A 72,089-nucleotide genomic window follows, 5' to 3' on the forward strand; every position below is an offset into this window, starting at 1 on the left:
ATATTTGAGGGTGAAAAGATTCAAGTTTTGCTTTGGTTTCTCTCATACCAGCCACAACTGAACTAAATAAAGGAAAAGTAGAAAGCCTCTTTCTCCCCAGCAAATTACCAAAGCATCTCTTTTCTTAGTCTTCTAAATTCCTGACTGACTGTATAGTTCTAAAATTATTCTCATAAATCTAGGTAAAGATTTCGGTCTGCAATACTAAAAGTTAGATGCATCAAAAAATGGGACTAAATCAGAATTCTTAAATAAAATTAAAGAACAAAGCATTGAAAATTTTACCTTAGTCACCAGTAGTCCTAAGACTCAGCACTTGAAGAAGTAGAGTCTTGACCTTAGAATGGCTGCTGCTGTATCGTGCTCTTTAGGAGAGCACTAAGAGGTAGATATTTTATTGTAGAGCATTTATCCAAGTCTCCATCTCAAATGACTAACTGAAAACATCTAGCTTCCTCTGGTCCAAGGGGTCTGCTTCTCATAGTTTTGGCTCACGGTGAGCATTCTTTTAAGGTAGAACATCTGATTGCTATAGTATCTCTCCTAGGAAAATACCACCAACAAACTGAATTGACTTATTTTGGTTATACACCTAATAGATGTTATAGGACTAATATCTACCAGCATCCTCCCACAACATGAGTTAAACCTGCCCTTCTCTTCCCTCTTATGTCAGGGATTAGTTTTCCCTAAAAGGAAACAAAATGGTACCAGACTTAATTGGCTTCTGCTTCATTGATGAAGCTTCCTTCTCCTGACTCACAACATAGGGTAGGCTGCTTCTCCTTTCCTCTTGTGACATATTAGCTTTCCCTAAAAGGAGAAAAAGCTGTCCAACCCAGCTTCCCTGGTTACCCAAGAGCAAATTCCTAGTCACATGGAGAAGGGACCCTTCTGACTAGATGGGTTTCTGAAGACCACACTATGTCCTGCCTGGATGACCAAATGCCTTTCCATTTGTAAGGGAGAGGAAGTTTCGTTTTACCAGATTGTCAAAGGGATCCTTGATGCAAAAAAAAACCAAAAAGGTTATGACCGTGTACAATACATTGAGTTCTTTGAAATGAGCTTGGTAGCTTCTGTAACATATAGCATACTTTAGATTCTGATGCTGAAGGCTTTCTAGAAGATTAAGGAATTTTGGAGCTGAAAGTTACCATGCAAATCACCTCCAGAGACCCAACCCTTTCTGTGATATGCCAGGAGCCAAACACAGACCCTAACAGTGACTTAACTGTAATTTCTTTGTAGGTCCCTCACCCTCAATTGAGGGTTGTTCCCTATTCTATTTTTCCTTGAAAAGCACCTTGACTCAAAAAGTGAAATGTATCACAGTTGACAAATTACATAGATACTTTGTAACTATTTCTTGGAAGAAATTGGTTGCAATACATCGACATCATTGACATAAAACTGAGTATAAAAAGGATTTTGGTGAATCTTCTGCCCTTCTCCAATGAAGCAGAATGACCTCATTATGTAGGAATTATTTTTCATTATTTATTTTTTTGGGGGCAAAAAAGGGTTAAGTGACTTGCCCAGGGTCACACAGCTAGTAAGTGTCAAGTGTCTGAGGCCGAATTTGAACTCAGGTCCTCCTGACTACAAGGCCGGTGTTTTAGCCACTACGCCACCTAGCTTCCCCCTAGGAATTATTTTAAAATCTTTTTATTTATGGCATTTTTCCATGTTCAGATTCAATCACAGGATCTCATAGTTGAAAGGGATCTGACATCATCAGATCCAAGCTATACCTGAAGAAGTGTATCTTCTACAACATTCCTCATAAATGGTCAACAAGTCTTGGCTTGAAAATCATCAGTGACTTCCAGGAATTCCACCATCTTCAGAGGCAGTCCATTCTATTTTGGTTTTGGGGGTTTTTTTGGAGGGGCAATGAGGGTTAAGTGACTTGCCCAGGGTCACACAGCTATTAAGTGTCAAGTGTCTAAGTCTGGATTTGAACTCAGGTACTCCTAAATCCAAGGCTTTATCCACTGCACCACCTAGCTGCCCCAATCCATTCTATTTTAAATAGCTCTTATTGTTTAGGATGATTTCCCTACCATTAAGTCTGTCCCTAGGTAACTTCTATCTGCTATCTGGGGCCAAGCAGTCTTACTTCTCCTCTACTTAAAAACCCTCCAAATACTCAAAAACAAAGATCTTGTCCCCTTTCCCAGTCCACCCCAGCTGATTATACTCAGTTTCTCAACTAGTCCCTATATGTTATGAACTCAAGACCCTTGACCAACCTGGCAATTCTCTTCTTGAGGCTTTTCCATTTATCCAAGTCCTTCTTAAATGGAACAGAATTCTCAGATGTGATCTAACCAGGGGACAGAAGAGTCCTAGTCTTGAACAGTATGACTAGCCTACAATCATATTAGCTTATTTTTTGGCTCCCACATACTTCTGTCTCATATTAAGCTAGAAATATACTAAACCTACTTCACCCCCTGTCCTTTTACAGTGTGTTTCTTTCATTTTTCACTTATAAAAGTGGGTTTTTGCACTGCTTGGTTAAATTCCAAGAGGCCCAAGATACCCATAAAGATAAAGAGACATATTGGGCTTCAGGTGACATTTTGTTAGAATGTTTTTTCAAAATACATTATTACTTTTTTCATCTGTCTAAAAGAATAAAAATTATAAAAGCAAAATATGATGGAAAACTAATGAACCAAGATGATTTAAAGAAAAATGCACACTTATTTTATTATTTTATTTTTGGAGGAATTTAGAAAACATAGGAACAAATATTGATATATTGCATAAAAAAAAGTTAAAGTCTGTACATCATCCAAATCTTAAAAATCCAGCTGTGACACTGTGACACTAGGAACAATGGACTAACACAGTTTGCTTTCTGAACAAAATAATATTTCTAGCATGGCTTCTCTTGATAACTAGAAGGACAAACATAAAACAGAGTTCTTTTGATTTTTTTTTAAAAAGTCTCAACCCCAACGTGACTGATGCTGGCTGAAGGCAGCACCAATTGTCATGTGTGTAGGATGGAAATACACTATCAAAAGGAAGCATAAACCATCACAGGCTGAAGAAAATAAGTAAATAAATAATCTTAAGAGAAGGAGATCTAAAAGATGGCTGAAGTTTGAAATTATCTGTTTTGCTTGTCTATTGTGGTACACATAGTATGTGGTTCTTTAATCTGCCACCAGAAAAACAATGGACAAGGTAGAATCAGAAACATATTAATTTATAGGTGACAACTTCTCAGATAAAAATGCTACCCTGAAGTAGTAATGGTTTGACATCCTCTGACACTTAAAGCTATTTAACATACTGTTAAGAAACTGAGTTTGTGATACTATTTACAATGTCTTATTTTTAAACTGTCTTTCACTCAAGTAAAGAGGATTTCTTGTCTCTTAATTAATAAAAATCTTCTACCAAAGCATTCAACTCCTGAAAATTTCTCTCCATTCAGTGTCTTAATTTGAAAGACTTGTACTAAGTACAGATAGGCCCCTGGGTGATCAAAATTTCACAGCCTAAATCAGAAGAACAGCATGGAAGCTCCAGATCCAGGAATTTATGTCATCTGAGGGCTAAAAAACAAATACATTTATAACTATCCCAAGAAATAAGCAGTTTGTTTTCCTGAAGAGAGGCCAAACTTTAAGATGAATGCTAGGTCATAATTGTGTTCCATAATTTTAAAGAAAAACAGTATACATTCTAATAAGGGCAATCTAGTACTGGGGGCATTTGTATATATCAAATTTAAATATATAGTCAAACTGTAAAAGAGTTGGAAAAAATCTGACTCTTTAGAGACTTGGTTATAAAAATCAATTGTCTGTAGGGATTAAAAAATATAATTCAGAGATTAAAGGGAAATCTAAAATCAAATGTTAAAATCCTTTCACACATAGAGAAAAAAATGACTGCTACACATATTTTTCATTTGTACAAAGAACACAAAGTTATCCATTTACTATGATAAAAGTTAAGACAGAGACTCTGAGCCCATATTCTAAATATTTGAGGATAACAACCTCATTTCTAGTTCATATGCTTTGATGTATGCCAATCAGATTTATGCCAAGAAAGGCAAAAACAAGCCAAGAAAGAGAATGTTACCCTTTATTTAGGAAATAAATCAACATTTCATTGTAAGTCAGTAATGTGAATTGCTCCAAAAAACCAAAAACAAACCAAAAAACCTCCCAAAGCTAAAAGTGTATTTTACCAATTTCCAATGAAATGTCCAAATCTTTCCATATGTATTAAGTTGGAGTCTATCAGGATTAAAGTCTATTTAATCCATATTTCCATACTTATAAGTAAACTCTGCAAACAAGTTTGTTTTAAGTCCGATCATCTTAGGGGAGTGGAAAAAGGTCATGTTTTGTTTTTTAAGCAAATACTGGTTTTTCTTGTATAAAAAAATCAAGACAAAGTTTTAAAAAATCTTAATTTACAATATACTGTAAACTCCAAAGACAACAGAAGCCACAAAGTTTCACACACCAGCAACTGGTAAAGAGGTTTTCTCCAGATGTTTATAGAACTTTATATCTTCCTTTATTTGTTGGTTGATATGAATTTTGCTGTAATTAAAAGAATTGTCAAGGTCAGAAAGAGCAAAACCCCACCCCCAAACAGAACGCCACCCTCTATATAAATTCAATAGCAAAACTTTGAAAAAATAATAAACTTCCACTCAATTAGACTAAATTAATTTTTGTATCTTTTTCCACTTGATATTTTATCTAAATAATTTAACTATGAAATGGAGAAAATATTAACTTTACTGGGTACAAGTTAAACATTAGCAATCTTCCAAGAGCCTATCATTTACCTGTATGTCACTCAACTACTTATTCACCAGAGGTTTCTACATATATAATTAACATTATATATATATATGTTGATATACATTTAAGATAGGATAAGGATAAGATCTGGGTCTCTAATTTTTCATTGGTATAGAGAACTTCCAGATGTAAAAACTTCCTCTAACAATGCAGGTCAGCACCTTCTCTGAAACTTAAAGTCTTACAGAGGTGCCTAAAACACTAAGTAATTAAGGGACTAACACTGTTAGTATGTGTTAGATGCAAGATCTGCCAAGAGCTCTGGCTACTCATTATGCCACATTACTTCTTCATTCACTTAAGAAAAGAATGTTTTTTTAATGCAAGATGCTGGTGGAATACTAGCTCGAGATCTTATTTTAAGGTTATTTCCTTCTGTGGCATTTTGTATAATTTCTTCCATTAACTTTGTTTAGAAATAGTTCACTACCAAGCAAATTAATAGCACTTTTTTCTGCCTCACAAGAGTGCTGCAATCCAATAATACATAAAAAGGCAAAAAACAATTTTTCAAAAAGATGTCAATCATATTATTAATTTTCTAGGTAAATATTCACAAGTTCTAGCTAGGGATATGATGCCTCCAAAAGCACTGCTTTTTCTAAATCAGTTTAATAAAAACCCCTGAAAAGATTTTTACTTACCAGTCTGATTAATTCTTCTTTTATAAGCCTAGTAATTTCTGCCTTTGCCTTCTGCACCGCCAGTTCATTGGCACCTAGGAGGGTGAATGGCAAGCATATTATTAGAATCACATGATGTTTACAGACACACACTGCAGGTCAATTTCAGGCACTCCACATAAATGCCAAGGAAAGCTTTCAATTGCTGCCTACTGAAGGGTCATCCATAAAAGTTTTAAATTATAGGCTTTAAAATATTATTGCTGGGGTCATATTTTGTGACAAATTAAGGTTTCTTAGTACTTTATTAAATGAAAGGAGAATGAGGAAAGCAACAAAGGATGACAGTGCAGGACAAAAGGAACAATCTACAGTTGGAAAGATTTCTGTAAGGTAATTTTTTTCATTTTTTCCCACTGACATTTCATCAAAACAATAAAATCCCACTCAGTGACAGTGACTAGGTACAAGTAAAATATAAGCAGTCTTTCTTTTTTTCTTTTTTTTTGCAGGGCAATGAGGGTTAAGTGACTTGCCCGGTGTCACACAGCTAGTAAGTGTCAAGTGTCTGAGGCTGAATTTGAACTCAGGTCCTCCTAAATCCCGGGCTGGTGCTTTATCCACTGTGCTACCTAGCTGCTCCATATTAGCAGTCTTTCAACAGTTTAATATTTATCTGTGTGTCATTCAAGTACTCACTGACCTGAACTTTCTAGATTATGTCATTTCCAGGTGTTGATGTATAATTTCTCTGTAGCAAGAAAAACCAGCCCAAAACCCAATAAATAGACCTGAAGCCTATGAGATAGATCAGAAATCTGAGTAAGGACTTGAAACTAACAATAAGGTTATGAACCTGGAAGACTGGAAGAATTAAAGTACCTTTGATAGAAGTAAGTTTCAACAAGGGGTAATGCTCCATGAGACAACAAGAAATATTTGAACAAAGCAAGAGATTGAAAGAAACATAATGTATCTACTATTTAAGTTTTAAAAAACTGACCAGAAAGAAAGAGTTAAGTATCAAAAAACTTCCTTCAAGATCACATAAAACTATGGTACAACTACAATAAAGAAAAAAACCCCTGACTACCATATTCTAAAAAGCAATAAAGATTTACAACCAAGAATAACTTGTCTTGCAAGATTAAGTAAAATCCTATTGTAGAAAAAATGGACAGAAACTTTGAAAGGTAATCACAGGTTTTCAGTGTCTTGCCAAAATAACACACACAAAAGGAAAGAGGTAGAGAGAGTTTATGTTACCCAGGCCCTTTTGCAAACATGGTGTGGTTCCTTGGGGGAGGGAAGAAGGGAACATGCTCTTATTAAGTACTTACTATGTACTGGGACACTGTGCTATCAGCTTAAAAAAGATCTCATTTTAGCTTTGCAACAAGCCTATTAAGGTAGAAGCCATTTATTCTCCATTTTTACAGTTGAGAAAACTGAGGCAGATAGAAAACAGCTTGCTCAGGGTCACACAGCTATGAAGTGTCTAAGGTTGGATCTGAACTCAAGTCTTCCTAACTCAGCCCTGGTGCTCTATCTACTGTGCCACCCATCTGCCTTGCCTACTGTGAGGGCCAAAATTAGATATACTGAGCGTTATTTGGGTGACTCGCCTTATTACTGGGGTCCCGGAAATATGAGGGACCTTTTTTAGGTTTAATCTCCCAGGCCAATAAGAAAGGAGCCTCGGGGCAGCTAGGTGGCACAGTGGATAGAGCACCGGCCCTGAATTCAGGAGGACCTGAGTTCAAATCCAGCCTCACACACTTTATACTTACTAGCTGTGTGACCCTAGGCAAGTCACTTTACCCCAATTGCCTCACAAAACAAAAACAAAACAAAAAAAGAAAGAAGCGTCTAAGCTTTAGTTCAATCTTTCCTCCCCCCAAAAAGGGGAGACCCTTCAAAAACTGCTCATGGAGAGTTCTCCTTTTGACCTCAGTAGCATACGTAATCTCAGGGTGGGAGTGGATCCAGCTTTCCAGACCAGAGACCAGACCAGAGTCCAGTTTGCTCCTGACGATTGCTCCAAGAAGAAAGAGCTCAGAGACTTTATATGAATAGTTTTGTTTTGTTGTTGTTGTTTTTCTCCTTCTGTTATAATATACACCATCTGTAACATGTACTCTCTGCAGAGGCCCTCCCTCTGCAAGACCAACGTCAAAGCATCATGTTCATGAGGGACCGCCCCTCTGGACAAAACTTTTCTCTCTCCCTTTTCTATATTGATATTAATATATTGTTAGTTAGCATAAGATATTATATTCTGTTATTTTTTGCTGTTTCATTGAGCAAACCCATAGGGTTTTCCAAAGAAACAAAGAGGGGGATGTGTGGAAAAATTATTTGTGGTAAAGATTAATATCGCAAGTTTTAGCTGAATCATTTGGGAGGGGCCACACCTGGCCTACCCTGAGATTACAACCTGAAGGGAGGCGAGGACTTCCAGGACACTGGACACGCTCTCTCTGGTGGTTGACTGAGGTCGGGGTGACAGCGTGCTGGTTCTTGGTCTGGCGGGCTGTTCAGGCTTGGGTGAGTTACTAACGGAAAACTCTAAATTCCTTTGAACAAGCTTAGGCTAAATTTAGAGTTAAGAGATCTATCTGTATTTCTATTTTCCCATTTCCTTATCTTTGATTTTTATTAGTTTCACCTTTGTTGTTTAATCAATTCCCAAGTAATAAAATCTGATCCTTTTGTGAACTAAATAAAACTTAGAGGCTCCTTTCTTATTGGCCTGGGAGAAATATCTAAAAAGAATAGTTCAGAAGAGAGATTAAACCTAAAAAAGGTCCCTCATATTTCTGGGACCCCAATATTAAGGCGAGTCACCCAAATAATGCTCAGTATATCTAATTTTGGCCCTCACACTACATATATATGACTCTACAAGGGTAAATACTGGAGATATTAAAGGTATGGACAAGTTCAGCAGTTAATGTTAGATAAATGTTACCATGGCAAAACTAGAATGTTCAATAATGTTACTAAGCATGCCATAAGCATTGTTGCAAATGAACAAGAGCAAGATTTTGGGCAAGAGAATCAATGTGTGTACTGAACATATTAAGTACTCAAAGTGTGTAAAGGAAAATAAAAAGAAGAAAAAGGAAGCTAAAAAAGCCATTTCAGTTCAAATGAAGCATCAGCCCACTCCACATAAAGAAGCATACTTGGGGCAGCTAGATGGCGCAGTGGTTAAAGCACCGGCCCTGGATTCAGGAGTACCTGAGTTCAAATCCGGCCTCAGACACTTAACACTTACTAGCTGTGTGACCCTGGGCAAGTCACTTAACCCCCATTGCCCTGCAAAAAATTAAAAAAAAAAAAAAGAAAAGAAAAAAAGAAGCATACTTTTTGAGGACCCATAATGATTACTGGAACCAGTTAGTAGCTTTATTTAGGTCTACATAATGTTGGGGTTTGGGGGTTTTTTGCTCCTTACTTTCTTTGCAGACAAAAAACTGCCTCAGTCCCAGATACAGAACATATATGACTCAAAAAAATTTGTTCTGTTGTGTCCATATTTCAATTTCACTGTACTAAGGTAACACTAGATTAGCCACAATTCTCTATGTGTAGCTAGCACAAGTCATATTCAATGAAGATGACCTTTTGGCTTAGCCTACATCATAAAAGCCTCTTCAAATGGCTATTGATGCAGCAAGAGTTGTTGCTTCTATGAAAAAAATTAAGTTTTTATTAAAATGATTAAATAGAGGTCATGGGTATAATCCTTCTAAAAGAAATTCCTGAAAATACAATTCAATATAGAAAAAGGAATTTTTACATTTTTAGAAAAAAATTCATACTTTCATTTTTAGAGGTTTTTTCCTCCCTAATATGACAGATCATTAGAATACTAACAAGAAAACTTCCATTCCAAATGCATTAGGCTCTACAGCTTTAGACAAAACTGGCCATCCCACTTGAACGATTTAGTCGTCCAGCTCTATAGCCTTTTTCTCAAATGGAGACACAAATACTGATCTATTTTCATGGCGGTAATCTGCCAGTATTGGAAGTAAGGGTCTTAAAACACAGATCCTACTCTTTGTTACTTATGACTGCTTTTAAACAAAAGGTTTAAATCATTCAAACATACATAAGTTTCCCATTTGCAGATGAGGGAGAAAAAGGTTTCTTGGAGCATATGGAAAAAAGAACCCCACAATTCCCGAATCTTCAGTTCCTTGGCTTCAACTTTATTATAGTTTCTGTCTGCTACCAGCAATTTGTATTTAAGAATGATCAAACTCGGGCAGTCTAATAATTTCTGAAGTACATACTTTCAATTGCCAGGTAAATTTTTCGCTCTCCTTCCTTGGGTTCTTTGCCAGGAGGGAAATATGTTCCTCTAATTGTAATAGCAGCTTCAGAATATTCACTGATCCTCTGCAGAGCTTCCTTAGAGGTAACTTTCCACCTTGCAGTCTATGAAAGAAAAAGAGAGAAAAGGCTATTTTATAGTAGAAAAAAGATCAGGGATAGGATAAACGATGTATTAAATAATATAAAAGAACAATTTATTATAGCACCTTATAACATAATAGAATCATAATTAGTTTATGTTCATATGTACTATAATCTACACATATAAAGTATGTTCCTAATAACATTTACATTATTCTCACTTTCTAATTTTTTTGGATCTTATCAGAAAGTGAATTAGTGGGGCAGCTAAGTGGTGCCCATGGATAAAGCACTGGCCCTGGATTCAGGAGGACCTGAGTTCAAATCCGACCTCAGACAAGTGACACTTACTAGCTATGCTATGTGACCCTGGGCAAGTCACTTAACCCTCACTGACCCACAAAAACAAACAAAAAAAGTGAATTAGTTTTGAAAATATGTATTTTATCAAGTAAGGGTGTTTTTTCTTATGAACAAACATAAGAGGGATAAATACACTGAGCCACCTGAAACATTCTTCAACTGACACTGATTTCAATCACTAGACTCAATTGCTAGATTCAATGGTTTTTACTACTGTCACTATTGGGCAGTGAAAAGGTGGTAGAAATAATGAGATGAGAACACTTTTTCGTTAGACAAATCATGGTAACTGGGCCTGGCAAGATTCTGGTGAAAGAGATCCATGATATCCATTAAAATGGGATAAAAGAAATCTGTTGCTTACCTGTGGGAAGTCATTGATCTCTAATTCTTCCTCATATCTCTTAAAAGATTCATTTTGTCCACCATCCTGCCTCTCTTCCTCTTGTTTCTCTATAGGCACATAATTGAGCTTGGCATTGATCTTTTCAGCAAGTTGTTCTGCAATGGTTTTTGCAGATACAGTAGGGGCCAGAATAGTGCCCCCTCTTAGGATTGCATTGGTAGCCTGTTGCATTACATCCTGTAATTAAAGAAGGGCTACAATCAAATCACGGACTAATGTTGAAATTGGACCGCGGACTGACCCCACCAGAAATTCTTGTTTGATGACCCAATGAACTTGTTCAAAGCCCCAAATGCTTCTTCCCCTACCAAACTACGTCCTCATCATAAGTACAAGTGCCAATGCTATAGATCTGACAACTATACAGAAACACACATTTCATTTCAATGTACCTCCTCTACCTTGGAGAGATTAAAAATCAAAATGCCATTGAGGCTTCTAATAAAAATGCTACTGACACACAAGCGCTGTTCACTTCCTTACCTGTCACATTAGATCATTTGCCCTGACCTTTCCTAAATTACTTACACATAGAGTAAGATTCTATTAGTGCCCAAAAGTTCATTTAAATTAGAATATTTGTGCTACCACAACCCCCTGGAAAACCAACCCATCCAACAATAATTTTACAATAACTTACTTGACTTACCTGAAGTCTTCAGAATATTGGAGAAACTAACAAACCATTCTTTGGGAATGCTACTAAAGTTCACATACTTGATTAAAAAATTATTAACATAACAAAGACTATTAAACATTATTATAAAGCCACCCATGAAAAACATGCTATATGCAATGTTATTCAGAAACATTTCTGTGATATTGGTGTTATCAATCATTATATTCCTTATAAAAGCCATAATAAATTATAGATATGATAGGTTAGGCATTCCAGAATAGGTATCAGCATATAAGTAACTATATTAAAAAAAGGTCAAATTTTCTATAAATTAAGTAATAGTAATCATTTAAGTAATAATAAGCAATAATTTAGTATCAAAATATAGCTACACAATTCAGCATTTTTTAAATGGTTTAGAAAGTAAGGAGCTGAGGCACTGAACAAACCACTTAATACCTGAGCCTCGGCTCCCAAATTCTTCTGGGCATTGATTCTCAGAGCCAATCTCTTTGCAATTTCCAGTTTTTCTGCATTTCCAGCAGTTGGAGCAGGGACACTAGACGTTCCAGGAGCTGCCATGTCTTTAACTCTCTTCTTTGAATTGAACATGCTTTCAATCTGTTCATCAATCTAGACCAGAAAGAAAGCAAAGTTAAGAAATCACTTCATCTAATAACTCAGATTTATGTGGGGCTTTAAGGTTTTCAATTACATACATAATTTCATTTGAGTCTCAATACCCCAGTGAAGTAAGTACTACTAGCATAATTATCCCCATTTTGGGGGGGGGGGTTAGGAAATAGAGGCTGAGAGAAGTTAAGTAAATTGCCTATAGTCACAGAGCTAACAAAAAATTCTAGAGTATACATTTTTTGCTTCTAGTTTTGTTCCTTTATTAATTTCATAACCAGTAATTAATTACACATGAAATCCTTTACTCTCTTTCTTCTATCCTTTTTGCATTTTTAATACCAAGAGTTCTTAACCTTTTTTTCTCTATAGACTCCTCGGATTAAGGTGTTTTTTTAAATTCAAAATCGAAGGAAATGCTAAATTTCAGTTAGAGGCTAGAGAAAATAAATATGAAACTCTTGTTTTCCTTGTAGGGTGAAGGTATCTGTGGACTTCAAAGAATCCCTGATTTAGGGGCAGCTAGATGGCGCAGTGGTTAAAGCACAGGCCCTGGATTCAGGAGTACCTGAGTTCAAATCCGGCCTCAGACACTTGACACTTACTAGCTGTGTGACCCTGGGCAAGTCACTTAACCCCCATTGCCTGCAAAAAACCAAAAAAACCAAGAATCCCTGATTTACAAGTATTTTTTTTTTCAAACAAGAGGGAAGAGATTTAAACTGTATTATTTTTTTCCAAAAAAGATCTCAGTTATCTTTATGTTACTTTATGTTGTTTGTTTATACATTACTCAAGCCTAGCAATGAACCTCATATCAAAGTATTTATGAGCTAGACTATTTACTTTCATTTAACGTTTTAAACAATCAATCCCCTTTAGTATGTTAAAGGGCAGGAGATCTGACTACTTTAGATGATCCATTTAGAGAGATGCTATAAGAGTTTCAGATCTACTCCCAAATAAAGTCCTCAAACTCTTGGGGTCCCGGATTCCCAAGAAGATAGTGAAATGTAATTAAGTTTCTTGAACCAAAATGCTTTTCCACATAAAAGACATATCATTATATTCCACATATAAAAGACATATCATTATATTTTATTTTGAATATAATTAACAATGAATAATAATCATAACAGCTAGGATTTATATAGCTCGTTAAGGTCTGCAAAGACCTGTATAAATATTTTGATCTTCATAACCACCCTGGGAAGTAGATGCTATTATTATAGCACCATCTGCTTGCCTGAAACATTTCTTTACTCAAAAAAGGACAGGAAATTATTTCAAGGCTATTGTGATTTATTTTTATAAAATAACTTTTTTCTTTTAATGATGTGGAAATTTATTTTGATTTGGGGACCCTACCTTTAGGCTGAAATTAGAAAGCCTTAGGCCCTCAGGGTCTCTTCTGTGTGGGAGGTGCTGGTGCCCCTCCCCCTCTGCTTCAGCTGAACCAGAAAGCCCCGTGGGCTGTGCAAGAGGTGGGGTCAGACAGCTGACACTTAGTTTGGGGGACAAAAACTAATAAATCAAACCGCCCTAGGGAATCTCAGATTTGGGAGGTGTCTCAAAAACATCTAGTCCAAATAATACTTAAAGAATTAATAAAATAAATAGATAGATAGACAGATAGATAGATAAAAAGAATGAATCCTCTTTTTTACCCTCCAAAACCAAAAAATGATCTCAAAAGATCTACTGGAAAGAGTAAAAGAAGCAGACAGGTATGCCTATCCAGGATTAATTCTTATGGCTATGGTGGGTGAGGGATTGGGGGGGGGGGGGGGGAAGGGAGAGGAATAAGACACAGAAGGCCACAAGAGCTGATAATGTTGTAGGTAGTTCTGGGCTTGGAATGAGCAAGATCTGAGTTCAAATCCAGCCAAAGATACTTAACTAGTTGTGTGACCCTGGGCAACTCACTTGACCCCTGTTTACCTCAGTCTCCTCATCTGTAAAATGGGGTTACCTCCAGGCTTATTATGAAGATCAAATGAGATAATATTTGTAAGTGTTTAGCACAGTGCCTAGTACATAGTAGGTGCTATATAAATAAATTGTTTCAGGGCAGCTAGGTGGCACAGTAGATAAAGTACTGGTCCTGGATTCAGGAAGACCTGAGTTCAAATCTGGCCTCAGAGACTTGACATTTATTAGTTATGTGACCCTGAAAAAGTCACTTAACCCTAACTGCCCCCCCCACTCCTGTTTCCTATCTCCCCATTATGTATCTTACCCTATTTGTGACCCTTTCTTATCCTGTTCGTGTGTTCATAAGTAATAGAACATAGGCCTGAGTGACCACAAGATGGGTCTTTAGCTTCAGACACAGAGTAGAGCTGCTACTAGGGATCAGATCCTTTCAAGATAATATAAGAATAAAATACAAATGTTCCTAAGTGATAAGACTGAAGTGAACAACTATATCTTTTTATAACTACATCCAAAATACTGCCTTTCACAATAAAATTATTAGATATCATAATGTCAAGTATGTGGGATTTGATGAAAAGCTGCCTTAACTAATTAAAGACATCAATAATACCACAGAAGAGACCACATCCCTGATTGTTGTTTGTTGACTCTACCTTAAAACCCCAATAGCTCTGGCTTTCATGCAATAGTCAAACCTCTGTGGCTCACTGTTTAGGTTTCGGTAACTCTGAAAAGAATGGGGCAAGACAATAATAAGCCTTAAGATTTATGCCTACATTTAATTATTGTATTTCTCCAATTAAATATTGGATAATGTAAAGAAACATCATTTTGTAAAGCACCTTCTAATGGAAATGAGGTTTAGGATGAAAATACTCACATCAACTGCAGTATCTTCATCATCTGAATCCTGTAGACCAAGTGCTGCTTTTTGTAACTTCTTCCTCTCATTGGCCAAAGCTTGTTCTGTTTCATCAAATTTGAATCCTTTACCAGAAAAGCCACTACTTTTTTTGATTATCTTCCCTTCCTACCAGAAAGAAGGAAAAAAAAAGGATGTACATCATTCTATGACAATCTTTTAAATGTGTGCTAATTGAACTACTTCTCACTGTGCTAATGTAATATTTTGACATATAAAGACAGATTAATATGGAGACTGATCATTTCAATAACCTCAAGAAAAAATTTTGTTAACATTTTCAGATTAATTTCTCCCAAATTGGAATTATTCTCTTATGAAAAAAATTATACAACTGGAATGTAGATGGACTTGTAAATAATAAAAGAGAAAAATATTAAAATACATTAACAATTTGGGCAAAATTAACCTGAGGGAGGGTGGGGGTGGAGTGGAGGGAAGTTTACTTACAGCTTTCTGTTGATCTTTAAAATCACTCCAAAGTTTTTCTAGATCAGGAGGGACTGCAGTCCCCGACAACTCCAGAGCTTTAATTATATCACCTGCATACCTTGCTTGGTCTTCTGTGATAAAAGTATAGGCATATCCCTAGTAAATTAAGAAAAACAAAACATTATGGAAATACAAAACTGAGATAACAATAAGGTTACAAATAAAGCCATTCCCACAATTATGATTTCTACTAAAACAGTCAAAATCTTTAAAAAGATTATTTAAGAGAAACTTTCTAAATTTGACACTAGAATAAAATTTAAATTAACAGCAGACTGGACTGCAATTATTTTAAAAACTCTAAGATCCTTAATTTTCAAGGTCTAAAGTCAATATTTAACAAAAGAGAGGTCTTCATGAAACTCTCACTGTTGTAGAGAAAAAAGAAACTCCCATTCAAAGTGCCAAACAACCTTCATATCAATTAAGATATGAATGCTAAGTAAAACATCAGCTCAAAATAAAAACAAGTATTGATTATACTGCATTGTAATACTTTTAAAGCTACTGAATTGATCCTTTAAATATCATCATTTATATTAAAATAGTGAGCACTGTTTAGAGCATCAACTGAATATCATCACTCAAATTCTATTCAATTCAAACACTAAATTTGAGTAGTAGTAAAGACTAAGTGTTTCAAATGAGCTTAACTAGATCAGCAAAAGCTTTCACACTTTTGTGTACATATAAACATTCTTCATTAATCCTAATTATTATCATATAAGTCCTACATAGACTTTTTCAAAAATGGTCTGAGCTCCTTTGCTCATTACTATTTCAATGATTTTTTAAATGCAAAAAAGATATTGTATAGAAAATGGCAAAATAATGCAACTTCTTTTACTTTGTTGCCTGCTCTTCCAGTTCTGCCTGCTCTGTGGACATAATCCTCATAATGGTTAGGGCAGCTATAATTCACTACGAGGATTAGATGTTTCACATCAAGTCCTCGTGCAGCAACAGAAGTGGCCACCAGAAGTTTACATGTCCCATTCTTAAAGTCGTTAATGATGCTATCTCTGTCATATTGATCAATGCCTGCAAACAAACCACACAAAAATGTGAAACCATATAAGATCAAGTATTGCATTTCATTGGATACTAACAGGATAATAATGAATCATGGTTAGAAGTAAAGAATGAGACAAATTCAATTTACACTGGCCACTCTCCCAATTCACGAAATATATACAGGAAATAGAAGACTGTGAAATTAAGTATTGAGTAATACTCTCTGTCTTCTTCAAAATCAGTCTTTATCTTTAGCTTCTTTTCTGAAAAGACTATTAAAAAAACCTGACAATTTAAAACTATGTAAGAAAAGTCAATAAAAAGAGTACATATCTTTTTTTTTTTTTTAGTGAGGCAATTGGGGTTAAGTGACTTGCCCAGGGTCACACAGCCAGTAAGTGTTAAGTGTCTGAGACCGGATTTGAACTCAGGTACTCCTGACTCCAGGGCCGGTGCTCCATCCACTGCACCACCTAGCTGCCCTGTACATATCTTTTTTTTTTTTTATTTTAATTTGTTATTCTGAACTTGACAAACACCAAATACATATTTCCATACAGAAGGAACAGAGTTTTTATATATAAATGTATGTATGTATATGTATATGAAACCGCAAATCTCATTAAATACAATGTGGATTTAGAGCTAGAAAGGACCTCAGTCTAACCTCTTCATTTTATACATGAGGAAATGGAGATGATATAACCAGGATCACAAAACTAGTAAATTTCAAAGGCTGATTCAGACCCAGGTCTTCCTCACTCTAAATTACCCACATTACACTTACCCATTAGTTCCTAATACTAACCCACTTATGTTTTCCTCTAAACTTCTTTCTGTCCTTTTCTATGCATTTTAAATGTTTTATAGATGCTTTCTTTTTCTTTCATTCTTTCTGCTAGCTATCACTCCCTATACTCATTTTATCCCTCCCCAAAATAAGCAAATCCTCCCTTATAACAAGAAAGCATAATCCCACAAAATAGAGACATACATCAGCAAAGTCCAAAAAGCATGTCTTATGCTACATCTCTAGAACATCAACTCTTTGTCAAGGTGGGAAGCCTGATACTTTGGAGTAGTGTTTGGTCACTGTACTAGTCAGTTTTCAAGTCTAAGTTGTTTTTCTTTGCAACATTAAAGTCATTGTATAAACTGGACCCTGCATTAGTTTCTACAGATTTCCTTAAGCCTTTCCCTTTGAACATGTCTTATAGTGTCATAATATTCCATTATCTTGATATAACATAATAGCCAATACCCAATTGGAGAGAGAAATCATGAGAGGTCAGCTATTATACCGATGGAAAGTCCTAAGGGTATAATGGCAAGGCAGATGATAGTCCAGTGGTCTTCACTCTCACCAAAAGGTTATTATAGTTGGTGATTCCTACATCATTTAAATGGTTTAAAAGACCATGAGACATGAAATCTGAACCAGGAGCATGGCTTTGAAAAGGGAAGAGTGCACCTGTTAAAGAAAGCCCAGCAGAAAGCTCTCTGGTCAGTCTGAGAGGAGGAGTCCCCAAGGATGGTCCAGATAATGAAAGAATGGGTGACTGCAATTACTGAGACATTTTCAAAGATCTTTGAAAGACTGGTCATCAGGAAAAGCATCATGGGATTAGAGAAGGGGCAAATGTTCTAATTTTTAGACAAGAGCCTAAAAACGATAGGCCAGTAAGCTTGGCTGTGATTCCTGGCAAAATTCTAGAATGTATTTTTTTTTTTTTAATGTATGAAAAAATATGGAACACTTCACGAATTTGCGTGTCATCCTTGCGCAGGGGCCATGCTAATCTTCTCTGTATCGTTCCAATTTTAGTATATGTGCTGCCGAAGCGAGCACTAGAATGTATTTTTAAAGGGGTGGTTAGTGAACAGATATTCAGTAAGAAAGGAAGCTTAAGTCAGATCCATCATGACTTCCTCAAGAAGAGGCCAGACCTAAAGAATTGGAAATTTGAGAGGCTGCCCATCATATGGGGAATGGCTGAACAAGTTGTGATATATGAATGTAATGCAATACTACTGTGCTATAAGAAATGATGAGCAGGCAGATTTCAGAAAAACCTGGACTTAAGTGGACTGATGCTGAGTGAAGTGAGCAGAACCAGGGGAATATTGTACCCAGTAACAGCAACACTGTGTGATGATCAGCTATGACAGATTTAGCTCTTCTCAGCAAAACAAGGATCCAAGATAAATCCAAAGGACTCATGATGGAAAATGCTCTCCACATCCAGAAAAAAGATGTGAAATCTGAATTCAGATTGAGCCATACGATTTCTACCTTCTTTTGTTTTTGTTTTCTGAGGTTTCCCCCTTTTGTTCCAATTCTTCTTTCACAACATGACTAATATGGAAATGTTTAATGTGACTATACATATATAATCTGTATCAGATTGCTAGCCGTCTTAGGGAGGGGGAGGTAAAAAGAAAAATTTCAAACTCAAAATCTTATACAAACAAATGTTGAAAACTATCTTTACATGTAACTGGGAAAAAATACTATTAAGATTGGAAGAAAAAGGGGCAGCTAGGTGGCGCAGTGGATAGAGCACCGGCCCTGGATTCAGGAGAATCCAAGTTCAAATCCAGCCTCAGAAACGTGACACTTACTAACTGTGTGACCCTGGGCAAGTCACTTAACCCCAACTGCCTCACCAAAAAAAAAGAAGATTGGAAGAAAAAAAAAAAGAATATGCCCAAACAGACTGACATTACATTTGATAGGTTAAACTGGTTGATCAGTGGAATGCCAGAAATATAAATTATCCAAATTTTAGCAAGACATTTATTTGATAAAATCTCTCATGATATTCTTGTGGAAAAGCTGGAAATAATGAATTGATAGACCCATGGAGTAATCATTAATGGTGTCAGCTTGGAAGGTCTCTGATACAGGGTCCAAATTATCCATACTATCATGCTATTTTTTGACAATAAACAATCATTTATAATCATTTATTTTTTTTTGCCAAGGGGGTGGGAGGAATAAGGGGAAGAGGTGGGCAACTTGTTTTTGCTTGTCTTTTGTTTCTTTTCATATATTTAAATATTGTATTGATGGAAGTGAAAGATTTCTTTCTAAAATAAATGTATCTAATTGCACATATATAACCCGTATCTGATTGCTTACTGCCTCACAGAGGGAGGAGGGAAGGGAGGGAAGAAGGAATAAAATTTGGAAGTCAAAACTATAAATAAAAATGTTTATTATTTTTTTTTAAATGAAATAAAATAGTATGCTTTGATCTGCATTCAGACTCCAAAGTTCTTTTTCTGGAGATGGAGAGTATTTTCCATCATGAGTCTCTTGGAAACTCTATACTTTATGTTGAAGTTGAGTGTTAAGAAATATGAAATCTAGAAAAACAGATGCTACAGAATAATGTAATCATGGCAGACACAATTTAACTATCATTCACTGTGACACCTGGATAACAACCAAAAACTCTGTCATAAAATTCTATAAGCTCAGGATAGCTAAAAAAACTCTTAAGGAAAATTAAACTGATAATTGAAGACATTTTATGCAGTGATGTTAACCTTGATTAAAGAAGACTTATATAGCAGATAATAATTTTAACTGTCTTACACTAGATCATTTATGTAAATTTGAATCCAACACAGTAATTAAGAAATAAAAGTGAAGTAGAGAAAAATGACTTGGAACACCAATATTAAGTATTAAAAATTTCCCTCAGGACAAGTACTTATCTATTTTCTTCATGAATTTGCATGTCATCCTTGCACAGGGGCCATGCCAATCTTCTCTGTATCATTCCAATTTTAGTATATGTGCTGCCGAAGGAAGCACTATTTATCTCATTTCTTATTGCATGCAATGTATAACATCCTCGGCCTCAACCCTGCTCCAATCACACAAACTAAGAAACAGAAAATAATTTCAAGGCATTTTCACTGCAAACCAATCTGTACATGTACATTACCTCCATGAAGAGACATGCAAGGATAAGATGCTCTCATCAAGTCCTTCAAAAGACCATCAGCATGCTCCTGTTTATCTACAAATATGATAACAGATCCTGACTCCTGGTAATGTCCCAGCAGCTCAAGTAACTTCAGAAACTTGTTTTCTTCTTCAATTACAATCTAAAAACACCAAGAAGTTAATATAAATTCTATTATATTCTTTGGACAGATCACTACTCACATTTTATTTGTGACAAAACGTAATTGAAGCCCCTAATAAGACAAAAAGAAAAAGGTTATTGAATTTTTTTTTAGAAGACTAATAGGCCTCAGGCAACATCTCCTCATTTTCCCCATTGCACTATGTAACTGGACATCATAACATGGCTTTAGATCAGGATACACATAACCTAATACATTCCTGGTGTGGGAGGGAAAAGAAAGTAATAAAAAAAAAATGAAGTCATTAGACAGTTATATGCAAGCCCTCTTTATATATGTCTGTCTCTTAAAATCTTTGTTTTCAATTCTTTTTTTCGGGGGGGGGGGGGAGAAGGCAATTGGGGTTAAGTGACTTGCCCAGGGTCACACAACTAGTAAGTGTCAAGTGTCTGAGGCCAGATTTGAACTCAGGTTCTCCTGACTCCAGGGCCGATGCTCTATCCACTGCAACACCTAGCTGCCCTTTGTTTTCAATTCTGACCCAGATAAAGTATCACCTCTCCTCCCTTATACCCAAGATATTAATATTCTCTCTCCTCAAATTATAAAGGATATATTTGTCTATATACATCTTCTCTCAGGAGAGATTTAGAGCTGGAGGGACCAAGGAGGGCTTCTAGTCCAACCTCCCATCTTTCAGAGATAAGGCAACTGAGGCCCAGAGAAGTTAATTGATTTTATTCATTTGTATTCTTCCAATAACATTTTAGCTCTGTAAAGGCATTAACTATTTTGTTTTGTTTTTACATCCCAAGTATCTAGAAGAAGGCTTTGCTTATAGAAGGCACTTAAATTTTTTTAAATTGAATTTCACTGAATGGAAATAATTTTAGCTTTTGGATGTTCAAGGTTGAATGGTTTTTGCAATCCAACAAATCATTCCCTTTTTTAAAAAACACATACTCCAAAGGCAGCTAGGTGGTTCAGTGGATAAAGCACCAGCCTTGGATTCAGGAGTACCTCAGTTCAAATCCGGGCTCAGACATTTTACATTTACTAGCTGTGTGACCCTGAACAAGTCACTTAACCCTCATTGCCCTACCCACCCACCCCCAAAACAACACATACTCCATACTACTTTTTACCTCTCTTATGTACTCATCACCTTCTGCTTTGTATTAACTATTTGATAATACATTATCTACCCAACTAGACTATGGGCTCTGAAGGAAGAGGCTGTTTAAATTATCTTTTTTGTTGTTGTTTAAATTATCTTTAAACTGACTACTAGTAACTAGCATAAACCCCTGCACAAAGATGCTTAATAAGGTTGCTGAATTCATTGATTCCTGTCTAACTTTTGAAAGTCATTATTGGGGCAGCTAGGTGGCACAACGGATAGAGCACCGGCCCTGAATTCAGGAGTACCTGAGTTCAAATCCGGCCTCAGACCCTTGACACTTACTAGCTGTGTGACCCTGGGCAAGTCACTTAACCCCAATTGCCTCTCTAAAAAAGAAAGAAAGAAAGTCATTATCTACCTTCCCACAGCACTGCTAAAAGAATCAAATAAGAATAGCCTTTATAATCCTCGGAAAATATCAAAGATCTAGAGAAATGCAACATATTTTGTTGACAGAACAACTGGGTATGGAATGCAACATATAATATAAGATGCAGTCAAAGTGTTAGTTGGGTTTGCTGAACTTCTCACTTTATAAATAAGGAAATTTGGTTTAGAGGGATTTGTCCAAGGACAAAATGATGGTAAATAGTGGAACTAGGAATCAACTCAGGTTCTCTTGATTCTGAAAATGGTGCTCCTTTCATTATGTCACAGTGGAAGGTGTTAGGGTAGGGAGTGGGAAGTAGTGAGAAACAATGTCTGCTCCCTCCCCCATCCTGACCCCTACCCCACTGAACTAAGTAGATGGCAGGTACGGAGGTCAGTCCCTGGCTAATTAAAATAATACCTTAAAAGAATGAATCCTACTGTTTATCTCTAAGGCTACATTCAGTAATGAAAGTTTAGCTATGAACTTTTATATTTCACAAAGGGTTATACTTACCACCTGTTGTTCAACATCAGAGCAAACCACGCTTCTTCCTCCAACCTGTACTTCAATCGGTTTACTCAGGATCCGACGGGCCAAAGCCTCCATTGCTCTAGGGAAAGTGGCAGAAAACATAACAGTTTGCCGATCAGGTCGGACATTATCCACGATGCGCATGACCTGTTGGAAATATAGCAAACAAAAGTTATGACTAGTATCTCTCCAAAATTTCCTTGGAGAAAATAACACATCTTCCATCTTAACAACATTGTAAAATTATCCTCTAAGCACATGGTAACTATAGGAAACATCTACACAAAAGTTTATACATTCATTTAACTCACAAGGTAATTCTATGAGAAGTCCTAGAGGTTTTCTTCATTTTACAGGTGTGGCAAAGATTAATATTGAAACTTTTAGCTGAGTCATTTGGGAGGGGCCACACCTGGCCCACCCTGACACTGTGCATGCTACTAAGCAGCTTTTGAAGGACCTCCCCTTTTGGGGATGAACAACACTAGACCTCCCCTTTTGTGGGAGGAAAACTTCACCAGAAGGTAAGGCAATTTCCAGTGGGCAGGGCGTTCAAAAAGTTGCGCTCTTTCGGCCTAGAGCAGTCTCTGGCAGTGCTCAGCTCGTGGTGGCAGTTCAGAAGCACGTGCTTTGTGCTCGGTCTTGGGCATGCTGGTTCTAGGCCTGGTGGGCAGTTTGGGATTTGGTGAGTTTTACAAAGGAAAATCCCATATTCCTTTGAACTAGCTTAATCTCTGGGATCACATAGACTAAGCTTAGAGTTAATACTATTCATCTGTATTTCTACTTCCTTATTTCCCTAATTGGTTTCACCTTTGTGGTCTAATTAATTCCCAAGCAATAAAAGCTGATCCTTTATGAACCAAAGCTCAGAGGCTCCTTTTCTTATTGGCCTGGGGGGTATATATAAAAGGGAAAGTTAAAGGGGGAGATTAATGCTCCATATATCCAATTTTGGCCCTCACACAGGTCAGAAAACTGTGGTACAGAAAGGTTAAATAAATTGCCTATGGTCACATAGTAAGTAACCAACTGTCACCAACAGTCAGATAGGCACAGGGGCCCCTGATACTTATAGTTCCAGTCAGACCACTGGTCATGCTAGCCCAGTCTTTATTTCCATCACTGGGGGAAGCAACTCCCACGGAGAGGGGTCAGCCATCCCCAAATGCCAACCAGCCATCACAGAGGGCAGGGAAACTAACTTAGCTAAATCAGCAAGGCACCCTAGAAAGGAGTTGGGAGGCAGCGTGCATCAGGCCAGTCAGAATACCACCATCTTCACCATTATTTCCCTTCATATTCTGATGGACAGCCCAGGACCAGAAACACAAGAGCCTTGGGCAAAGCAGAGCTGACAACACGAGTGCCCATAACCCTCACCCTGGGAAACACCCCATGCGAGGATGTAGACTAGCAACTAATTGCTCCTGCTGCTGCTACAGCCAGAGCTACTGAATACCCAGAAAACAAAGTTCTTGCTACTAAAGACTATTGCACTATCATTTTGTCAGTGGATATGTCATTAAAGAAAAAGTATTAAAGTCTGCTTTGCTGCTACACCTAAGGACCATGGGACTTTTCCATCTGACTTGCACTTGAAACCTTTCATATGTTGTCTTCCCCATTGGAAAGAATGGCTCCTTGACAGCAGGATCTAGCTTACTTTTCTATCTGTATAAAGCACTCAGCACAATAAGTGCTTAATAGATGTCTTATTCGTTAATTCAAGGAACAAAGCTAGAATTATTATTTTAAATATGTTTTTTGATAATATACAATGAATACAATAATAGTAAAAGACAACTAAACTCAAATTAAATACAACCAATTTTGGTGCTAGAGAATATATAATGGTCTTTTCCCTGACCTCAGCAAAGAGGTAGGAGACTATAGGAATAAAATATAGTATATGCTATCAGTTATGGTTATTTTGTTGGTCAGTTTTGCTTTATTAAGGAAAGGTTCAAGGAATGGGGAGGAAGGGAAGTATATATATATTGGGGGGGGGTGAGGCAATTGGAGTTAAGTGACTTGCCTAGGGTCACACAGCTAGTACGTGTTAAGTGTCTGAGGCCAGATTTGAACTCAGGTCCGCCTGAATCCAGGGCCGGTGCTTTATCCACTGTGCCACCTAGCTGCCCTCCTTTATTATTTTCTAATGAAAGATCTATATAAATTTTATACACACACACACTTTTTGTAAGCTGTTATATACATAATTCAAAAAGTAAATGCCTATTCTGATTCAATGTATCCCTAAACATTTATAATGCCACCTTTCCCCAATTCTTTTCCTATATTGGATATGGTATCATTATAAAGTATAAAGACTGGTATTCATATGTGATTCATAGAATTAATCTCATCATTGTTATCAATCTCAGTCACTGAAAGTTCAAAATCCTATGAAATTCAATTTTAAATGGTCATCGAAAGTTTCTGGTTCTTCTTTTGAAAACTATTTATTTTTAATATTCACCTATTGTGAAATGGCTCTTGACATTATATATTTATGTTATTTTCCTACATAACTTTTACTGGTGCATTTTTTATTAATTTAATGGAATAGTACTACTCAATAAGAAATGAGAATTCAGTTAAACATGCAAAGATTTTAATGAACCGATACAAAGTGAAAGGACACTCTACACAATGAATATCATGACATAAATGAAAAACTCACTAAAGGAAAGAAAATCTGAGTAAATCAGCGTTCCAGAAATTACATAATGAAAGCAGAACTCCCTCTTCATAGCAGAGAGAGAGGGAATCACTTGGGTAGCATATTATATACATCATCAAATGTAGTCACTGGAACATGTTTTTGTTTCATTGTGTTTTGTTATAAAGGAGTGCTCAACCAAAAGAATATGATTCCTACTTGACTGTGATATAGAGACAAAATGTTTTTTAAAGAAATAAATTAAGTTTTTACCTGTGGCTCAAAACCCATGTCAAACATTCTATCTGCTTCATCAAGAACTACATATGTTACTCTTCGAAGGTTTGTCACCCTACCTATAATAAGAAGAAAAATAAAAACAGAAACCAAAAATCAGTTGCAAGTCATCTTTTAACTACCAAGGACTTTAAAAAACTGTATGGGAACTAAACTAACTAATTTAAACAGAGGGGGATAGGTAAATATTTTTAAAACAGTGAATTAGATTTCAATCTTAATAGTCTTAATCTAATGGCAAACATATTCTGGCAATGGGTATATGAGGCCCTTTATTTTTTCAAACTCTTCTCTTGCATACCATCATAGGGCCTGAAGAACCTGTAAAACTCAGAAAACAGCCCTCTCCAAAACACATCATAAAACTAAGACTGAGATGAAGCATCGAGCCACATCAGCCATTATCTGACAGCATCACCTAGGAAAAAACATATTAGAGATTACAGCGTATGTGTGGAAGGCAAAGTTCCAGTGCTAACTGATCCAGTCTCAGAAAATCTCCCTTCAAAATAGTCTATAACCTATGACCATATATTCAGAAACAATTTATAGGCATAAAGGATTATTATCCTATATGAAACATATTACTGTATATATAAACCACTTTTCTGTATGAGGATTCAATTTGGTTAAATTTTGCCACTGGTTCAAATAAGATTTTGAATGAAAACTGAACAAACAAAACAAAGAAGAGAATTAATAAGCACATCTAAGAAAGTTAACTTTAAATCAACTGGCATTTAAAGACAAATGCAAGAACTATTAAAGGAAAAAAAAAACAGATTTCAAAAGGAAAAAAGTCAAATTCAAGGTGTTTGAAGCAATGCAGCATTAATCGAATTTTTTCATATACTGTACTTTGCAGGCATGATTATATAATATCTTTTAATATCAATTTCCTGAATTCACATAATACTCAGCTATTTAGAAACTGATACAATTCTAAAAGAAAAAAAGCATAACTACTGGCAGTCAAATTTATTTTGCTTTGTTTAAATACTATAATGCAAACTCTTGAAAGCACTTTCTTTACAACATTAAAACAAAGTGACTTCTAAAAACTACCCATCTCATAATTTTATATTCAAAGCCCAAGTAGTTTGGCAAAATTTGGGAACAGCATTAAATTACCTACCTTTGATGGTTAAAGTCTTGGAAGCCCAGTTCTATAAATCTTGAAGGGCCTTTTTCCACAGAAGTTAAATAATGTCAACAGTTTAGTAATAGTTTTGATTTGGAATACTTCAATAAAGCATTAAGATTTAATGTCTAAAAACATGCAACATTTATAAAAGAGAATTTCTTGAAGCTGCGATATCTTAATTTAACTAGTATCTTAATACCATAAGGAAAAAAAATCCTCAAATTTACCAAAAAGAGAAATGTGATATTTTTTTAAAATAAAAAACAATAAATTTAGAACAAAATTAAGCTGAAATTTTAATGTTAAGGATTATTAGATATGAGAAGTGTAAAAAAACCCATAGTGTTTAAATTATAGCAGAAATCTTCAATTAAACTCAAATGGTATTATATGCATTCAAATTAAAACGTTATCACCATCCCTTGATCATAAGTAATGTCTTAGATTTAATTTTTTGGGAGCCCATTCTGCAATAAAATGTCAAATAAAAAATTCAAGATATTACAGCTTTAAGAGATGAATTCCAAAATCCATTCATTTACAAATTTTTCTTGAATAGACTTTGATTTAAGCAAAAAATGTACAGTCCCATAACAAGTAAAAAACATAAGGAAAAAAAGTCTCTTACTCACCACTATTAGCTGCTAACATGTCAATCATTCGACCAGGTGTACAAACAATAATTTCAGCACCTCGTTTCAGTTCGGCAATCTAATAAAAAAGACAATACATTTACAAACTAACACTCAGCACTGGCACTTTCCTAGGCAGAATTCATACAGTCTTGAAAATATGTCACTTGGTCTTTCTTTAAAATAAACTATTAAAGGCAAAAGCTCAAAGCAGACAGGCAATTCCCAAAACCTCTAGAGTTTAACCTAGCAAAATCTAGCTTAAGTAGGGTGGCAGCATCCTATACAAATGTCCCAGTAGCTCCAAGGCCAAAGCTATAAAGAGAACTAGGAATTATTTTCATTTCCCATTGATCTTCAAAAACACAGAAGGACCCAGGACAATAACAATTTAAATGACTATTCAAATGGATTTTTAAAGAGTGGTTCAAAAGTTAAAAACAAGTGTTATCAAGTAAAGTGATATTTATCTGCATATACAAAAACACTAGAGGATAAAAGTAAATGAAAATACTGTCATTTTGGAATATTTTAAAATTAACATCAATTTCATTTATATATCTTATTTATGACTATCTTTTCTGGAAGGCAGTATAGTATCCTGGAAAGAGCACTGTCAGTGAACCTAGTTTCAGCTTGGCCACTTACTAATCATGTCATTTCAGAAAAGTCACTGCTCTAAGCCTAAGTAAATAGGATTGACCATATCTGTCCTGCCTACTTCCCAGAGCTTTTATAAGAATCAACAAGAGAGGGGCAGCTAGGTGGTGCAGTGGATAAAGCACCAGCCCTGGATTCAGGAGGACTCGAGTTCAAATCTAGCCTCAAACACTTTACACTTACTACCTCTGTGACCCTGGGCAAGTCCCTTAACCCTCACTGCCCTGCCAAAAAAAAAAGGAAGCAACAAAAGAGTATGTTGTCCAACCTACCAGGAAACTGTCAAGCACAACAAAAGCATGAGGGACTATTATTTTCATTATTAACATTCTTATTCTTCAGTAGCCATCAATGAAGCACTAAATAGTGCTGCCTGAAGTGGTAGCATTACCAATCTACTTTACTGAACAACCTGATTACAAAAAATGGGAAAAGAATATCTCTTATATGATTTCCCTCTCTCCCTGCCCCCCTCCACACACACGAAACAATTATCTTTACTTCAGAATTATTTCCAATCCTAGTGAAAGAAATGTCCAAACTAGAACTGCATGCTCGAACTTCAGATGATTTGAAGGAACATTTATAGTAATCTTGAATAAAGAAAATAATAATATATAAAATATAGTTTGGGGCCAATATTGTGAAAGCCACTTCTCAGTTCCTTCTCTGACCATTCTCCTCAAGCACTGCCCTCAGGTGAGACATGGCTCCAAAACACTGCAGACAGGTAGAGAGGCAATGATCTTACCTAGACAATGAGTTAGGTTTGGTTAGCACCCTTAATCCATTTCTCTAAGAAAGGCCATAACTTCTGTTCTACATCTTGAGAGGAAAAGTGTGAAAAGGCTAGAGAAACCAGTGCTTAATATTTTCAGGTAAGTTGAAAAAAGATGTTTTTAATACGCTTTCACAATACCTGTTCACTGATTCCTGTCCCTCCATAGACACATACAACTCTAAGTCCCAATGTCTTGGAAAACTTCTTACATTCTTTAGTAATCTGTAAAGCCAGCTCTCTAGTTGGAGTCATGATGACAGCTGAAAAGATAAATATGTTACAAGTCTAACCACCAAAATTTTTAAAAGATGTTATTCTCTTAAAGAGTAAATGTAAGTCTCACCAACGCAGTTCAGATCATTTATGGTCTACATTTTAGTATTTATGCAGCTTTAAAAGCTGAATTTTAAAATGTTTACAGTAAGAGGCTTGTGTAAAGGATAAAATAAAATTTAACTGCAGCTTAAGTAGCAGGCTACTTGAAAGATAAATGAGGGGAAAAATTCCTCAGTCAACCTATATGAAGTCTTGTTCAAAATGGAAGTAAATGTCTCAAGTGCAAACCATAGCAAAAGAAAATTAAGTCACTCACTGTGATGCCAGAATCCACAATGCTGTATCAGGAGACAACCTTCGAGGGATTATAGACAAAGAAGAACTACATATTCCCCTCTGTTTCCAAGAGAGGAAGTATACAATTTTCCAAAACCTTACTGGAGTTTAAAAAAAAAATCTCTGACAAAATGAACCAAAAATTCTGTTTCTGAGGACTTGATGATAAGATTCCGGCACTAAATGTTTCCAAGGCTAAAATACAAGGGAAATAAATTTCCCTCTTATGTTTTGTGTCGAGTTTATAGATCCATGGATACTGGCCAAGAACAAATCTCAACATAAATAAACAGATAGATGCACAAGGAGTCTACCTGCCGAGTCAGAGTTTAAAAACTGAGCTGTGCCAGGAGAGAGGCTGTTTTTGTACTTCTGAGATGTCACTCCAGAGCTCGGAAGATTCTCACTCCACCTGCTGGTAAGGGGAAATCAGCCCCAAAGTGCCAAATTGATACAGGGAATGTACATAAAGACATTTTTTATTGTCACACTTATGAACATTATAGCTTAACAGGTCTTATCTGGTTAACACTCAACACAACCTAGAAAGATTTTTAAGAAAAGGAATCTGTACCTATGGGACCCTCTCCTTCTTCTAAAGCCCTTTGATCCATGATGTGTCTAAACATGGGCAAGAGAAAAGCAATTGTTTTTCCACTTCCTGTTTTGGCAATGCCAATCAAATCTCGTCCAGACATGATAGCTGGTATGGCTTGGGCCTGGATTGGTGTAGGCTTTTCATAACCATGTCTTGAAAAGAAAAATAAGAGAATATATTGTTAAGAATAACAATTCACTATATACTGCTATAAATTCAATAGATTTCAAACTCCTATCCAGAGGGGGGGAAAACAATTTTTTTTATTGGGTTTTTTTGTTTTGTTTTGTTTTTAGTGAGGCAATTGGGGTTAAGTGACTTGCCCAGGGTCACACAGCTAGTAAGTGTTAAGTGTCTGAGGCCGGATTTGAACTCAGGTACTCCAGACTCCAGGGCTGGTGCTCTATCCACTGCGCCACCTAGCTGCCCAACAATTTTTTTTTTAAACTGAATACAATAAATGTTTATTGATTAGAAGATGAAAACTGTGTTTCTCAATTTTACATAGTTGTTAAGACAACACTGTTGGTATTGATTTTTTACTAACGTAAATGTATTATTTGACTAAGGATAAGTCACTTAACATATCAGCTCAAAGCAATTTGTTAAGTTATAGATGTGGAAAAACTATACTATTAAGAAACATGGGGGCGGCTAGGTGGCGCAGTGGATAAAGCACCGGCCCTGGATTCAGGAGTACCTGAGTTCAAATCCGGCCTCAGACACTTGATGCTTACTAGCTGTGTGACCCTGGGCAAGTCACTTAACCCCCATTGCCCCACCAAAAAAAAAAAAAAAAAAAAAAGAAACATATGGGGCAGCTAGGTGGCGCAGTGGATAATTCACTGGCCCTGGATTCAGGAGTACCTGAGTTCAAATCCGGCCTCAAACACTTGACACTTACTAGCTGTGTGACCCTGGGCAAGTCACTTAACCCCTATAGCCCTGCAAAAACAAAAACAAAAACAAAAACAAGAAACATAGGGGCGGGCAGCTAGGTGGTGCAGTGGATAGAGCACCAGCCCTGGAGTCAGGAGTACCTGAGTTCAAATCCGGCCTCAGACACTCAACACTTACTAGCTATGTGACCCTGGACAAGTCACTTAACCCCAATTGCCTCACTTAAAAAAAAAAACAAACAAAAAAAGAAACATTGCCAAATATCTGAAAATGTGGATTTATCATTTTGCTTATACAAACTCCTTAATAACCCACTTACTTTTTGAGAGAATTTAATATCTTCATTGAAATTCCACACTGGACCCAAGTTTTTATTGGTTTGGGGCAGCCTTTTCCCTTGACTGTAATGCCCTCCATTTCCAACCGAAATATATTCACCTCTGCAAAACATAATCTAGATTAAAGACTGTAAAGTGTTTTCTATATAAACAGGAGTATCTTGACAATTTTTAATTAGGTCCAGGGACATTCTGAATCTTTATATTCTCTCATTATTTGACTTAGTTCTGTGATTATTCCATAGAGGAGACAGAGAAAGACATACAGATCAGTAGAGAAAGGGAGCACCAGCCACTACTAACTCCTGATCAGGTCTTTATAAATCCAATTTACAAAGACAGTAGTTAGGATGCAATATTTGTCTAAATATCCATTTCAGAAATTAACATAAAGTCTATCCTAGAAATCTCTAGACCCACCAATGTCACCAAGGTACCACCAGTTTTCCCTCTTAGTGTTCTTAAGCCAAGACAGGAAAAATGCAATGGAAACATTTTCTTTGACACAGGGGAGTCTCTTGCTTCTTTCAAGAAATTATCTATTCTTTGAACAATATCAAAGTATCCCCAACACCAAAAATATTTTACCATCTTGAGACATTTTTGCCAGCTCTGGAACTTCAACATAAAAGTTTTTTCTATATGGTTCATATTCAATTTTTCCATGATCAACTGGTTCTAGGAGCTTCCTCTGTTTGGTCTGATAGCCTGTAAGGGCTGTTTGAAGATCAACTTCTTCCTCTTCTGATGAATACTATAGATTAGAAAATTACAAAACGTCTCATTTGAAAAGGATGGTTCTTCTCCATTAGAAACCAATTATCTTTGATTTTCCTCTTCCTGGAAACTCTAACTTGGCATTTATAACAATCACAATACTCTAGACCTTTTTTTTTTTTTTTTAGTAAGGCAGCTGAGGTTAAGTGACTTGCCCAGGGTCACACAGCTAGTAAGTGTTAAGTGTCTGAGGCCAGATTTGAACTCAGGTACTCCTGAATCCAGGGCCGGTGCTCTATCCACTGCGCCACCTAGCTGCCCCAATACTCTAGACCTTTAAAGGCTGTGCAAAAGGGGAAAAGTCTTAAAACTTTCTGTGGAGTTTTGGCAAGCATTGTTTTACTACAGTAAAGGAAATGGTCTTAAAACTCATCCTAAAATATTTAACTCTAGGTTCTAAGATACAACTGTCATCACTTAACGTTTCCCTTCTATAAAAGCAACAAAGTAGGGGATTTTTTTGGACAGCATTTTCCAATCCCGCTCTGCTGCAAAATCAAACAACTAAAATAAGATTTGGCATTATGAAGTAAACCACAGTCCAAAATGTTCAATTAAGCCATCAGTTTTCTTATTCTTCCTTACATAAAACTCTGGAATAGCCAATAATGATAAAAATGATAATGACTTCCACTTTCTTTGTTCTAAAATTGTCTACAAATTTAGCTAGCCTGTCCCTGGATAATCAGAGAATAAGATGGTAGAGCTCTTTTCTAATTTTATTGACAAGGCTTCTGTAAAAACATCTCCATGAATACTTTCTAATGAAAGATCATGAACCCAATGACTTCAGTCAACATGAATGATGAACTACCTCCATTGCATCCTGGTCATTCTCCATGAGTTCTCCTTTCTTCTTTTCAGATTCTACAGTTGCCTTTTTAGTTGTCACAACAGTGACAACTTTTGTAACAGTTGGTCCTGATTTCTGAAACAATGAAACAAAACATTTCCCACAAAATTGAACCCTGTGGCAGAGTACCCCACGCTAACTTTATTTTTTACCGCAAAAGTATTTTATTATTTTCCAGTTACATGTAAAGATAGTTTTCAACATTTGTTTTCATGAGATTTTTAGTTTCAAATTTTTCTTCCTCCCCAAGACAGAAAGCAATCTGATATAGAATATATATGTACAATCACATTAAACATATTTCTGCATTAGTCGTGTTGTGAAAGAAGCAGCAGAACAAAAGGGAAAAACTTCAAAAAACAAAAAACAAAAGTAGAAACAGTATGGTTCAATCTGCATTCAGAATCCACAGTTCTTTTTTCTGGACATGGAGAACATTTTCCATCATGAGTCTTTTGGAATTGTCTTGGATCATTGCACTGCTGAGAAGAGCCAAGTCTATCACAGTCCCACACTAATTTTAAACACCAGTTTAGCTCAATAGACATAGCTTAGTTTGTGGGCAAGTTAATTAATGATAAATCAAATAATAAGTGTATGCATTTTTACTGGTTTGTACAATGGAATAAATATTACACAATGTAGTGTTATTATTTAAAAAGCTTAATGTTGCCTTTGTTAAGAGTACAAATATATTTAACTTATAAGTAAAAAAAACAACCCTATTCAATACTGTATTTGTACAATTTATCAGTCCTATGAGACACTTTTGATAAGAGGAAAAGTGAAATATAAACTAACTTTTTTAAAACCACATCAGTGAGTAATAGTAGAGTTCATAACAAAATCAAAATCTCAGGTTAAGAAGAATTTTTAAAATGTAGCTTATTATATATAACCTTAAAAATCACTAACCCATATATGTTAAAACAAAATTTGAGGCTCATCTATTACTTTTGTCATCTGTAATCTATCATACTTTTTCAATACTTCTAGGAAAGTTTTCTACACATTTATAATCAATAAACAATTATTAAATGCCAACTATTCACCTAGCGCTGTGGTGATCCTGAAATACAGTGGCCTGACTGCTTTCCATCATCAGTTTTAAGGAAGATTAAGAAATATTAAATTTTCTCTTCTTGCTCTGCCTTTAAGCACAATTACCTCTGCTTATATTTATTACAATTCTATTTCTAATTTCCTAATTTTTCTATTTTCTTTATAATTCTGTCCTCCAGAAATTTTTTTCTACAGTCTATATTTATATTTTTTATGCCTAGAAAATTGTCAATTCTCAATGACTATCCTCAATCCCCCAAAGAAATTTTCCCTCGTAACAGAGAAGTAAAAGTTAAGCAAAACAAACCAATACAATGACCATAGCTGGCAACACTTGCCTAGTTCACTTGCCTAGATCAACTTTTCTACAATATCAAATATAGAACTGTTAATGATTACTGCTTTACATAAAATAGTTTGAAATTTAGTAATTATTTCTATTTTCCACAGATGTTACCAAATGGTTTAATCCTACCATCTATCTGTCCTGACTTTAGTTGTACTCAGTTCCTTATTCATTATATATTTTTGCTAATTTCATTTCTTCCTTCAAATTCTTTGTGCACATCTTTCATGTGTCCTAAGGAAATTCTAGTTTCATTACTAGTGCTCTTGTCCATGTAGTTTGAGTATATTTTTCTTCTGGTTTCACTGCCTCCAGTTTTCTTAAATTCAAAATATTTTTTTCACTGTCATGAAACTTACATGTTTGTTCATTTCTCTGAACATTTGTGCCCCTAAAAAATAAGTTCCTTTGAGCACTTTATTTTCTTTTGGTGTTTCTGCTGTTTTTAATGAAGATACTAAGGACTAGATTCTTTTATAGTCTTTCATTCTTCCATCTTCTTGGAAGTCTCCAGAGACGCAAATTTTTTCTTAAAAAGACCAAACAAAAAGTAACAAAAATGACATGATTTACCTTCTCGCTTCCACCACCACCTTTAACACTCCTCATATTAAATTTCTTGACCTCCTCTTTGACTTCCTCCATGTATGCATCTAATGGATCTAATTCTTCATCCTCAATTTCATTCCCTTCCTTTTCCCCTTCTGCAGGTTCTTCTTCATCATCTAAAACAAGAGAATATGTACATACAGATTTGTATTTTTCCTCTTCATTTGATTCAGACCTGAGTGACAACAAAGGTGATATAATTAAGAGAGATAAGGAAGGGCAGCTAGGTGGCGCAGTGGATAAAGCACCGGCCCTGGATTCAGGAGTACCTGAGTTCAAATCCGGCCTCAGACACTTTGACACTTACTAGCTGTGTGACCCTGGGCAAGTGACTTAACCCCCATTGCCCCGCCAAAAAAAAAAAAAGAGAGAGAGAGAGATAGGGGAGTTGGAAGAAAGCGGGGGGGAGGAAAGATTCAGTTTTATCTAGCTCACAATGATTCAATGAGGAACAAATAAGTCAACTTTGCATACCTTAAAGTATTATAAAAATGTCAACAATTATGATTATTATCCAGTAAGCAGCCAGAAATGTGGGACTAGAATATAAATGAGAGGAGTGACATTGAAAGATAGATAATTAGGGGCAGCTAGGTGGTGCAGTGGATAGAGCACCGGCCCTGGAGTCAGGAGTACCTGAGTTCAAATCCGGCCTCAGACAACACTTACTAGCTGTGTGATCCTAGGCAAGTCACTTAACCCCAATTGCCTCACCAAAAAAAAAAAAAGAAAGAAAGAAAGATAGATAATTAGGTTAGCACAGGGTAAAGAAACAGTGAGAATGGGGGCAGCTAGATGGCACAGTGGTTAAAGCGCTGGCCCTGGATTCAAGAGTACCCGAGTTCAAATCCGGCCTCAGACACTTGACACTTACTAGCTGTGTGACCTTGGGCAAGTCACTTAACCCCTATTGCCCCGCAAAAAAAAAAGAAAAAGAAAAAAACAGTGAGAATTAATAACTCTCCAAGAGAGAAAACGTTGATAGACTGAACCTTCAGAAATGCCTGCAGTTAAGGATGGGTAGGAAGAGGAATCACTAAAAGCAAGAGGTTGTAAAAGTTGAAAAAGAACCATGTATGTATGTAACATAATATCAAAAATAACATAAGAAGAAGAAGGCTCATAAACAACGAAAAAGGCTAAAAACAGCCTGAATAGGAGCAAAGTTGTCCAGTGCTTACAAACACACTGCAGTGTTTGGCATATAGCACATGCTTAGCAAATGTGTATATTTAACCATTTATATCATCATCACTGTTCAAGAGGAACAAGGAAAGAGAATTGGATTTGACAAAGTATTTTAGCTAGCAATTTCCCCAGTAGCAGCAACTAGATTGTATATCACTGAAAATTATCCTACATCCAACTTTTGGAACAGGTATCACAAGTAGTTTACCCTTGAACTTGATTCTATATTATTTGCTTTGCCTTCCCCATCTTGGACTTGCCCTATCCCTAAAAAGTGACCTTAAGAAAAAGTATTCAAGAAGCAATATTGAATGTATCTATAATATTAAAGGTAGATTTAATCCAAAATCAATTGGTACTACTCTGGTTTCACTTTTTTCCCTGCTGGACACCAGCATTAACAGTTCAACAAACATGACAACTCTCTTCTACGTCTTCTTTTTTTTTGGGGGGGTGGGGGGTGGGGGCAGGACAATGAGGGTTAAGTGACTTGCCCAAGGTCACACAGCTAGTGTCAAGAGTCTGAGGCCAGATTTGAACTCAGGTCCTCCTGAATCCAGGGCCAATGCTTTATCCGTTGAGCCACCTAGCTGCCCCCTCTCCTCTCCTCTTAAATCTCAAACCCTCTTGTCCTGTCACCACTCATACCCTGTCAAATTACAACTCTGCTCCAAGCCTCCTCTCTTCCTACTCACACTGCACTGACTTGGTTCAGTACAAATTTACGTCATCTACTGTTGACTGTTTTTCTTCACTAAAGAAGTGAAATGTTTTTACTTCAGTCACTTAAAGTGGCTCCTGCAAAATATCTCCTATCCTCAAACCTCATAAATCAACCCCTCTTCTCATCCTATCAATTGAGGACCTTGCTTCATATTTTACTCAGAAAATAGGCGATTTACTGTGAACCTCCTCATTTCTCACCTACATTTTAAAATCCTTTGACATCAACATTCTTTTCAACCCTTACTCCAGCACCTGAGGTGGCCTAAAGGCTAAACCCTCCACATGTAACCCTGACTGCATCCTTTTCCATCTCCTCCAGCAGATTCTCTAATAATCTTCCCCCTCCCTCTAATCTTTAATCTCCCCATTTCTAATGAGTCTTTCCCTGCTACCTACATATTTCCTTCTACCTGATTTATAAAAAGCCCTCATTTGAACTTACCATCCTATGAAGCTATTAGTTTATTTTATCCCTTTCACTGCCAAACTTCTAAAGTAGTTTAATCTAATTGCCTGAACTTCCTTTTCTCTCATTTGTATCTGGCTTCTAACCTCATAATTCAACTAAAATTGCTCTCTGCTGCACTGGCTTCACAATCAGAGGGGCTAAATTCAAATTTCATTAGTGATGTGAGGGCCAAAATTTGATATATGGAGCATTATTTGGTTGACTCGCCTTAATATTGGGGTCCCAGAAATATGAGGCACCTTTTAGGTTCATCCTCCCCTCTGAACTGCTCTTTTTAGATATTTCTCCCAGGCCAATAAGAAAGGAGCCTTTAAGCTTTAATTCACAAAAGGATCATATTTTATTAATTGGGAATTAATTAAACAACAAAGGTGGAACTAATAAAAATCAAAGATAAGGAAATAGGAAAATAGAAATACGGATAAAGACTCTTAACTCTAAACAACCTATTCAATCCTCAAACCATTTCCAATTAAGGTAGTTTAAAGGAATTTAGGGTTTTCTGTAATTAACTCACCAACACCTGGACAGTCTACAGTTGCTCGTGCCACCAAGGAAAACAGATGCCAGAGACAGAGTGAACTCACATCACCCCCAGGGGAGAAAACCAAGTGTTCCAGAAGCGCCCTCCACCTCCCTTCAGGGAGCATTCAATCTTTCCTCCCCCAAAAGGGGAGGTCCTTCAAAAACTGCCTATGGAGAGTTCTCCTTCTGACCTCAGTAGCATATGTAACTTCAGGGTGGGCCAGATGTGGCCCCTCCCAAATGAGTCAGCTAAAAACTGCAATATTAACCTTTACCACAAATAATTTTTACCACATTCCCCCCCTTTGTTTCTTTGGAAAACATGTATGGCGTTGCTCAATGAAACAGTGATGTGTGACCTTGGATAAGTCACTTAACCTACATCTAGGTTCCAGTTTCTTCATTTGTAAAATGAGGCAGTTGGCATATTCTCTAAAGATCCTTTTAGCTCTGTGACCCAAAACTCTCCAAAGTTACCAACAGTCTCTTAAATTTTTAAATCTGATCGTTGTTCCTCAATCATCCTTCATCTCTCTACAATATTTGACACTATGGACCACATTCTCTCTTCAGAATACTTTTTTTTTTTTTGTAAGGCAATTGGGGTTAAGTGACTTGCCCAGGGTCACACAGCTAGTAAGGGTTAAGTGTCTGAGGCCGGATTTGAACTCAGGTACTCCTGAATCCAGGGCCAGTGCTTTATCCACTGCACCACCTAGCTGCCCCAGAATACTTTTTATTACAATATTATCTTCTGAATCTCCTCCTACCCTGACTGATAACATCTTTTATTTTTTAAATTTAATTTAAATTTTTTTCCTAATTACAAGTAAAGATATTTTTGGAGTTCCAAATTCTTTTCCCACCCTCCCTTCCTTCCCCCCTCCCAAGGCCAACAAAAAATCTGATATAGGTTATACATCACAATCATGGTGTAAGAGAAGAATCAGAACAAACGAAAAAAAAAAAGAAAACAAGAATAAACAAGAACAATAACAAAAAAGCAACAACAAAAGTGAAAATAGTATGCTTCGATCTACATTCAGACTCCATAGCTCCTTTTCTAAATGTGGAGAGTATTTTCCACTATAAGTCTTTTGGCATTGTCTTAGATCATTTTATTGCTGAGAAGAGCTAAGCATCACAGTTGGATTGCTAACATCTTAATCTCCTTTCCTAGGTTATCCGCATCACGCCTCCTGAACTCAAAGCTCAAAGCTTTGTCTGAGGTCCTCCTCTTCTCTATGCCCTATTCTGGTGATCTCATCAGCCGTTATGGATTTAATTAGCATTTCTATGTACACAACTTTATATAGTCAGCCTGTTTCTCCTTGGAGTTCTAGTCCTCCATCAACAAATGCATGTTGTACATTCTGAACTAGATGTCCCACAGGCATCTCCAACCCATGATGTCTAAGACAGAACTGATTATCTTTCCCCACAAACACATCTCTCCTCTGAACTCTTGATATTTCTGTTGATAGCACTACCTTCCTTCTATTCATACAGGTACAAACCTCAGCTTGATTCCTCAACTCACTTGCTAACCTCCACCCTATATATCCAATCAATTATTAAGTCCTGTCCATTCTTCCTCCACAACACTGCTTGTATCCATTTCTCCCCACCCCCAACTTCCACACACTCTTCTCATAAAGTCATCATCCTAGTTCAGGACACCATCACTTCATGACAGCAATACTGCAATAGCCAATGCTAACTGATCTTCCTGCCTTTTCCAATCCAATCTCCATATAGATCTGTAATGTCCTTCCCATTTAATAAACTCCAATGGCTCTCCATAACCTCCAGCATCAAAGACCAATTTCTCTGGCAACAACCCAGTTCCAAGCTACTTTTCCAATCTTATTTATACAGTACTCCCCTTCATACACCCTCCCATTCAGCCAAATAGGCCTTCCTGCTGTGCCTCATATATCACACTCCATTTTCCTTATCTACATCTTTGCAAAAGTTGCATGTTGGAATGTACTCTTAGAATCTCTCACTTCTTTCAAGCTCAGCTTAAGCACCACTCTCTACACGAAGTTTTCTTGATTTCCCCTAACTGCTAGCACTCTCTTCCACACCCCCAAATTATCCTATTTTGCATATATCTCCCTCAATAAAATATAAGTTACTTGGAAAACAGACTTTCATTTTTGTCTTAGTATGTCAGGTGCTTAGCATAGTGCCTAGCACATAGTAAGCTCTTAATGTTTTCCTGATTTGATTCACGAATCAGCTGTTAAGCCAGCAAACTAAGAATATACCATCATCATCTTCAAGACTCCATTTTTTCCCCTGCTTCATCTCTTCAATTTCTTTTTTCAGTTCTCCTATATTTTCCATTGCCTTTTTACGCTGTTCTTCCCTCCATTTTTCCACTCTCTCTTTCCGCTTTCTCATTTCCTCTTCCAACTTATTCTGGTCAAAGTTCTAAAATAGAAAAGAGTTGATAATTATGTTTCATTGTGACATATACCAAATGAGTTCACAACATAAGAAAAATATTGATACACACTGATATCTACAAGTAAACTGCTAAGTATACATCAGGAGCACGTTTTCCACACTAAATTAAATTAGTAGTTTTTTTAAAAGTCTCTTCCACTGAGGAATTTGACTTTAAAGTTCAAAGAAATTTAGCAGAGCTGTTTCACCTAAATTCAAATTTGAATCATACTCTATGAGGTATGCATTCTTCTCATGTTGCTTCCACAAAAAGCTCTATTTTCCCACTACAAAGCTGTGAGTAAACCACAATTATCCATATAATGAAAATGAAGTTTTCAATCATATCATCTATCCAACTACAAAACTAACTCAGTACTAGAGTTTCTTACATCAGGTAACTATGATTACTTCTGAAAAGAAGAAGCATATCACCATTAAAGTACTCAGAAGTTACCAGATGCTAAAACATAAAAGAGCACTGACCTGAAATGAAAAGACCTGCGTTTCAAACCCATTTGTCCCATTTGCTACCTTTGTGGTCCTAGACAAGTCACTTAGTCTCTCTGAGACTCAGTTCCCTCATCTGTAAAACGAGAGGGCTAGATTAAATTACTTGTAAGGTCCTTCCAGCTCTATAGCTGTGTTCCTGTGATCTTTGTGATACCCAACTAAAATAAGTTATGGTTCTAAATTTTTTAATTTCTCTGTGCAAAAGTGAAAAACAAATTCTACTTTATTTTGTCTTACCATTCTGGAAACAGTTTAATAACATTTTTTGGTTCTAAGTTAGTATACGTACGCTAACATCTTTTTCCTTTTCTTCTTCCTTGTCATCTTTTTCTTTTTTCTTGTCTTTGGAAACATCTATACCATCTGTTTTCTCTTTAGACCTTGACCTGAAGAAAGAGAAGACATATTTATCTGAGACCAACTGTATGCTTTTTGGGCCATTAAGATGAAAACGCTTTCACATGTTTATATATCAAATTTCCAAGTAGTTAAGTAAAGATAATATAATTCAAAGGACGAAACCAAAGTTTTTACAATCTTCTTTTCAGAAATGAAAGTCTTTGTCTACCAAATACATTAATTATGTAGGCAAAAAGGATTAAAAGTGATGGATCTATGTATATCAAATGTATATAATTTTTTTTAATGTATATAATTAAAGGTCAATCATCTTAACAAAGAAAAATAAAAGGCATACTGTAGTAGAAGCAATATCAACTACAGTCTATACTACATGAGGTAAACTACTTTTACTTGATTCATCCAGATTAGTTATAATCGCTGATGCAGGTTCCCAGTTTGCCAGGAGCTTTTATGCTGGCCCATTATAAAGTCAATTACTCTCATATTTGATGGATATCCTACTGCTGCAAGAGTCATCACATCATCTGATCCCAAGACATTCTGACCAAATATGTTTCAAGGGAGGCTGTGTCTACATGGCACTGCTTTGTATCCTTGCTGGGTATCCTCTCCATGCTAATCCTAAGTAAATCTCCTTTTTGTCAGGTGTTGGATGGCACAGAAGAGTCATTTGATTTTAAGTCAAAACTAGTTCCTGGTTGCTGGTTCAATCATTTTGGAAAACAAAAAGGAATTATCCAATAACTGCCATGAAAGTGCTAACACCCTGTAACCCTGCAATTCCACTATTTGGTCTAAACTCTCCTGACATGGGGAAAAAAGGACTTATCATAGAAAAATATTTCCAATAGCAGTATTTGTAATGAAAAAAAGCTGAAAACAAACTATGTATTCAATGATTAGTAAAACAGCTGAAAAATGACAGCATATGAATATAATAAAAATTAGCTAACAACAAATATTAAAAATTCAAAGAAATATGGGAAAATATGAGACGAGATAAAAGAACCAAAAATATGCACTGAATGCAACTATGTAAATAAATACAACAAAATTCATGTTAATACATAATATGCTTGGTTTACTTAATAAATGGAAAATTTTAAAAAGCATATGATTACATGTATAACCATTTTCAATCAATTTTTTGTTTTTATTATGTCAATATAGTCTTTTTGTATTTTCTTTTGTTATTATTTACATTTTTTAATATTAATATTTTGTTGATAGGAGGCAAAAGTAAACATTATTAAGAGTGGACACGGGGCAACTAGGTGGCGCAGTGGATAAAGCACTGGCCCTGGATTCAGGAGTACCTGGGTTCAAATCTGGCCCCAGACACTTGACACTTACTAGCTGTGTGACCCTGGGCAAGTCACTTAACCCCCATTGCCCCACCAAAAAAAAAAAACACTATATCACCCAAAGAGTGGACAGAATGTTTTTTTAAAGGGATGACAAAAATGACCTTGTTGCTATCCCAGAATGCTGCTGCATACTGCTATTACCTATTCTCTGCTTTCTTATTTTTGCCAGGACTAGATGATCGTGAGCGCCTTCCTCGGCTTCTGCTTCTTGATCGTCTCCTGTCTCGACTTCGAGATCGTCTCCGCTCTCTGCTTCTCTCTCTCTCTCTACTTCTTGATCGTCTAAGAAAGGGAAAAGTCAACAATTTAGCATTGTCATTTGAAACCTATGCTTACTTCAGATCTCTTTTTCACAATTCTATTAAATCTGTAATGATTAAGAGAAGGCTTAGCAAATGGGAAAGAGAGCTGGCCTCAAAGCAAGAACACAAGCCTGGGTTCAAGGACTGTCTCTGATTAGATTATGAGATCCTTAAGGGCAGGAACTGTATTTTGGCTTTGTTTTTATATTCAACAGTTTAGCACAGTATAAAGCATCAAGTAGACACTTAATAAATGTTTATTAATTGATATGTTTGCATGCAGTCTCCCTCAGACTCTGAGTTCCTTGAAAGCAAGGATTGTGGGGCTTTTTTTTTTTTTTTGCCTTTGTAGCCCTTAGCACAGAGTCAGGCAGACAGTAAATAATTAATAAAAACTTACTGACTGGGGCAGCTAGGTGGTGCAGTGAATAAAGCACCAGCCCTGGATTCAGGAGGACGAGTTCAAATCCAGCCTCAGACACTTGACACTTACTACCTGTGTGACCCTGGCCAAGTCACTTAACCTTCATTGCCCTGCCTCCCCCACCCCCCAAAAAGTGATTCAAAAATCAGTAATAGGGGGCAGCTAGGTGGCACAGTGGATAGAGCACTGGCCCTGGATTCAGGAAGACCTGAGCTCAAATCCAGCCTCAGCCACTTGACACTTACTAGCTGTGTGACCCTGGGCAAGTCACTTAACCCTCATTGCCCTAGGGGAAAAAAATCACAGTAATAACTTACTAGCTGTGTGACCCTGGGCAAGTCACTTAGCCCTCATTGCTCGGCAAAAAACAAAAACAAAAAACAAAAAGCTTACTGACTGCTGTCATTGTCATATCCTAGATGTGTGACCTTCGGCAAGTTACTTAACTTTTCAGTGCTCTAAACAAATCTTAAAGACTAGGTGACAGGGGCAGGTAGGTGGCACAGTCCTGGAGTCAGGAGTACCTGAGTTCAAATCCGGCCTCAGACACTTAACACTTACTAGCTGTGTGACTTTGGGCAAGTCACTTAATCCCAATTGCCTCACAAAAAAAAAAAAAAAAAAAGGACTAGGTGACAGAGAAACCTGCATTAGTCAAGGAAACTTCTTCATCTCAGGAGATTCCCTACACCAGTGAAATCACAGATCCAGCCCCCTTCCCTTTCCTTTAATGAGTATTAGTGAGTATCATGAGTATGAGCAAGTTAAAAAAGCTAACTCATTATATATTTTAAGCAACTAGTCAAGAAAAAAACCCCAACATGATCCTATTTTCCTAGTCACAGTCAAGAAGTATCTAAAAAAATTGCTCCTCCTGGGGCAGCTAGGTGGCGCAGTGGATAGAGCACCAATCCTGGATTCAGAAGGACCTGAGTTCAAATTTGGCCTCAGATGCTTGACATTTACTAGCTGTGTGACCCTGGGCAAGTCACTTAACCCTGACTGCCTCACAAAAAAAACAAACAACAACAAAAAATTGCTCCTCCTCCTCAACAACATCAACAGCATTATCATCATGCTTATTACAGTTCTAATGTTAAGGAATTAAGGAAGGGATCCTATGGCAAATCAATGACAAATCTTGTCAATGACAAGAGAAGGGAAGACAAGTTATAGATTTTGGAAAGTACAGGAAAGGAAGTAACAACATGATGATTCAGTCAGAAAATTAAACTGGCTCCAGGTATGCAGGTCATGTTGACCTTTTTGGGGAAGAAAAATTGAGAGAGGCCTAGAAGCAGACCTGCAGAGCAAAGATATAAAAGCATAAGCTTAGCACATTAACAGGGTTGTTAGCAACAAAATTGTTATTGTTAGCAAATTTTATTCAAGAAAAATAAAGCCATACAAGTATTAATATGATATCTGTCAGAATTTAATGAAAATTATCTTTGATAAAGACAGATAATATGGGGGCTGCTAGGTGATGCTGTGAATAGAGGACCTGGAATCAGGAAAATCTAAGTTCAAATTTGACCTCAAAGATTTACTAGCTGTGTGACCCTAGAAAGTCCTTTAACTTGTTGGCCTCAGTTTTCCTCATCTGTAAAAGGGGAATAATAATAGTACTTACCTGTTGTGAGAATCAGATGAGATAATAGTCTTAAGTGCTCAATATAGTGCCTGGCACATAGTAAGCACTATGTCAATGTTAATTATACTAATAACTCACATTTATATAACACTTTAATATCTAAATGAACCATAACGCTGAACCTACTAGAAAATGAAGTACAACTATTCATATTCTCCATGTTCCAGGAGGACCCTTACATAGGAACAAAGAACAACAGCATGAGTTAAATCTGATTAAAATCAAGTTGCTTCAGGGTAGCTAGGTGGCACAGTGGATAGAACACCAGCCCTGGATTCAGGAGGACCTGAGTTCAAATCCAGCCTCAGACACTTAACACTTACTAGCTGTGCGACCCTGAGCAAGTCACTTAACCCCAAATGCCTCACAAAAACAAAACAAAACAAACAAAAAACCCCACCAAGTTTCTAAGAAAGACCCGCATTGGTAGTCTCTTATCTACCAATGTAGGTTTACTCATAAATTATGTTACAATGTAATTTACTCAGTAAGACACTGAGTAAATGTTTGTTAGACTTAACTGAATCTACTCATATGGAAAAATGGGAAAAGGGGGGGGGAGGGAGTAGTGTAAGCATGAGGGCAGCCATATCAGTAGGATTTCTTCAAAAAGCATCTATTAAGTACCTAGGAAACACAAAGCCTGACAAAGGGGATATAAAGCACTCAAGGACATTAGACACTAACAGAGAGATAAGACAGGTATACAGATAAGAACGATAAAAGGTAGGCTATGATAAAAACAAAGTGCTCTGAGAAATTTGGACAATGGAGAAAATACTTGTAGTTGGTGAGGGCTAGACAGTCTCTTTTGGAACACAGTTCTCTTGACCATCTTCCCACAAATAATGCTTATCATTGTCTCTCTACTTCATTTTGCCCATCTAAATCTTACTTTTCTTATAGGACCAGCAGCAAATTCCACGTTCTTGATGAGCCCTTCACCACAGGGAAATTCTTTCTACTCTAGATTCCCTGAATTCTTTCTGTCTCCACCACTTATTTAGCAGTTTAGTATTACTGTATTCTACATAAAGTCCTTGGTATTATGGGAGGATAAGTTCTAAAGTTCCCTGATGGTGGACAAATCCCTTCCTCTAACTTAGGAAACCAAGACAACAAGAAGGGTTAGGGGAGAAGAGTCAAAGTATAATAACAATATGTTAATGTGCTATTTCACCAATCAGCAGTGAATAACTAAAGACACTTAAATTTCTAAAGGTTTCTTATCTAAAAATAGGAACTAACTAACCCAAAAGAATCTCCAAGTAATAGAATGCACAGGGATATTTTGAGCTTGTAACTCCTTACCTAATCTAGGCCCAGGAAAACCAAGGTTAAAATTTCACCTCTAAACAAGTCACTTCACCTCTCAGTGCTCTAGGCAACTCCCTAAGTATCCTATAAGTTGTAGAGAAGTTACAGATCTGCCCTGGTAGAGGAAGTTTCCACACCTGGGAGTTCCCTATACCAAGGAACTAACTGGTCCAGTCTCTATCCCTATGGAAGGTGCCATTTAACTTTGGTTCATCACATCTTATTTGAAATAACACCACTTACCTCAGGCGTTTTCTGTCTCGAGATCGAGACCTTCTCTTATCCCTACTTCGAGATCTTTCTCGCCTTCTATCTCGGTCTCTGCTTCTTGAGCGTCTGTCATCTCCACGTTTAGTTCTTTTATCAGATGGAGAACGACTCCTAGATCGACTTCCAGATCGACCCCGGGATGCCGATCGTTTCCTGTAGTGCCTACATGTAGTTTTAACAATAAAAATTAATTACATTTACTAAAGCAAAACATACAAGTAAATCATTAGAAAGATCACTTTTAGGGAGCATGGACAAGGACCAGAGAATAAACATGTTAACAATTGTTTATAGTGTATGCATGTATAATCAATAGGGAGAAAAGCAATCTAACAGAATTTATACAACCTGGACAGTTTCTGATAGCATTAAATTAACAATAATTGGTAATAATAATACATATCATTTTATAACTAGATTACTAACTTTTTTAAAATTTTGTTTGCATATATCAAGTTTTGGGTTTCTTTAAGATTTAAGTTTATAATAAAAATTATTTTCATGAAAACAAAATAAAGCCACATATTTATACTACATTTTAAAGCTTACAAAGTGTTTTTTTCTCACGATGACTTTGTGAGGTGTCATTCCTTTTTTACAAATCAGGAACAGAAGTAAGGGAATCTAAACATGAAAATGATTATCTAATGTATAAAAGGCAGTATGGCTTCATGTAGAAGGTTGGCCTTGGAGACAAGAAGATCTGCCTTTAAGGGATACTTGTTCTAAGCCCAACTTACACCTTCTCAGTGGCCCAGCCAATTCTTTAAGACTCTAAATTAAACAATCAATGACCTGCATTTGAGGTTGAAGTTTCCATATGGTTCCCTATACTGAAAATCACAGATCCAGAGAGGGGATGGGGGAGAAGATTTTTTAAAAGGATAAAACTGTAGAAGCTAGAGAAATGTCATCATACAAATTCCTGATAACACCCCTTACTCAGTCAACAACCATTTTTTAAAATGCTATAAATGCCAGGCACCATACTAAGTGATAGGAAAAATAACAGACCCCACTCTAAAGGAGCTTACATTCTAACAAGGTAAACAACATGTAAATAAATAGGCAGCTAAGAGATACACAGAGTAGAAAAGCAATAACAGCTGTTCTGGCAGCTGGAAGGACTGAAAAAAGGTTTCCTGTATCATCTGAGCTGAGTCTTGAAGGAAGACAGGAATTCTAAGAGGCAAAGGTTGCTAGAAAGAGCATCCCAGGTCTGTGAGGCAGTAGGAAGGGGAACAGTAAACAGAAAAGCAAATTGACTTTGAGAATAACAAGTTGAATTTATTACATATTTAAAAAGAAAAGCTGAATTTAAATAGATTCACATTCAAATATATAAGCCTCTTTTTATGTTTTAATTTGTACGTGGAAATGCTCATCTTTTTTAGTTTGTCTTTAAAGCAGTGCTGTTCCATTTCTTTTCTTTTCTTTTTTTTTGGTGGGGCAATGAGAGTTAAGTGACTTGCCCAAGGTCACACAGCTAATAAGTATCAAGTGTCTAAGACCGGACCTGAACTCAGGTCCTCCCGAATCCATCCACTGCGCCACCTAGCTGCCCCCTCCATTTCTTTTTATCAGAAAGCAACACCAAATGATTTTATAGTTATAAAAGGGTCAGTAAAAACAATACAAACCAATCTATTCCTCCCGTTCAACTGGGGGCCCAGCTTGATGTTCCCTGTGCTATCAAAGATAAACATATTTCTACAGGTTATCCAAACAGCTGCATGTTAAAATCCAGACAAAAGATATTCTTAATCCACCTACTCTTTCCTATATGGATGGACAGGCTAAATTTATTTGAGTATGCATCTCTTCCAGAAGGTTCTAGCGTCTACAATGTTCTGGAGCTTGATGAAATCAATACAATATCATCTGCAAATTAGAGCATCTAAAGGTCCTCACCATCTACAGGAAATCCTTTTTCAACCTGGACTCTGCACTGGATCTTTTTTGTCACAGTGGCTAATTCTATAGGTGTTCATACATCTCCTTGTTTTATAAATTGCTATATTTTTATTATCAGAGTATCATTGAAAATACCTATGTTGTTGAATCTTCCAGGCAATCTTTGGATGAGCTTTATTTATGGCTGGAAGACACCTTGTTGTAAGGTGATATTTTCACACACATGCATGTATGTAGTAATCAATGAATAATGGGTACAATTTGACTTCATATTTTTTACATCTTTTAGTTAAATATGAAATGGTAAAGATGTGTGGTCCATACTAATATCACTTGTGAAAATTCAAAAAAACCTTCATTAAAGATGCCCTCAATGGTTCTCATAAAGATTTTGTATAGATTGGAGAATAATAATCTAGGTCAATAGTTAATGATGTTCTCAAAGTCACCTTTTTGGGGCAGTATTAAGATCTGACACATTTTTCATACCTGTGGCATCTTCTCCTTCATGTACTTTGTACATCAGTCCCTCAACACTCTCACAATTGCATCATCTCTAGCAAAAATCTCTTCTATATATTTTCTATATATTTTTGGTCCAACTGGCTGTTTTTCCCAGCTTTGTTCTTTTCAGTGGCATTTTTACATCTCCTAGGTGCTGTGACATTAGGGTCCAAGTGAAGAGATTCTATTATCTTTGATGGGAAAAACGTTTATTAAAATGTTTTTTATAATCTTTTTCCATTTTCCTTTAATTTGAATCTTCATTTTGTTTTTGTCCTTGAATGCCCTTTGGATAACATTGCTTAGTTGTATACCTGTGCCAGGCTTTCTTTAAAACATTCTTGTTCTTCATCATTCTTTATAAGATTATACAAACCAATGTTTTTCTGACCTAGTGAATCCTTGGCAGCCATCTCTTCCCATATGGCAAGTCATGTTTGCTAATAAAAGTATATTTGGGGCTCTGTCTCCTTGTTGTGACAATTTACATTGATTAAATTTCTGAATGAAGTTATTATAGTCAGTGTTGTTATTTTGGTTGTCTATTTCCCATGAAACAAAAAAATATTTAAGCATATACAGAATAAATAAATATGATGTAGTTAAATACAAAGTAATATGGGAGAGAAGACATTAGCAATTGTGAGTATCAGGAAAGGCTTTGGGTAAGAAGGTGGTGCTTGTGGGGGCAGCTAGGTGGTGCAGTGGATAGAGCACCGGCCCTGAAATCAGGAGGACCTGAGTTCAAATCAGACCTCAGACACTTAACACTTACTAGCTGTGTGACCCTAGGCAAGTCACTTAACCCTAATTGCCTCACAAAAAAAAAAAAAAAAGAAGGTGGTGCTTGAGCTGAATCTTGAAGGGAGTGAAGGCTTCTAAGAAGTAGAGTAAGAAGGAGTGAATTCCAGGAATGAAGGACAGTCAGTGTAAAAGGCACAGAGGTAGGAGATACAGTGCTGGGTGTGAAGAACCAAGAAAAGGCTGGCTGGACCAAAGAGGGTAGAGAATAATACATAATGAATCTAGAAAGATAAGCTGGAGGCTCACATTGCAAAAGTTTTTTAAGGCTGTTATTATATTTTGTCTTAGAGACAATAGGGAATTCATCAAACAGGGGAGTGACATGATCAAATCTGTACTCAAGGAAAATCACTTTGGCAGCTATGTGGAGGATGAATTGGAACAGGGAAAGACATGAGGTAAGGAAGCCAACTATAGGCGGCCACTCCAATCATCTAGGAAAAAAGTGATGAGTATCTGAGCTAAAGAAGTGGCTGTATGAGTGGAAAGAAACAGTTGGATACAAGAGATATTGTGGAGGAAGGAAAAGCAAGATGTGGCAACTGACTGGATACATATGGTGAGAAAGAATGAGGAGATGAGGACAATGTCAATTTTACAAACTTGGGAGAGTGGAGGAAAATACAACATTTTATTACTGACAGCTTAGCAATTTGCCAAATAATTTACCAATATTTTTTAAATGTCATGAGATCTACATAAATTCTACTGCGTGGCTAATAGATTCAGCTACAACTGGAGATCATCCTGCCTATCTGAAATCAAATTAATAATGGGGTCAAATTAATAATGGCCTTCCATTTAAATTCATATATTTAAAAATCAACACACTTTTAAAGAGATGTAATATAGTCTTACTAATGTCTCTGAGATCTCATCAATAAAATGAGGGTGAGAATACTTCTAATACAAAGTCATTTTAAGGCTACTTTGCAAACTTCAAAGTACTACATGAAGGTCCACTACAATAATTATCATTATAAAGGAGAGAAGGCCTCAGAAGTGTTTGGTAAGCTTGTTATGAATAGATATGAGAAAGCACCTCTTCCTATTTTTTGGCATAAGTGGGACTATGGGTATAGAACACTGTTAGGCTCATTCCATATGTTGGTTAATACTAATGAACTCCTTCCCTATCCCTCTTTTTTAAAATTTGTTGCAAGGGGTGATTCTGGAAGGTTGAGGTGAGAGAACACTGGAAAATGTAGGTGATATAAAGACAAGATATCAGTAAAAATTTATTTTTTAAAAAGTGAATCTTTCTTACTCCTGCTCTTTCCTCCACTAACCAGCCTTATGAGGTGGGATATAACATTCATTCATAATAATTTTACTGAGCATTTACTATGTACATGAATAACATTATATGAATCAATCAGCAAGAACTTATTAAGGAACTATTACAATCCAAGAACTATGGTAGATGCTGGGAATACAAAGAGAAAAATAAAATGGCTTACCCTCAAGGAGCTTACATGGATAGGGGAAGAAAGGGAGGTAACAACATGGACACAAACACAAAATATTAAATATTTTCAAGAGAGTGCTGAATCAAGAAATGTTTCACGTAGGAGGTGGCACCTGAGCTGTGCTCTGACAGAAGCTAAGGATTCTACAAGACAAAGAGGAGGTGATGTGCTCCAGACAAGGAGGTCCAATCGTGAACAGATACAAAAAATAAAATGCAATGTAGACGGTGAAAGCTAGCACATTATTTTGACTATAATGAATAGATACCACTGAAGAGAATAATGCCATAAAATAAATCTGGAAAGGTAAAAAGGAAGACTTGTTCAAGGCTTTAAATGTAAGGATAAGCACTTACTAGCTGTGTGACCTTGGGCAAGTCACTTAGCCCTCATTGCCCCGCAAAAAAAATTTTTAATTAAAAAAAAAAAAGCAAGGATTTAAGACTTTGTATTTTATCCCAGAAGAACAGGAAACCACTCAATATTTCTGAGTATGGGGATGACAAGGTCAGATCTCTGTTTTAATAATATCACTGTCAGCTCTGGGGAATATGGAGAGGGAAGCTGAAAATGTGATGTATAGCTAGGAGGCAACTGCAATAGTGGTGATAAGAACCTCAACTAGAATGAATACTATGTGAGTGGAGAGAATGGTATAACCCAAGGGATATTGTAATGGTAGGAATTACAAGATATGGCAAATGATTGGATTGTTGGGTTAAGGGAAAAGTCACAGGTGACACCGGGGTCAATGGCAGTATGGTGATGCCATTTTACAGAAATGGGGAAGTCTGGGAGAGGTGGAGGGAGAAGTCTAATGAGTCCCATTTTGGACATATTCAGTTTGAGATGACATGCAAGCAGCATGAACGTGCACAGAACATGGTCTTGGTATTCTGGGACATCCTGGGGTTACATCTCTAACTCTAAAAAATAATTTTTTGGTAGTCTGATTGGTATGGCACTGAATAAGTAAATTAATTTAGGTAGAATTGTCATTTTTATATTGGCTTACCCTATCCATGAACAACTGATATTTTTTCCAATCTTTTAGATCTGACTTTATATGTGTGAAGTGTTTCATAATTGTATACATATATTTCTTGAGTTTGCTTAAGCAGGTAGACCTCCAACTATTTAATATTTGTGGTAGATTTTCAATGGCCATTTCCTTTTCTAATGGTAATGCTCCCCAGGATGTCCTAGCATATTGAGCTCATAACAGGCAGAGATGCCAAGATTCCTTTTTTTGCTCTGCCTCTAGAAAATCTGATTAAACACCCAAATGCTGTCATCAATTAATCTCAGATGATTAACATGTATTTCTCCAATTTTCTTATTTGGTTTTTCTTTTTATTCTAATTGCCCTATTTTACATCACATCTAACATTGTAAGCCACCTCAAATCTACATAAGTAAAATGGGAGTGAGGATATTTATCTAAAATGCAAAAGGTAGGCACCTACTTTTTTAATTAGTCTATTTTTTCTCTAAGATCAACTGGTGAACATGTTTTTAGTTTGTCTGCATTAAAAGATGATCGCACCTAATATCTAAAACTAAAGCCAGATAAGAGTAGGAATCACCGCTTGTCATGAAGTCATCCAAAGGGGCTAAATAGTCCCCACAGTGACAAGATATACAAGTCCTTTCAACTTCGGCTAGAATAGTAGTAGTAGTAGTAGGCCTCCACCAGTCGAAGATGACCATGGATCAGCGCCTTGAAGAGCCACAGACCACAGTGAGGAGTAGCTGGAGTGTCCTCTCCAGGGCGCTGGTCTGGGCAGATCAATATGGAAAACAAGCTGTTGCCCATGCAGCAGGTTTTCCCTCTCCTCAACATTGGTGGATCCAAAGGAAAGGCAGAGCCAGTACAGTTTGGCACCAGAGCCGCTGCAGGAGTTGCCAGAGGGATGTGATGTCCAACATCCAACTGCCTAAGGGACTCCAACTCCAGATTTTTCCTTGGGGTTAACTCCCGAAGATTTCCCATATATGGATATAGCCGCAAGGCAGCAGAGGTTTAAAATCAGGGTTTTCCTTCCCCTAGGAGAGTTGCTTACCTGACGAGCCCCACCTGACCAAAACGACTGGTTTTAAGGCGCCAGTAACTTGCCTTCGCCCCTTCTCCTGTTAGTGGAAACAGTTCCACCAGAAGGCCAGGAGTTGGCATTCGGTTGTCAGAGGTTATTTGAGACACACGCCATTGGAGCATTTTATAGAGAGTGGGAGCTTATCCCCACTCCCACCCAAGCATGACAACCTTTGGAATTCGGCTAGAATACAAGCAAAATTACCTTTACTATTAGAACCAGTCAGGATCTAATCCTTCTGATCTGATCAAATTTCTTATTCTTCAGATACCAGAAAGGCTGAGAGCAGAAAATAAAGGGAAAACTAATATTGAGTAAAGTCTACCCCACCATCTCTATTTGACATCTGTTCAGATGATGCACATTCATTCTTTTAGACTGTCAAACTTCTATGTTGAATTTCATTGTTGTATCCACAGTCTTGAATATCTTTTAATAAAAATTTCCTGAAACAGTTTGAATCATTCATCTGATAAGTATCAGGCTGTATTCAGAGCCCCAAGGTGGGCACGGGAGAACAGAGGAATAAGAAAAGATCCTAGCCCTCAAGAAGCATACATAGTCTAATGAGGAAAAGTATGCATGCAAAGACCAGTAACATAAAGCAATCTTAGTGCAAGAGAATCCAGTTGAGGAAATCATTCCCTTACAAATAGAGGAGGTAGGAGAAAGCTTTTCTATTCAATTCATTCAAAGGAGAGGTGGAGCTATAAAGATGAAAACTGTCAATCAGGGCCCATAAGTACCTTAGTCTAGACAAGCCGAGGCTTAAGTAGGATCCAAGGTAAAATGAGAAAGGTGGATGGACGGCCAAAGGCCTAAGTGATAGCGGCAAAGGATTCAAGGTTAGGGGCTTTGAGGTTCCTACAACTTCCCGTAGTTCGACAAGAAGGAGGCACAAGGCCTTCCGCTGGCGAGAAGGAATCGCCCCGGGGCCGCCCGGGACCCGCAGGAGGTCAGGGCCCGGAAACGGGCACGGACCGCGGGCGGGGTCCCGGTGCTTGGGGGCTGCAGGGCCCATCTTACACGCGGGCAAAGCGGCCCTACTGCCGTCCCGGACCCCGGGCCTCGCGGTGCACTCATAACCCCCTCACGCCGCCGCCTTCACGTTCTCCTCACAGACGCTTCCCCGGGCGCCGCCCCGGGTCCTCCAACTCACCGTGACTCCCGGCCCATGGTGCCACGTCGAGGGGAGGCCGGCGTGTGAGCCACGGCGTCGCTGTTCTCCGCGCTGCGGGATCGCTCCAACAGAGATAAGAGACAAGGTGCTAGACAGAGGCAGCAGCCATTATAATGCGGGCCAACGATGACCGGAAGTACCGGCAGCTGGAGCTGGAGCCCACCTGGAGTGACGAGCGCGGGAGGAAGCCGCTGCAACTGCGCTGCTGCCCCCTAGCGGCCGGAGGCCGCCTCGCGCCGAGGCTCTGCCGGGAAAGGGACAGGGGATCTGCTAGACACAGAATAGAAACGGGTGTTGGGTCTTTGCCACAAGGAAGATCTAGGTTCGCCTCCTCGGAACATACTATCTGTTGAAAGATCTTTAATAAATGCAGAACGAGATGCATATTTTTGAACATGGTCAATGTGGGAATTTGTTTTGCTTGGCTATGTTTATTTGTTGTCTTTTTTAGGGGGCTGATGGGGGTGGGAGGGAAATGAGAGGGAGGAAAAATGAATGTTTAACAACTGAAAAAATAAAATTTAATTTTAATTAATTAATTAACATATTAATGGTGTAGCTGTGGGCAAATCACTTCCCAATGGCCAAAGAAACTAAGTCCCCACTTTTTTCCTCCAGAGAAAAAAAAGCTAAAAATACAGTTGCCATTCTGCATCAGTTTTGTTATTTATAATTATTTACAGTAATAAAAAATAATTCACATTTTATACTGCCTTAAGTTTTCCAGAGTACTTTCTTCACAAAACAGCCCTGTGAAATGGTGTGAAAATTTTCAGCTCCATTTTAGAGATTTAGGAAAACTGAAGGACTGTGCCTAAGAGGAACTGTGAAACTGTGTCTATGAGCTCACAAGTGTTAGAGCTTGAACATCCAAATATAACATTTTTTCTCCTACACTTGGCTGTTTCCTTAAGCTGTTCCTAAGTACTAAGCAGCAAATAGGAGAATCTTGATAAATGTCTGCTGCGTTGAATTTTTATAACTTTGTCACTTTATTTACCCTCTCCTAGAGAGGGTAGGGATAGCTGCAACCCTTCCTGCCTTCATGTAGAAGAGGAGTCACGGAATTACAACTTCAATGTGTTCTAGTTATACCATTGTCAAAGGTCTTCAAAAGATATTGAAAAATGAAAGAGATGCTGAAGGCCTGGAGAGAGGAAAATGCCCTGATTTTCAAAAATGGAAACAATGAAGTCTACAAATTCTATGCCTTGACTTCATTCCTGGCAAGATTCTAGAATGTGATCTCATGCCCCAGTTCTTTCACTATATGATTATGTAGTTCAGCCGGGCCTGGTGACTTGTGAAGTAATCAAGTGTAATTATTGTTCCAAAGCCACATTATCTTGTTTTATTTCTGTCAAGGGCATCCCCATTCTTCTATTTAATTTGTAACTTTCAAGACATCTGGACCTTTATTTCTTCATTCTTCATCTCCTACATCATTGGTTGCCAAATCTTATAGAGCTGACATCTTCACTTCTTACTCTTTCTCTCAACTTAAACCACAGTCATCTTTAAATTGGTCTCCCTGCCTCAAGTCTCTCCCTTCAGAAATCCATCTACCACACAGCTATCAGTAATATTCCTAAATCACAGGTCTAATCATGTCACTTCCACCTAAAAAGTTCCAATGCCTCCTAAGTTCCTTTAGGATAAAATACAAAGATCTAGATTTGGCTTTTAAATCCCTTCACAAATTCCCTCCAGCTTTCCTTATTACACATTGCTCACCTAACTCTCCTTCTCTCTCTGTACTTTTTAGCCAAACTGGCCTTCTCTCTTCGCATTTTACACAACATTCTCTCTCCCCTCTGTGTCTTTGGATAGGCTTATCCCCTATACCCAAAAATACTTCCTTCATCTCAGCCTCAAATACCACATCCAACACGAGGGTTTACCTGTTCTTCCTAGCTACTATACCTTCCACCTACCCCAACCATTTTGTATTTAATTGTATTTATTTTGTGTTTACATATGTGAGGGAAGTTTGGCACATGGCCAGACCACCTAAGATAAAGACACCCATGTGGGAGAAGCCAGGGACCTGCTTCTGAAGAAAACCTTCTATGTTGGCCTACTTCATGGTTAGCCATTTCCATTGGCTGAATAGATGTCGATGCCTGCACCTCTAAATCTACCTGACTGAAGCACTGCCACTCTCCAGTGACATCTAGGCATGAAGGGCTCATTCACTTACACACAGGAGGGGCACCATGCAATAAAGTAGCAGAAGAAGAACCCCAAGAAACAGGCTTGATCTTGTTTCCTTTGTCCTTTCCTAGACTCAGGAAATGGAGCCATGGGGACCTTGGAGCCCAGGATTCCAAACCAGATATTGCATTTCACCCTATGGGAAAGCTCTGAGAAGCTAGAGTTCAGGGACGGAAGCTCAAGAGGGTGCTTTGGAGTTGGGGGGAAATGTTTGTATGTTTGGTCCTCTTATATATCCCTTTATAAGAGTTAATCTGGGTCAGCTAGATGGCGCAGTGGATAAAGCACCAGCCCTGGAGTCAGGAGGACCTGAGTTCAAATCCAGCCTCAGACATTTGACACTTACTAGCTGTGTGACTGTGGGCAAATTGCTTAACCCTCATTGCCTGGGGGGAAAAAAAAGAAGAGGAGCTAATCTGTTAAGTGGTCAAACAATTGTTTTGGACTCCAAAGATATTGGGAAATACAATGGGTAGGGGTTTGAATCAATGGCAGAAATGAAAGGCTCTACCTTGTTCCCCACAGGACAATGTTGGACATGAGGTGGAATGTTACACTCACTTGGCTTTCAGGCAGTGGGAGCCTATAAATCCTTGTTACACAGAATCTCAAAAACCACTAGTATGAGACTTTCCTCATTGGTGGAGATCAATGCCTTGCACCTATGTGAAAGTCTTCTGGCTTTGCAGTCTTTTCCATCTTTGGGTACCTTGGACTGGTCTGGGCATGCCCAGTTCAGGTAACATGTCATTTCATCCAACAGACTGTACATTTCTCAAGGGCAGGGACAGTTCGAGTTTTGTCTTTATAACTCCATCATCTAGCAGACTGGCACATAGAAGGCATTTAATATTTATGGTAGACCGATTCTCTAATCACTTCCCTACTTATTTTGGGTTACAAATACTAAATTCTTTTTTTCACCCTGTCCTTTCTAGTGCAAAGATCATTCTCCTTGGCAGAGAAAACAAGGAAAAATAAGAATTGCACAATAACTCCCACTCTGGTCTCTGGAACAGGCAGTCCTATCCCTTGGGATCAAAGAATCATAGAATCCAAGAGTTGGAAGGAATATTATCAGGCTCAAAGGTCTTTTAGTGAAACTCCTCATTTTATAGGTAGAAGACCTCCATATCACACTGTGGATAGAGCAGTAGACTGGGGGAGTCAGAAGACCAGGGATCAAATGTTGCTTCGGACATTTATTGTAAGGCCCTGGGCAAGTCATTCAACCTTTCTTGGCCTCAGTTTCCTCATCTCTAAAATGGGAATAGTAATTAATCTTACTTCACAGGGCTTTTTGAGGATCAAATGAGACCATATAGATATAGCACTCTACACACATTAAAATGCTACATAAATGCAAGCTATTCTTATCATAGTAATAGGAATATATCTCATAATTATCCCATCTTTTCCAGAAGATTAATCCATTATTTCCACTATCTCGTTAAAATTTAATTTCCCTTTTCTATTGGCTGCTTTCCTGCTGTGTGTAAACACTACCATATGTCCCTCATCCTTAAAAAACTAGCACTGGTCAGCTAGGTGGCGCAGTGGATAGAGCACCGGCCCTGGAGTCAGGAGTACCTGAGTTCAAATCCGACCTCAGACACTTAACACTTACTAGCTGTGTGACCCTGGGCAAGTCACTTAACCCCAATTGCCTCACTAAAAAAAAAAAAAAAAAAAGCAATGTATAAAAAAACTAGCACTGGGGCAGCTAGGTAGCGCAGTGGATAAAGCACTGGCCCTGGATTCAGGAGTACCTGAGTTCAAATCCGGTCTCAGACACTTGACACTTACTAGCTGTGTGACCCTGGGTAAGTCACTTAATCCTCATTGCCCTGCAAAAAAACAAAAACAAAAAACAAAAAAACTAGCACTGATCCAATCATCTCCACTAGCTATCTCTCCTTCCTTTCATGGCTAGACTGCTTGAGAAAGTCAACCACAGTACATCCCTTCACTTCCTCTCCAGTCAATCTCTAAAATCTCTGCAGTGTGGCCTTAGTCCTCATCATTCAATGAAACAGCTCTCAAAAAAAAATGTTTTTTAAAAACCAGCTCTCTCCAAAGTTAACAAAGATCTGCTAATTGCTAAATATAATGGTTTCTTCTTGATCCTCATCTTTTTTGACCTTTCTTCAGCCTTTGGCAGTGTCAGTCACCCCTTCTTTATACTCTCTCCTTTCTGTGTTTAAATGGCACTTCTCTCTCCTGGTTCTCCTCCTGCCGCTCTGACCAATCCCTCTCAGTCTCTTTTGCTGAATCTTGCTCCAGGTCAAGCTCCTTAACCATGGGTGCCCCCCAAGCATCTGAGCTGGACACTCTTGACTGTCTATATCAGTGATTCTCAAACATTTTTATGTCATGGACTCCTTTGGAAGCCTAAGGTCCCCTTCTCATAGTAGTGGTTTTTGTTTTGTTTTTTAAAGTCATAATGTAAGGAAATGATACTTTCAGTTAGAACCTAAGGAAAATATAAAGATATAATGTTTTTCCTATCAAGGCTTACACATCCCCTGAAATCTCTCCATAGATCCATGGATTCCATGGTAAGAATCCATGTTATGGGGGGGGGGAATGGGGTACAGGGTTGGGTTAGGGGTTGGGGTTCTTAGGAATTCCTCTTTAAAGAATTACACCCTCATATGAATACGATGGAATACTATTGTGCTGTAAGAAATGATGAGCAGGAGGAGTTTAGAGAAACCTGGAGGGTCTTGCTTGAGCTGATGATGACTGAGATGAGCAGAACCAGAAGAACATTGTACACAGTATCATCAACATTGAGTGCTGATCTACTGTGATGGACTATATTCTTCTCACCAGGGAACTCGTGATAGAAGAGGATCTCCAAATCCAAGAAAAAAAAAAAGAACTGCAGAGTATAGATGCTGAATGAAACATACTATTTCTTTTGTTTTTGATGCTGTTGTTTTTTTCTATTTTGAGGTTTTTCATCATTGCTCTGATTTTTTCTCTTATAACATGACTAATGCAGAAATAGGATTAATGTTATTATGTGTGTGTGTGTGTATATATATATATATATATATATATATATATATATATATATATATATATATATATATATATATATATATAAAACCTATATCAGATTACCTGCTGTCTAGGGGAGGGGGGAGGGAGGGGAGGGAGGGAGAACAATCTGAAATTGTAAAGCTTGTATAAAAAAAAGTTGAGAACTATCTTTACATGTAACAGAAAAAAAAATACTTTATTCATTAAAAAAAAAAGAATTACACCCTCTTGCACACAAAAGCAGTTAGAATAAGGTGGTAGTTTATTTAGGGGCAAGGGAAGGGAAGGGGGGAGGGAAGGGAAACCATGAAAGAAATCCTTGGACTTCTCATGGGGAGATAGGTATGGAACAAAGCACGTGGCTCTGAGGTACCAATCTCCTTGAGCAAGAGACTGGCAGGTACTTTTATAGAGGACCGATGCGGGGGAGGGGTGACCATTTGACTGTCGAAGTTCCTTTAGTGAGGGAGGATCATCCCCCACTGGTGGTGGCTGGAGGAATTGGGTGAGGGGTGGCTAGGATCTCTCTAGCCATCTCTCTTTTCAAGACACAAAGGCTGCAGCCACACCCAAATTTATCTCCCCAGGGGTAAGGGAGATCAGAATGAAGGGTGGAGGGCGGCTAGGTGGATAAAGCAGATTCAGGAGTACCTGAGTTCAAATCCAGACTCAGACACTTGACACTTACTAGCTGTGTGACCCTGGGCAAGTCACTTAACCCCCATTGCCCGGCAAAAAACAAAAACAAAAACAAAACAGAATGAAGGGTGGAGGTCCCAAAGCTAGCTCAGTCCAAACTGGTTCTGCTTATCTCTCTAGGCTATCTGTCCTCTGGTTTAGTTTCTTCAAGGAGAAGATTCCTTGATGTGCCCCAGAAAACTTCTGGGGTGCTCTGTACCCCATGACAGATCTATTTATCCTAAATCTTTAACTATTCTCCTGACTTCAGTCTCACATCACCAACTGCCACTTGGACATTATAAACTGACTGTCCCTTAGACTACTCAAACTTGTTAAAAGCAGAACTCTATATTTTCCCCAAAACTCTCCTGTTTCTGAACTTCCCTATTACTTCCCAAAGTACCACCATCCTCTCTCCCCACTCCACACTACCATATACACACATAATCTACAATCCAATAGCACTGGCCTTCCTGCTTCTTGCAAATAACACCGTATTTTATGATTCTGGGTCTTTTCTCTGGCTGTCTTGAATGTGATAGGACCATCTTTTCCCTAATACTGACAACTTTTTTCCTCCTATCCACAGCAAGGAGAGGCTTTTCCAAAAGGAAGACAAAATGTGTACCCTGGACTTGATTGGTTTATATGACTGGCCTCAGTTTCTCTGATACAACTTCCTTTCTAGCTCTCACTTTCTCCCCACTCCAGACAACATGAGGTTGGCCTATGACAGGACTTCTTAAACTTTTTGCACTCGTGACTTCTTTTCACCTGAGAAATTTTTACACAACCCTGGGTATATAGGTATATAAAATAGGTATACATAACCTTTCACTGTGGCCAAATTTTTCATGACCTCCACATTCAGTTACATGATACTATATGGAGTTGCAAACCGCAGTTTAAGAAGCTTTGGCCTAGGACAAAGCTGTACCTGCAAGAGAACAAAAAGTCCCAGCTATGTGAAGTCTAGGCCCTGAGGACTCAGTGGATTTCTGAAGTCCATTAGAATAACTTAATCCTGTCCTGCTAACCAGATGTGTTTCCATAGGGAGATGAGTCAAAGCCTGTGTCCAGAGAAGTTAAATCCCACCATATCCTTGTTGAAGGTCCTTGCTATGTTAGGACAGAGTAAACCTCCTTTTATTAAATGTTCAATGACCAGCAAGTGTTTTATTATTGTTTTTTTAAACCAACATTGCACCTGAACTAAGAGAGTACTAGAATTAGAGCCACATCTGGAATATTCTCTTCACCTCTGCTTCATGGTTTTCCTGGCTTCCTTCAAAGGCTCAGCTCAAATTCTACTTTCTTCGAGAGGTCTTTCCTGGTCCCCCTCCCCACCCCAACTTCTAGTGTATTCCCTCTGAGATTCCCTCCCACTTGCATTGTATATATCTTATAAGTTCCACAATGGCATACTTGCATAGGCTCTGGATAATGGATGTTGTTCTTGTGCTTTCCCAGTCACCAATGAAGTGAAGCAGAGCTGTGTGCTTGATCCCATGCTTTTTAGCATGATGTTTTCAACAATGTTGTCAAATTCCTTCAATGAGGATGAAAATGATGCCAAGGTCATTATTTAGCTTGAAAAGGCTACAAACCAAGACTAAAGTCAAGGGAGAACTACTGCATGACTTTGTGTTTGTAGATGAGTATGGATCAATGCTGCTTGTGCTAATTTTGGCCTAAAAATTAACACCAAGAAAATAGAGGTTCCCTACTAGCCAGCACCACATCATCCATATCTGGAACCATGAGTTACAACAAATTGAGAGATTTTGAATGCTTGGCAGTATATTTTCCAGGGATGTACACATAGATGATAAGGTTGAATACACATTGCCAGAGCTAGCTTGGTGTATGAGAGGCTCTGAAGGAAAGTGTGGGAGAGAAAAGGTATTAGATTGCCTAACAAACTGAAGGTCTACAGAGACATTGTGCTGACCTCATTGTTGTAGGCCTGTGAAACCTGGATAGTCTACCAGTGTCATGCCAGAAAACTGAATCACTTCCATTTGAATTGTCTTAGGAAGATTCTGAAGATCACCATCAAGGTAAGGTATCAGACACTGAGGTCCTTTCTTTTTTTGGGGGGGGGGGGGAGGACAAGGCAATGAGGGTTAAGTGACTTGCCCAAGATCACACAGCTAGTAAGTGTCAAGTGTCTGAAGCCGGATTTGAACTCAGGTCCTCCTGAATCCAGGGCCAGTACTTTGTCCACTGCACCACCTAGCTGCCCCCATGGAGGTCCTTTCTTGAGCTGAACTGCCAAGCATTCAAACTCTACTGCAGGAAGCACAACTCCACTGGGCTGGCCACATTGTTCAAATGCCAAGTGTACATTTGCCCAAAAGACTATTTTACAGAGAACTCACACCAAGCAAGTGCTCACATGAAGATCAGAAGAAGAAATACAAGGACACTCTCAAGGTTTCTCTGAAAAACTTTGAAATTGATTGTGAGACTTAGGAGAGACACTGGTACAGAACTGCCCAGCATGGCATGCCCTCATCAAGAAAGGCATTAGTCTCTATGAGCAAAGTAGAATTTCAGTAGCTCAAAAGAAATGTGAGATCCACAAATGTAGAGAAATCTCCACTCCAAATGTTGATATAAATTATTTCCTTCCTGTACTGTACAGTCCAGCCAAATGTCCCTTCTTACTGTTTTTCACATAGGACACCATTTCCTATTTCTGTGCCTTTGTGTTATCTGTCCCCCATGCCCAGAATGCACTCCTTTCTCATCTACACTTCTTAGAATCCTTGGTTTCCTTAAAAACTCAGCATAAATAGCAGATTCTACAGATAATCTTTCCTGATTCCCTTCTGTGCTTTTCCCTCTTGTATTCTTTATATTTGTATTTAAGCTCCTGGAGGGCAGGGACTGTTTTGTTTTTGTATCCCCAGACCCTGGGACAGTGTTTGACTCCTAGCAGGCAGGGCACTTAATAAACATTTGTGAATTGGCATATTTTACCTAAATTGTTAAAAAGAATCTGATGAGGTATCTTATGTTATTCCTACCAAAAAAATATATTTTTTTAAATGACCAGACGTGAATTAAATGAGAGTGGAGACAGCTAGGTGGCACAATGGATAAAGCACCAGCCCTGAATTCAGGAGGACCTGAGTTCAAATTCAGCCTCAAACATTTGACACTTACTAGCTGTGTGACCCTGGGCAAGTCACTTTGTAAAATAGTAGCTTTCTTTAAGTACTTGAAGGATTGTTGTGGGAAAGACCAAATAGACTTGGCTCTGCCTGGCCTCAAAGGGAAGTTGCAAATATAAAAATTTAGAATTGATATAAAGGAATACTTCCTCATATTTAGTTATCCAAAAGTGGAACAGGTCGTTTAGGAAGAGAGTGGGTTAATCCTCTTTGGAGGTCTCTTTTAAGCAGAAGCTGGATGAACACATATCAGGTGTATTGTCATAGGAATTCTTTTTGGGAAATAAGGTGGTGCTAGGTTCCTTCCAACTCTGACAATCTGTGATTCTAAGGCATATGTTGATTACTAGTCATGCCCATTCCAGAAGCAGTTTATTTCATTGCTACTGTTGCTTTTATACAATAAAGCTAGATTATATTTAAAAGATAACTATCTTATTCATGCAACTGTAACATGCAAATATTTGTTGGATGAATCTGTTAATGAAAAACAAAGAAATAGTTTTATCAGTCAACTCAAAAGGAACTAATTTGTCACTTTAATTTCCTTAAACATTTTTTTATTCTGAACTTAACATCAAGTAAAATGTTCATTTCTACATACAGGAGGGAATTTTATGTGAAACTGTGAATCTTTATTGTGTAAAACAGTGGTGTCAAAATCGAAAGGAAACAGAAACCACTAACCCATACATAAGGATCTTTGAAGGTCACAAATGTAGTTTTAAAATGTGATATGTTTTATTGTACTTTTATTTTGTTAAATATTTCCCAATTACTTTTTTTTTTGTGGGGCAATGAGGGTTAAGTGACTTGCCCAGGGTCACATAGCTATTAAATGTAAAGTGTCTGAGGCTAAATTTGAACTCAGGTACTCCTGAATTCAGGGCCAGTGCTTTATCCACTGTGTCACCTACCTGCCCCTCCCAATTATATATATATATATTTTTTTTAGTGAGGCAATTGGGGTTAAGTGACTTGCCCAGGGTCACACAGCTAGTAAGTGTTAAGTGTCTGAGGCTTGATTTGAACTCAGGTACTCCTGACTCCAGGGCTGGTGCTCTATCCACTGTGCCACCTAGCTGCCCCCTCATTTTTGCTTTTTTGAGATCCTCTCTCCCCACAGTTGAAAAGGAAATCAAAGCCATTGTAACAAATATACATAGTAAAGCAAAATAAATTCCCTCATTGGTTACATACAACAATGCATGTCTCATTTGTATTTTGAGCCCATCACCTCTCTATCAGGAAGTAGCCAGCAAAGGGTGAAAGGAGATAGAGAACAGAGTAAATGGCATGGGGAGGGAGTAGTATGAAGGGAAATTCAGTTAGCAATAATATCTATGAAATGATGAGCAGGATGCTCTCAGAAAAACCTGGAAAGATTTACATGAGCTGATGCAAAGTGAGATGAACTATATACAAAGTAACAGCAATATTGTAAGATGATCAGCTGTAAATGACTTGGCTATTCTAAGCAATGCAAGGATCCAAGACAACTTTGAAAGACTTATAAAAAAAATTGTGATCCATCTCCAGAAAAAGAACTGATGGTGTCTGAATACGGATTGAAGCATATATTTTTTAGGGTTTTTTTCTTGTTTTTTTTTTTGTCAGTTTTCTTTTACAACCTGACTAATATGGAAATATTTTTGCATGACCACACATATACCTTATACTGAATTGCTTGTGTTCTTGGGGGGGAGGGGCAGGGTTGAGGAGAGAGGGAGGAAGAGAATTGGGAATACACAGTTTTAAAAATGGACGTTAAAATTGTTTTTACATGTAATTGGAAGAAAAATAAAATTCTAAATAGAAAAAAAAAAGAAAGTAGGCAGCATAGTTCAGCTGTGGTACTCTGGAATTGTGAATGGGCATTAGACTGATCATTATTCTTAAATCTTTCCAGGTAGTTTCTCTTTACTATGTTGTTGTTAATGTATAAACTGTTCTGGGGGTGGCTAAGTGGTGCAGTGGATAAAGCACCGGCCCTGGATTCAGGAGTATCTGAGTTCAAATCCAGCCTCAGACACTTGACACTTACTAGCTCTGTGACCCTGGGCAAGTCACTTAACCCCCATTGCCCCCCACAAAACAAACAAACAAAAATGTATAACCTGTTCTGATTCTGCTCACTTCACTTATAAGTACCTTTGAGTCTTCTCAAGTTTCTCTGAAATTGTACCTTTCATAATTTCTTATAGTAAAATAATATCCTATTATATTCTTATACCATAATGTGTTCAGCCATTCCCTAATGGGTACCCCCTTAATTTTTTATTCTTTGCCACTACTAAAAACGTAGCCAAAACCTGACAACCATGTTAAAAATATTTTTGTACATTAAGTTCTACAGAAAGTATATTTCATACTTTTCCTTTATTTGGTGTATAGTCCTACAAGTGGCATAGCTGGGTCAAAGGTATAACTTTAGTGACTTTGGGGGCATTGTTACAAATTGCTTTTCAGAATTGTTCTAATCCACAGCTATGCTATTAGTGTATAAATATTCCTGTTTTGTCTCAGTTCCCCCAATATTTGTAGTTTTCCTTTTGTCATTTTCAACATTCTGATGAGTGAGTTGGAATATCAGAGTTGCTTTAATTTGCATTTCCCTTATTAGTGATTAGAAACATTTTAAAATTTGTTGGTAGTTTGGACTTCTTCCTTTGAAAAACTGCCTGTTCATATTTTTTGAACATTTATTAATTAGAAATGGATCTTGTGGGGGCGGCTAGGTGGCGCAGTGGATAAAGCACCGGCCCTGGATTCAGGAGTACCTGAGTTCAAATCTGGCCTCAGACACTTGACAATTACTAGCTGTGTGACCCTGGGCAAGTCACTTAACCCCCATTGCCCCGCAAAAAAAAAAACAAAACAAAACAAAAAAAAAGAAATGGATCTTGTTCTCATAAATACGAATAAAACTCTGTATCTTGGAAATGAGAATTTAATCAGAAAAACTTGCTGTATAATTTCCCCCAATTTAGTTTCCCTTCTGATCTTAATTTCATGGGGTTTTTTTCTGCCAAAAAAAAAAAATCGTCCATTCCGTCTTCTGTAAGCCTTTATCTCTTATTTGGGGTAGCTAGGTGTGCATTGGACTGGCCCTGGAATCAGGAGGACCTGAGTTCAAATCTCACCTCAGCTTACTAGCTGTATGACCCTGGGCAAGTCACTTAACCCTAATTGCCTTAAACATCCAAGGCCCCCTCCAGTCATCCTGATAACATATCTTGCCACTAGACTCAGATGGCTCTAGAGGAGAGAGGTTGGTGACCTTGCACAGCCCTCCCTCACTTAAATTCACTACAAGTCATGATATCACCCCGATAAGGTCCTGTTTAGGAACGAAGAACAAACATACATACATACATACTTTATTTGGAAGAGTCACATGCTCTTCTTCTGTTCATAGATCTGACAGTTAACTTCTTCCTCTAATTTATGACTTCTTAAATATAAATCTTATATTCACTTTGCACTGTCTTGGCATAGTATGAATTGTTGGTCTATGTCTACTTTCTTTTTTTTTGTTTTTTGTTTTTTTGTGGGGCAATGGGGGTTAAGTGACTTGCTCAGGGTCACACAGCTAGTAAGTGTCAAGTGTCCGAGGCCAGATTTGAACTCAGGTACTCCTGAATCCAAGGCTGGTGCTTTACCACTGCGCCATCTAGCTGCCCCCTATGTCTACTTTCAACTAAGCTGTTTGCTAGTTTTCCTAGCAGTGTTAGTTGAATAATGAGTTCTTACCCCAGTAGCTTGGGGTTTTCGCAGCTAAGTAGCACAGCAGATAGAGTACTAGACCTGGAGTTAAGAACACCTGAGCTTAAATCCAGCCTTAGAAACTGTGTGACCCTGGGCAAGTCATTTAACTTCAGTCTATGAGTTTTCTCATCTGTAATGTGGGTATAACAATAGCACCTACTTCCCAGGGTTGTTGAGGATAAGCCATAAAGTGCCATATAAACAATAGCTATTATTATTATTATTGAACACTAAGTCCTACGTTCATTTTCTTTGATATAAGCTTAATTTGTTCCATGGATCAACCTATTTTTTAAGTAGTAGCAAATAGTTTTGATGATTACTGCTTTCCAATATAGTTTAAGATATGGCATAGTCAGGAACTCTTCCTCCCTTTTCATTATTTTCTTCTTTTCATTATTTTCCTTGAGATTTTTTACTACTTATTCCTTTAAATCAACATCAATGTTTTGTACTCTATGAAATAATACTTTGATATTTTGATCGATACTGTTTTAAATACATTTATTTAGGAAATATCATTTTCATTATACTGGCTTGGCCTATGCATCTAACATTTTTAACTTATTTAGGTCTTTTGTAAAGAGTTTTTATATGTATATTCATATAGCTCCTACGTCTAGGTGGGTAGATTGCCAAGTATTTTATATATTCCATAATTATTTTGAAGTTTCTCTATCCCTTCTTGCAGGATTTTTTTGGTAATATTCAAAAATGCCTATGATTTATGTGGATTTACTTTATATCCTGCAATTTTGCTAATTATTGTTTCAATTTTTTATTTGACTTAAGTTTCTCCAAGTGTACCATCATATGATACATCAGCAAAAACTATTATTGTTTTGCTTATGTGTTCCTACAATTTTTGTCTTATTATTAAACGTAAGCATTTCTAGTACTCTATCAAATAATAGTGGTGATAATGAATATACTTGCTTTATTCCAGATCTTAATGGAAAGGCCTCCAGTTTTTCCCTATCATGTTTCTCTTGGCTTCAGATATATTACAAAGACTCACATTCACTCCCTCCAATACTCCCCCTCAACCCACATTAATGAGGCAAGAAAAACAAAACATCTATTACAAACATGTAGTCAGGCAAAACAAATTCCTGCAATGACCATGTGTCCCCCTCCCCCTCCAAAAGTCTCAATCTACACTGTGAATTCATCACCTTCCTATCAGGAGTGAATAGCATCCATTTCCTTTAAGTCATTGGTTTTTATTGGAATATAGTTGGACAAAAGTTTCTAACAATTTCCTTCATTTCTTCTTCATGAGTCTTCTAGAAATGTGATTATTGTGCTGATTAGGGTTAAGTGTTTCAAAGTTGTCCTTACAACATTTTTGTTATTGTATAGCTTTTTCTGGTTCTACTTACAACAATTTATACAAATCTTACCAGGTCTCCCTGAAACCATCCTCATTATTTATATGCTATTTACCATTTAAGGAAAGCACCATTTATTTTTTAATAGAAATGAGTGTTACATTTTGTCAAAAGCTTTTTCTGCACTTATTAATATAAGCTTATAAAGTCAATTAAAATGTATAAACTTTCCTATGCTTTTGGGTTATACACCTGAGGCAATAAGTTATCAAATAGTAATCATTTCCTTGTTCAAATGAAAGAAAATAAGAATAGTATAAGACTAAATCAACAAGAGTTAATGAAGGTTTAGAATGCCATTATTTTTGATTACTCAAACTAAACCAAAACATTTTTTAATTAAGCAGGAGAAACACAACAGATAATTTCCCAAGTCTCCTCCAATTTTTTTGGTATAAATGAACTCCTTTTATTTGATTAAATACTAGGTAGACTGAAAATAAATGTGTTTTCAATGAGGAAAAATGAGGAAATTAGCTAATGTTTAATTCAGTCAATTATTAGATGTTATGCTGTATACAAGAAGGTTAAAACACACAGTTAATTTAAATTTATGTAGAAGATGGACTCATTTATTTTAAGAGAAGGAAAAACAAATACTGGAAGCAGTTCTTAGGGATGGCTAAGACAATATTTAACAGTTCTGCAAAGAGCACAAAGACCATAGTCATGTTATTATGGGCCAAAAAAGAAAGAATACAACCTCAGGGGAATGTAGGCAAGGGCAACAGATACACCTTCTTATTGAGTAAGACAAATAAATGAATGACACTTGTAATCTATTCTTCACATCAGGACTAGTAAAACCGCAAAACTTTTAAACTGGGGACCCTGCCATTCCATTCATAATCCAGCGGTTTTAAAATTCCTATCAAGTAAGAATGCTATAAAAGTATAAACTGGTTTCTTTCCCTTAGAGTAGTAGAGAACAGAAAATTGGCTTTATAAGATACTCTTTTGGAGTCTACAGCCTTCATGGAACTTCAGAGCCCCAAAAAACAAGGAGTTCATGGCAGAAGATGAAAGTGAAAAAGTAGACACAAAGGTCTGTGAAAACATCTCCCATTTTGCTATAGGTATCCATGGAACGACTGATTACTTCAGCTGGGATTCCAGACAATAAAAGTGCAGCAGTTAGTACTGTCGTCTTCACCTTCTTTTCACTCTAAATGAAGAGAAAAAGAGGGATAAATAAATCCAATTACAACTTTCAGCAAATGACACAAATCCTGTGAAAACGTTGGACTTTTTTTTTTTAGCATTACTATACAAATTGCTAGTTTAGTTTTCTTTTCTTTTCTTTCTTTTCTGGGACAATGAGGGTTAAGTGACTTGCCCAGGGTCACACAGCTAGTAAGTGTCAAGTGTCTGAGGCTGGATTTGAACTCAGGTTCTCCTAAATCCAGGGCCGGTGCTTTATCCACTGAGCCACCTAGCTGCCTTGCTAGTTTAGTTTTAAAGCATTAATGAACAGAAAAATCAAATCAACAAATGTTTACTAAGCACCTGCTATATGCAAAGTGTACTATGCCATACATTGTTGATGCAAAGAATCACAATTGTGAATATTTACGTAGTCCTTCTTATGTATATTCCCATTTGAGCCTCATGGCATTTTTGAGGTACATTCCTTTCCTGAGTATCCCAGTTGTTATTACTCTTCTCCTTCCTGCTCAATGATCATGTATAACCTTTGCAATTATGTGCTGTATCCTAGTAGTTGAAGTAAGCTCCTTAAGATCATAGACTGTTTTTCCTATTGTGTTTGTACCTTGGTGCTTAATAAAAGATTGTTGGATTACACTGCATTGGTAGCATAATTACCATCACTTATAGATGAATAAACTTATTGGCTGAATAAAATATGGCCGAACTGTCTCACAACTACTAAGTGCCAGAACTTTAGTGATTGCTGTAGTTAAAATGAGGAACTAAGGGAAGAGTCAAAGATGACTGAAATTTCAAATCTGCCTGAGTAGGAGAACGGTTGTACCCTTTAGGGAAACAAAGCATGTTACCAGGGGAGTTTCAGAAGGGACCTGAGTCCGTAAGTCCTGTGTAGCCTCTTTCCCCTTCTGCAGTAATGAAGGCAGAGAGGCAAGGAAAGATGATAAGAATCATTTTGAACCATCCACAGACTTTAATTTGGCTGTTGGGACTCTAAATGTGAGATCATTATTCAATGGCCCACAAGTGAGTATACTGCTTAAGGACACAAATCATTACAAACTTGACCTAGCACAACCTATATAAATGAAACCATTAGAAAGAAGTTGTTGAACCTAAATGAAAGGATGGGTCATAGGGACTCACTCTGTGGAGAAACAAAGAAAAGAACTGGGGGAGTTGGTTTTATTATGCTCCCTAAAGCAATCAGAAAGATTATTCATGGGACATTTGGTTATCTTGTATTGCCAAGGTCATGAATTTGCAAAAATACTACCATCAAAATAGCTGCACCTTATTCATCAATATTTATGAGAAGGAATAAGACAAAAAGAGAATTTCTAGGAAGATCTAGACCTTCCAAATATTATATAAATATATACTTTGATATCCTGTGACTTCAAAAAGTGAAAATAGGGGCAGCTAGGTGGTGCAGTGGGTAAAGCACCAGCCTTGGATTCAGGAGGACCTGAGTTCAAATCTGACCTCAGAAACTTGACACTTACTAGCTGTGTGACCCTGGGCAAGTCACTTAACCCTCATTGCCCCACAAAACAAAAACAAAATTTTTAAAAAGTGAAAATAAATGAGAACGAGGAGAAATATATTAGAAAGCATGGATCAAAAATGAGAGACACTGGGGCAACTAGATGGTGCAGTGGATAGAGCACTGGCCCTGGAGTCAGGAGTACCTGAGTTCAAATCCGGCCTCAGACACTTAACACTTACTAGCTGTGTGACCCTGGGCAAGTCACTTAACCCCAATTGCCTCACTTAAAAAAAGAGAGAGAGAGAGAGAGACACCAAAGACTTTGCTTTTCCCTAGAAAAGAACAGGTAAGTTTATGGAGACTAGAAGAATCATAATGAGAAGAAAACATGAAAGCAATTGAAACAACTCAATCTTGAACTATTTAAACAGGAAACATAATAAAAACGGGTAATGGAAAGCAAAAAATATATTAATACCAAGTGTAATTTCATATAGGAGTTTAGCCAATTTAAATCAATTTGTATAACAAGGAGATCAAAAAAGCCTAAAAAAACATATTAGCTAACCTTGACAAGCAATGCTAGAGGCAACATCAATTTAGACTATAAACTTCTCTGTAAAATCTTAGCAAGAATAAGGATGATTATTAGTAGTAAAGCTTCATAAAGCAGAGAGAAGCAGTCTATGTTAAAAACAGCTTAAAGAAATTTTGGCAAGACAACCAAATAAGTCATTCTGAGGACATTTAAAAATGAACATGGGGGCAGCTAGGGTGGCACAGTGGATAGAGCACCAGCCCTGGAGTCAGGAGGACCTGAGTTCAAATCCGACCTCAGACACTTAACACTTACTAGTTGTGTGACCCTG

The 72,089-nt window shown here is 37.3% G+C and overlaps 2 protein-coding genes and 2 non-coding genes across 4 annotated transcripts in view; all 4 read right to left on the reverse strand.

The window, feature by feature from the left end:
- Positions 1-2,710: 2,710 nt before the first annotated feature.
- Positions 2,711-54,446, reverse strand: DDX46 (DEAD-box helicase 46). Its single transcript, XM_043983015.1, has 23 exons — positions 54,263-54,446; positions 46,293-46,481; positions 42,494-42,634; positions 40,912-41,008; positions 39,929-40,094; positions 34,712-34,863; positions 32,692-32,805; positions 31,689-31,854; positions 31,082-31,202; positions 29,839-30,014; positions 28,791-28,912; positions 27,212-27,290; positions 25,412-25,494; positions 22,456-22,620; positions 20,242-20,404; positions 16,119-16,312; positions 15,230-15,367; positions 14,738-14,887; positions 11,746-11,919; positions 10,626-10,844; positions 9,775-9,919; positions 5,492-5,565; positions 2,711-4,580 (listed from the first exon to the last, which is right to left on the reverse strand). Exons 1-23 carry the CDS (start codon positions 54,277-54,279, stop codon positions 4,533-4,535), a joined length of 3,093 nt encoding a protein of 1,030 aa, XP_043838950.1. The 5' UTR covers positions 54,280-54,446; the 3' UTR covers positions 2,711-4,532.
- LOC122745175 lies at positions 18,028-18,134 on the reverse strand. Its single transcript, XR_006355443.1, has one exon. It is a non-coding gene; the product is annotated as a U6 spliceosomal RNA (small nuclear RNA).
- Positions 19,999-20,108, reverse strand: LOC122744884. Its single transcript, XR_006355221.1, has one exon. It is a non-coding gene; the product is annotated as a U6 spliceosomal RNA (small nuclear RNA).
- A 13,426-nt stretch (positions 54,447-67,872) lies between the features above and the next one.
- Positions 67,873-72,089, reverse strand: part of CAMLG (calcium modulating ligand) — a 16,239-nt gene continuing 12,022 nt past the window's right edge. Inside the window, 1 exon segment of the mRNA XM_043989769.1 lies at positions 67,873-69,729. Within this exon segment, the coding sequence (XP_043845704.1) occupies positions 69,538-69,729 (192 nt within the window). The 3' untranslated portion in view covers positions 67,873-69,537.

Source organism: Dromiciops gliroides, chromosome 2 (assembly GCF_019393635.1).
Source record: "Dromiciops gliroides isolate mDroGli1 chromosome 2, mDroGli1.pri, whole genome shotgun sequence".
Taxonomy (NCBI): Eukaryota; Metazoa; Chordata; class Mammalia; order Microbiotheria; family Microbiotheriidae; genus Dromiciops; species Dromiciops gliroides.

Coding starts and splice junctions, on each gene's coding strand:
- DDX46 (XM_043983015.1), bottom strand. Junction 22,621..25,411: donor ACATGGGTTTTGAGCCACAG/GTAAAAACTTAA, acceptor TATTTCCAACAG/GTCATGCGCATCGTGGATAA. Junction 9,920..10,625: donor AGATCAATGACTTCCCACAG/GTAAGCAACAGA, acceptor TTTCTTTCATAG/ACTGCAAGGTGGAAAGTTAC.